The sequence below is a fragment of the Phocoena sinus genome, chromosome 10, assembly GCF_008692025.1.
Source record: "Phocoena sinus isolate mPhoSin1 chromosome 10, mPhoSin1.pri, whole genome shotgun sequence".
NCBI lineage: Eukaryota > Metazoa > Chordata > Mammalia > Artiodactyla > Phocoenidae > Phocoena > Phocoena sinus.
This window is the reverse complement of record NC_045772.1, coordinates 29,552,901-29,624,989: the sequence shown is the minus strand read 5'-3', so window position 1 is coordinate 29,624,989 and position 72,089 is coordinate 29,552,901. Positions and strand designations below refer to the sequence as shown.

The 72,089-nt window shown below is 37.2% G+C and overlaps 2 protein-coding genes across 2 annotated transcripts; both read right to left on the bottom strand.

Annotated features, from left to right (window-relative positions):
* Window positions 1-22,235: 22,235 nt before the first annotated feature.
* On the bottom strand, window positions 22,236-23,399 carry CCER1 (coiled-coil glutamate rich protein 1). The gene has a single exon (XM_032644350.1). The coding sequence runs from the start codon at window positions 23,397-23,399 to the stop codon at window positions 22,236-22,238; it is 1,164 nt and encodes a 387-aa protein (XP_032500241.1).
* A 6,453-nt stretch (window positions 23,400-29,852) lies between these two features.
* Window positions 29,853-65,670, bottom strand: EPYC (epiphycan). Its single transcript, XM_032646418.1, has 6 exons — window positions 65,493-65,670; window positions 43,731-43,902; window positions 38,310-38,468; window positions 37,256-37,458; window positions 35,862-35,957; window positions 29,853-30,490 (listed from the first exon to the last, which is right to left on the bottom strand). Exons 1-6 carry the CDS (start codon window positions 65,655-65,657, stop codon window positions 30,320-30,322), a joined length of 966 nt encoding a protein of 321 aa, XP_032502309.1. The 5' UTR covers window positions 65,658-65,670; the 3' UTR covers window positions 29,853-30,319.
* Window positions 65,671-72,089: the final 6,419 nt, after the last annotated feature.

Sequence of the window (72,089 nt, the reverse complement as noted above, 5' to 3'; positions counted from 1 at the left end):
TTCTGTAACAACTGTCCCACAGAATTACGCTGAGGATTCAATAAAGCAGCACATCTGAACACATAATTAACAACATACATATGCTATGTATTTTGCAAACATGTTTCTACATTTACAACATACATTGATTGCTTTCACTTTATAGCACAAGGATTTTTACTTTAAAGGACTTAAGATTGTTTCTTGAAGATGTCTTCCAAATAATCAACCCTATTCCAATTTCCTGCATGATCCATACCCAATTTACCAACTTCCCACTCTTACATTTCCACTTAAATGTCTGTTGGCACATATATCTGGTAGGAAAAGGAATTTAGTTGGTTGCTTCTCCTGAATTTCCTATGACCATGAATGGCTCACATGTTTTTTTAGTAACTCAGGCTGTAAGGCTTAGCTTTCTAGGTGTGAAACCTCTGCAAAGCTTCACGTGCCTGTCCTCCTTTCTGTTTCTCCTGCTCTCACCCTTTCATAGGCCTCAAAATTGCTCAGGAACTATATCCAAATCTGCTGACCTGCTCCATGGGCTTCCTCCAGCACACTGCTGTAGGATGACCCTTCCTAAAGTGGACGCTCCTCATAATATTCCTCTGATCAAAAACCTCCAATTACATTTACAAGCACAGCCTGGTTTTCAGTCACATTTCCTATCTCTTACCTTCACAAAGTCTTAGTATGCCTCATATTTTTCGGACTTGGAATGTGTTCTTTCCAGGAACATCATCTCCCTTATGAAGCTTTTTTCTGATATCTTTTTCCCCATTACCAACTATGGTCTCAATCACCATTAAAACTCCATAGCATGTTTTTAAGAGAAATTATTTAATTTGATAAAATGTATCTTTGGGTCTTCTTTTTTTTCTTAAACATCTTTATTAGAGTATAATTGCTTTAAAATGGTGTGTCAGTTTCTGCTTTATAACCAAGTGAATCAGTTATACATATACATATGTTCCCATATCTCTTCCCTCTTGCGTCTCCCTCCCTCCCACCCTCCCTATCCCAGCCCTCTAGGTGGTCACAAAGCACCGAGCTGATCTCCCTATGCTATGCGGCTACTTCCCACTAGCTGTCTATTTTACGTTTGGTAGTGTATGTATGTCCATGCCACTCTCTCACTTTGTCACAGCTTACCCTTCCCCCTCCCCGTATCCTCAAGTCCATTCTCTAGTAGGTCTGCATATTTATGACAGTCTCTAGGTCCATCCACCTCATTACAGATAACTCAGTTTCGTTCCTTTTTATGGCTGAGTAATATTCCATTGTATATATGTGCCCCATCTTCTTTTTCCATTCATCTGTTGATGGACACTTAGGTTGCTTCTACGTCCTGGCTATTGTAAATAGAGCTGCAATGAACATTTTGGTACATGACTCTTTTTGAATTATGGTTTTCTCAGGGTATATGCCCAGTAGTGGGATTGCTGGGTTGTGTGGTAGTTCTATTTTTAAAACTCCATAGCATTTTAATCCCCTCTTTCTATGCGTCTTTAATGTACATTATAGTAAATAATTGTCTTACCCTCAGAAATGCACTGATTTTAAACTTCTTGTGGGCAGAGGCTATGCTGTCCATATCTGATGCTACTGCAGAGTCATGCATGCAGAAGCAGTTCACTAAGCATCAGATTTATTTAATTTTATTGAACGTACCCTCAAAGCATGTATTTTCCTAATGTGGGTACAGCTGTTCCATTTTAGGTGAATGTGAAAGATTTTCTCAGGCACCTTTCTGCTTTTGGTTATCAACATCACCACCAGTATATTCATTATCAAGAAAGAGCCATTGAATGTCTGCAATTTCAAGGCATGCCCAGTTTGGTAGAACTGAGTGTTGTCAGCACAGACCCAATGCGGATTTTACTCCCTGATTTCACTGGTGGTGATGGTCAAAGTTAAGCAAGTCTTGGTGACAATGTCAATGCATTTAAATAATGAAATGAGACAGCTACGGCTACTCTTCACATTGATAAAATGCAGACGTTTAGGCACTGCCATGATGTTGTTGGGAGATGGAGCTCACTTCTTGTTAATTAAGTCTTATTAACTGTGAAGCTTATCAGACACACATATCTTCACCATAAAGCACATCACATCCTTCTTTCACTTTAGAAACTCCAGATAGCATTTCAGCACTATGCTTTGGGGCCATTTTAAGTAGCGAAACCACTAACACAAAGCACATGGCAAAAACACATGGCACTAAGTAGACCTCGAACAGGATACTTGTTTACGGTATGAGAGCTGAAAGTAGAAGATGGAGGAGTTGCCTTGTTTGACCTCAGCTGGGAATGTGCAGGTTGGGTGACTTAAACTTGTCATCACTCTGCACGTGTCTAGGTAAAAGCACCCAGGTGTTGATATGGGAGTTTCAGATAAATTTTAGCATGTAGAGGAATTCACAAATATGGAATCTGCAAATTATGAGGTTCATTTGTACTAAGGACAATTCAACCACCAGGCAGCCAAAGATTATATAATCTTTTTTTAGTTCTTACTGAAGTTGAAATGATGTTTATTAAGTTTCTCACAGTTCCTCAGCTCACATTTGATACTAAAGGTAAGGAACTGTTTATAGTTGCCACATATATTCACTGTTTTAAGCCTCTAAACTTTTAACTATATAGTTCCCTCTGCCTGCAATGCTCTACTATCTTCTTCATTACTTAATTCCCATTTAATCCTAACAGCTCAAGTTAGTATATCTCCACCAGGAAGCCTACTAAGTGATCTCCTGAAAGTATGCATTCCTCTATCTTGGCACATGGAATTTAATACACTTTCTGTCTCCTCTATATTGAGAACTTCTTAATAAGGCTTACATTTACCCATTTTGTAGCCTTAATATCTAGCACAGTGCCTGGAACATAATAGGTGCCAAATATTGCATTGAATTGAACTGAACTGGGAAGGGTGTAGGAAGAAGAGCTAATTTTAAAAACGATGAGAATGTAACTTGAATATGTAGAAAAACAACTTTAAAAAATAGGACTGAATTTAATCAGTTTGAGTGAAAGATAGTACAGTGAGGAACAAAAAAAACAAACTCAATTGGTTTAAGAAAGACTTTGTGTGCTCAAGTACTGTGGAGGTGGGGGGATGGCTTAATCCTCGTCATAGAACACAAGTTGATGGCTCAGCAGCATAAAGCAATTATTTAAAAAGCTAACATTAGGCTGGAATATATTTTAATAGGAGTATGTCAAGCTTATCACAAGTAGTAGTCTTTCTCCCATATTTGGCAATAATCAAGGCTTTCCTGAAGTATTTATGAGAGTTGTAGAGAAATTGGAGCTCATTCAAAGAAGATCAACAAAAATGAAAATGAGACCATTAGAAAAGATGAAAGGGCCTCTGGGGACTCCAGGGAGGTCAGAGAACAGCGAAGAGGATCATGAATTAGAACTTGTTGTTAAGCTCAGCCCCATACTTGGCACGAGGCTCAGTAAATAGCTCATTGATTAATTAAAGTACTCAAGTTGAGGCTCAAAGGACAGATACCAGTGGTCCTGCATTAGTATGCTAGCCAAAACTGGGTAAAAGAGATTAAAATTCTAGAAGTAGATGAAAAGTTATTTGAAGGAGAATCTGATGATCCAGTGATTAAACACTGGAACAAACTTCAGCAAAAGATCTTGAAATATTCTTTCATACCTATCTATCAGAATCATTTAGATGACAAACCGCTAAGTCCAGCCTAGGAACAGTGGGCTGGACTCATTGCCTTTTTAACCACTATAACAGAATTATAATACTTACTGGTATATTATATTATTTTTCGGATCTAGAAATCTATGACTATAGTTTTATTTAATCTATTTAACCTGTGTCCATCATGCCTAGTTTCATATTTCTCACTTTCACTCTCACACGTATTTTCCTAGGGAAGGTGAAGAAAAGTGTCTCCATTTCTTTCCTTCTTAATATTCTCACCTGGTAATAGATCTGAACCAAGCTATGGGAAGAAGGACTCTTGATTTAGAAAGTTGACTACATCTCTTGCATAAATAGTAACAGTAATAATTATTTTTATATTATCTACTAAGAACTTAAAATGTTCCAGGGACCAGGATGGGGTTTACATGCTTTATCTCATTTAATCCTAACAAAAATTCTCTGAGAAAGGTACTATTGTAATCCCTTTTATGGATGAGGCCTGGGATACAAACAGTGTAAAGATACGTAAGACTACCTACCCTCATGGTGCTTATTTAGTGGTTAAATGGGAGAAACTGTCAACGTAATAATTTTTTTCCCTGTGGCAGATGGTGATATGCTGTAAGAAAAAAAAGTAAAGCAAGGGAGAGGGAGTTCAAGGGGGAGGGTTGCGTATGAGGCAATTTGGGTAAAGCTTCATTAAGATTTCGAGACATTTGAGCAAAGGTTGGAAAGAGACGAGGAGGAGATACATGAGCACAGCTGGGGAAAGAGAATTTATGTTGGAGAAAATAGTCCTGTGCAAAAGCCCCAAGTAGGGGCATGACTGCAATGTTTGAGGAATTGCCAGGTGAGGGGAGGGCGTGGAGCTGGCCAGTGTGGCCGAGTCACAGCCTGCAAAGAACAGAATGGTAAGAGATCAAAGCCAAAGAAATAATAGGACATTGGAGCCCACATAATGCAGGAGCTCTGTGACTCATTAAGGACTTTGGCATTTATTCTGAATGAGTTTGGAAGTTAGCTGAGGGTTTTGAGCAGAGGTGTGAATGATCTGACAAAATGTAAAAGGCTCCCTCTTGGGCTTCCCTGGTGGCGCAGTGGTTGAGAGTCCGCCTGCCGATGCAGGGGACACGGGTTCGTGCCCCGGTCCGGGAAGATCCCACATGCTGCGGAGTGGCTGGGCCCGTGAGCCATGGCCGCTGGGCCTGCGCGTCCGGAGCCTGTGCTCCGCAACGGGAGAGGCCACGGCAGTGAGAGGCCCGCGTACCGCAAAAAAAAAAAACAAAAAAAAACAAAAAAAAAAACAAAAAAAAAGGCTCCCTCTTATGTGTTAAGAACAGACTGCAGGGAGACAGAGACAAAAATAGGAGAAGAGTTAAGCTATTGCAATCATCCAGAAGAGAACTGGTGATAGCTTGGACTACGGTGGTAAGAGTGAAGGTGGTGAGAGGTGGTTGGATTCTTGATACATTTGGAAGGTGGAACTAAAAGAATTCGCTAATCAAGGCTCCACAACTTACTATTTGGCCTTAAGCAAACTACTTAATTTCTTAGAGCCTTAATATTCTTTCCTTAAAATATGGGCCAATATGTCTACTCCAGTGAGCAGATTGTGAGAATTAAGTGAAAAAAATATACGTGATGTGCTTGGCATAATGATTAGAACACAATGGACACCTAATAAACACTACTTCTTCTCCCCTCTCTTGTCTCCTATCTTTATCCATGGGCTTTTACTTTCATCACTTCATTCGGTCTTAAAAAATGTACTCTAAGGTAACACGGCAAACATTATCTTTAATTTATAAGTGAAGACATATAATACCATTAATCTAAATGTTTTAGATGAAACTGCAGCAAAAGTTAAAATATCTCTGGACTTAACTTCTATTACAGTGTACCTTCAAGTGGAGAGTGAAGCTTCTTACATGTTGATGTTTGAATCCTTCCAGACATCTCATGTCTCATAAGAAGGAAAATTCACCCTACTTTTGGTGGCTTTTAAAAGTGTGCTCTCCAAATTTTAATTTTAAAGGTTTCTTTTAAAGAAACATATGCTATCCCAGCTGTCTACATCTAATAAAGCAGCCACTGACATAAGGGGAAAAAAAGGAATGGAATATAACATTTCAAGGGTTCTTCAGATACACTGCAGACTTTTGAACAAAGTGAATGCAGTTAAATCAGGTTGACATGCAAGTGTAGGGATTGTGGAAGAGTGAAACTCCCTATAGTGCACATAGAATCCCAGACTTTCAAAGCCAATACTGTTTATTACACATACATTATTAACAACAGCAAAAAATCACAGGTTATTAAACAAAAACAAAATGCTGGATGTTTCTACTATTGACATATTTAAAATCACGACATGTTTATCTGTAGGATGTTTATGTAAAACTTCATTATAATAGTATTTATAACATTTCTCTAACTCATAGCACTATGCAAATAATTATACAGAGAAGTCAGTGCATATCTCCACGTGTTTTACTTTCTCATGGTCAGAACAAGAAGTGCTGCAACAGTTTATGGATACTGTTGAAAAAAATTTTAAACTCACAATAGAGAAAAACAGTTTTAAACAAAGGAAAAAAGCATTATGCTTACTAATAAATAATACTGCAATTTCAAGTTGAGTCAATAATTTAAATAAAATTATTTTTCATATGATTGGTAGTGAGAGTTGATATTTTATGGTATTCATTGCATGATTTATTTTTAAAAGTCAGTTTGGTTTTGGACACAGATCATTCTAATCTCACTTTGCTCTCAAGAGGGCAATAGTAATAGGACAGCCGTGGTCCAAAAGTAAAAATGAGGGTTCCCCAAGCTGCCATCCCCCTCTGGATAAGTCTCCCCTTCACCAAAAGTGTCCAAACAAACACCTACAGGAAAGATAGTTATGGGAGTCCAAAGTGAGTGTCACAGTCAGAGTCACTGGGGGAGCTTATGAAACATGCAGAAATCCCATACCACGTGCAAACTTTCCCAAATGAGAATTTCCATGGCAGGACCCAGAAACCCTACTTAACAAGAACTCCAGATGATATTTTCATATACTGAAGTTTGAGAACCACAAATTCTAACTTTAGAAATAACATGAATAAGTTACTGAGCCTCACTGACCCTTAGTTTCTTTATCTGTAAATTGGGGATAATTATATTCACCTCATTCAATCATTGTGAAGATTAAATTAGATAAAATCAAGACAATACATGTAAAGCATGTGATGTTTTGTACTATTTTTGATCATTGTTGACCTAGGGTTCAACCAGTTTTCTGGGCTGGTTCAATGGAAAAGCAAAGGATTTGAGGATATTTTCAAGAAAGCAGTTCAAGTAATAGATCGTGAAATTTAGACATATTACTGATTAACGTGAAGCCAGAAAAGACTTGGCAGAGTGAAAGAAAAATGAGTGTTGGAGGGTCTGAGAGTCTCAAAGAAGTCAAAGAAAAATGTGTAGTGAGTCTACATGGAGAGTTGGCAGGATGGAGAGTGGAGAAGGAAGTGTGTTCCCTTTCCTCTAATTTCTGGAATGGAAGTGTGTGTGTGTGTGTGTGTGTGTGTGTGTGTGTGTGTGTGTGTCTGTAATAGTTTGAAATGTGATAACATTATCAAAAGCACATGATATCAACTACAAAAGTTGTGAAATATATGACACAGGATAATTTGATATGGGACAATTTAAAACCCTCAAGACAAAATCAAAAGCTCATTTTGACTGCATCCAAAGAATTGGTTCCTCTCACTCTTTATGAGCATAAGGGGTTAGAGAACAGAATAAGAGAAGAAAGTTGCCAAAGTACAGGAGGTTAAAATTTAAGATTTCATTGGCCTGGTGGCTCTCAATTACGGCAAGTCTGAGGATATGACAACAAATTAAGTGACTAGGTGGGGTTGAAGGACAATGGGGTTGAGGCCAAGAGCTCATGAAATAGGGACTGGTGCATGGTTTCTAACCTGGCTAGGAAGATGGCAGGGTTTGGGGTGGAAAGGAAGATTGTGATCTAGAGGCAGTAAATGATCAATGGAAGATGGACAGCGTACAGGAGGCTGATGGATGAAGAGAAAGTGTATGGTGGCTACCATCATGCTGTGCACCTCGTTTACATTAGGTTGGAAGAGTAATGGTTTCTGAGTGAGGCAGCATCATGGAGCTGGGAGCTGTGTCTCCCACCCCAACCCCAGTTCCCATGGGCATGTGAGAGTAAGCGGTGCGTGCTCAGGCAGCTTCAAAAGACGCCAAGTTCCTCGAGGGAGCACCAGATTTCAGGAGGACAGAAGGCTCTGTCTGAGAAAACGCTGGGAATGCTGGGAAAGCTGCTCACCATGGCGGGGTCCACTGGGCTTCCTATGTGTGCTCCTAGGGCCCACAAACAGGATCTCGCTCTCGAAAGGGACTCTGCACTCTGGATATCACCTTGAAATTCTTCTCAATTGTATTCCTGAATTTGTGTTTTGCAAGTGAAATCTGATCTGGTGGGATGATGGAGAATGCATAGGGGGCTTAGAACCTCAGCTCACCTGTTATCTTGCCTCCCTGGGCAAGACCTCAGCCACCTGCTCCCCCGGCTCCCACCCCATTGTCCAGTGATGCTGCCACCTCCAGGGGATCTGGCCAGGGGCTTGTGGAGGGATGGGGATTAGCAATACAAGCCCCACACTCAGACTTGTGCCGGGCTCCTGGGCAAGTCTATACTCACCCCTCGCCTGAGGGAGCTTGACACAGAATGATAATAATAAAACCCACCAGAATGGGTTTAGAGAGAGATCACAAAAGAAAGGAAAAAATAGGTTTTTTCCCCTTGTTTTTTTGCACAAGGAGACCTACATTTTCATTTGCGCTGGGTCCTGCAAATTATGTAGCAGGTCCTGACTGGAGGTTTCCAAACGTAACGGGAAAGAAGATAGGAGAGCAATAGTGAGTAGAGGGATTGGTGAGAAGGGGCATCAGTGAGACCTTAGGGGAGGAGGAGGATGGATTGATTAAACTGAGACAACAGGGGATGGTGGACGTTGTATTTTGAGCAGTGGCTGAGGAACAGAAAGACATGGAAGTTACCCTGTCACAGATCTAAATGGAACTCTAGGACAAGTCTAATGTAAGTGGACTGAACTCTAATGCTCAGCTTTATTGCTGATGGCTTCCGCTCAGGGTACCAAACAGAAAGTTGAGAGGTTCTTACAAGCTCGTTCAATAAATCCTTTCCCAGGGGTCATTTAGCTAGCGAAACTGCACTTCATACTGGAAACAGCTCCTCTCATGGAATATAACAGTAAACTCATGGTATGTGTGGGCAGGTAGAGGCCAGTGGGCAGGTAGAGGCAGTGGGGACAGAATTTGGGTCTCATTGTAAAGAGCTGGATACAACCCAAACCACTGAGCTTACAGAGGAAAAAAGAACAGGCTTTGAGTGCTTAAAAAAAATCCCCAATTTTTAACTCTGATTACAGACCTTAATTTCTTTGAAGTTTATCTGTAAAATGGGGATAGTGATAATTCCTGCTTTCTGACTGCTCAGGATTGTTTAAGCATTAAAGTATTTAATAAATGTGAAATTGCCTTGCAAACAGCTACATAAATATTAATATGTACTTTAATTCTATATTCTTTTCTTTTTCTTTTGAAGGATTATGGGATACTTCAAATTACTCTGTAACGGCATTTAGGAGAGAGATGCTGGAGTCATGCTTCATCATTGCCAGCCCTATGTCTCTTGAAGGTTAAACCTCTCGATGACGAAATGAAAAATTTAAACACAAACCAAGCAAAAACAAAAGGTAAGTTCCAAATCAGATGAAAGCTAAGTTTATATATATATGAATGTCAATTGTGAATGAGTGACTGTCCTAGAAGATATATATCAGGGTAAAAAGAATGTGGGAAGAGAAAAAAAGGTTGTATCTTTGTGAATTTTAGAATATTTTTCACTCCATATCATGTTCTTACATCTAAGTAGTCTCTCTTTTTCTGTGTTATTCTCTCTCTCTCTTTTTTAATATAGTATGGAAGAGTCTAAAATGCAAGGGGGCTTAGCCCTACTTACTCACCTTCTCTCACTCACCAGTGGTATACCCACAAAAGAGCAACTGTGGACAGTGTAAAAGAAAAAAATAAATTTACCAATCTAAAGAGATCGATGAAAGTTTCATTAAATAATAATGTCAGGATTTTAGAAAAGGAGTTTTAGACAGTTCAGAAACTAAAATTTGAGTAAAATGCTTCAGTCATCACCTTAGTTAATTAAAACCCCAGCTTAATTCAAGCTAATGATTTTGAAACATCTTTTCTCAAACATATATTTAAAATTTAAAGTAGATAACATTCATCTCTTCAATCTATTGAGATTTTGGAGACAAAATTCAAAATCATATTGTGTCCCCAAATTGTATCTTCTTTTTCTCCCGGTGGAGATGAAAATAGCAACTAGATTCGGGTATAAATACTAGGTGCTGATAACAGCTCAGTTCTTTTAGGTGCAGGTGCAGGCAACGCTTCTTTGAAAAGATCGCCACCTAGGGGAAATTATAAGTCAAAGCAACATCTGCAATGCACCACACATGCTGCATAATACCTGGTGACATACCTAAGAATAAAAACATGTAAAATGTTCTCATATTTCAGTAAATGAGGTGGACCACCTACAAAACCCATACTAACTGGTGGCCCTAGAATATTTGTTTGTGTCTAATTTTATGTTTATCTGTAAGTAACATTAGAACTGCATATAGGTTTGCTTATGCATTAGGGCTTGACTTCTAATTTTTTCCTCAATATCTAGAAATACTTTTAGAAAATAGGTATCCTAACATTTGATTACATTGGGGGCAAATTCTTCAACTTAAAATTTAAAATGAGGAGGAATTTTAATTAAGACCCTGAAAATGTTTGAGCCTAACATGTCAAAGATTTCTATGTCAATTTAGTCTTAGAAATTAACAAAAACATTTTCTCCTTAAACTCATTTGCTTCTGAGCATTTCTGCCTAAGTCCCAAATCAGAACAAGTAGAGTGAGAGATAATTTAGTTGGTTGATTCAGGTAAATATAGGCTATTTTTCTTTGCTTCAATTTCTGTTTTTGAATCACTGCATTTTCTGAAAGCAATTCAACATGAAATATGATCCATGTGGTAATCTTTATAATCTTTGTAATCTTTATATTCAAATAACGGAACTTGAAAGCAAAAAATCTTCAAGGTAGTTTTGAATGGATGATTTAGCAGCCGTGAGAAATTTATGTCCTGTTTAAAGAAAAAAAAAAAACTGCTACCTTCAAAAGTTAGCTCTCTCAAAAAAAAAAAAAAACTCTTAAAAGTAATTTCGAGTTAAATCACATGTTCTGAAGATAATTTTTTGTTAATTAGATGCCTCAGGATTGTGAATTTTTAATGCATCAAGTATTATCAAATAGGCAAAATTATAAGCAGGGAGAAAACAACTTTATGGATTATTTGAAGAAGTTTTACTGTCCTGTGTTTACCTTCATTAGATCAGCTGTCATACTGTTTAGTGACTGGCTATTAACTCCTCAATCTTCCCCATTAAATGGTAAGATCCTTGGAGGCAGAGACTCTGTTTTGTATGCAGTCATTTCCAGGGTGTTATTGAGCCAGTGTCTGTTCTGATTAATTGGTACCGATAGTAAATACCAGTGGTTAAATATTTTGAATATAACCCATACATGTATCTATACCACTTAGAATGTATATAGTGCCTGACATTTAGGAGGGATACAAAGCATAATGGGTGAGTGAATGGCCTCCAAAACTGGACCTACCCACTGCTATGTGTATGTTTACCGAATGTACCACTTTCCCACAAAAAAATAGAAGAACATAATTAAGAAGTTAGTCTACTGTAGAAAGCATAATTAACATTTGTAAAGGCAAAGGCAAATATAAATTATTCTCATCCCTTTTTTAGGCTATCACTAGACTAAGCATCTTTATAGGTAATCAAAAGATAATGGTCACCAAAGGGAACTATTTTATCATACAAAATTGTATTTATATGTAAACATGTATAATCATATAATGATATGTATATATATAAATAATCACATAATTATATATATACACAAATAAATATAATCTTAGGAAGGAGTAGTAACTTTGGTAATAGAATAGAAAAGATTCTTAAATATATTAAGATGGATTATAAATTTATCTACCTAGATAACTAAACTTGACATTTGATCACTGCCTAGTAAAATTATTTAAATTACTTGGCAGTTCACGTGTAACACCCCTAAGATATGTTAAATCCATCTAGTACTGATTAACTTCTGTCTGCAGAGTAGATGTGTTATGAGTCTAAACTTTATTGTGCTATATTTTTTTTTGTAAAAATGGCTAATTGTAATGAACACCCTAAATGCTGAAAAATTCTGCATTCTAAAACATACTTGACTTCCAAGATTTTATCCAAATCCTGTGGCTCTGTCTTGTATATGTAATCTAGACCAATCAGCTTTCTCCTCCTATCCTTCAACAATGCATCACCACATTTGAATCCCCATCAGATCTTATTCTCTTCTACTCCCTATGGTCTCTCTTTCCCTCAAAGCAACAACTTTACCAAACTGAATAAACAAATCCATACTAATATACTAATATATTCACCAGGAATTATTAATTGCCAACTCTCTCCTGATATATACAGAATCTAATAATTGACTTATAAGGATAAAATTTGTCTTAGGCTAAAGGAGTGGCGACGTTTAAGGTGAGATGTTTAAGCTAGAGAGAATATGAATATGCCAGTGACCAGTAGAAACTATTTTAAAGAAAATAGAGTTTTAAAGTACAATGAGATGTAAACACCCTGTCTTTTGCCTATACTTATGGCTGGGTCTGTTGGTAATCTTAGGAACGTAGGACTTGTAATACCTTACATGACATTATTCCTAGATAAATTCTTATTTCTTTTTATGTTTCATCCACATCTCCTATTTAGATTCTTACTCTAATTCCTGATACTTTCCTTATGGCGAAACTTTCTCAGCTTTTACACTTGGATTCTTCATTAGACCCAGATGCTTTCAACTGACTTCCTGATATTGGTGACTGCTTTTACTTTTCATACTGTATTTAATTTTTTCCCCTAACTGTAACTGCCATGTGTCAGCCCTTAGGCTCTTCTCCTGCCAGTAGCTAGCAACTTTTCATTTCCACCCACTTCCATTAGTGACAGCTGATTCCTAATTTAGAGAATTAAGAATTCTGCAATAAGAGTGAGTTTTATACTTTCACCTTAGAAGAAAGAGGAAAGGGGCCAGGAAACCTCTCTAATGATGTGAATATTCCAGCAGTTTTGCACTCTGCTTCTTTTCTCTCTTTGAAATCTCTCATCTCATAAGTAATTTATCACAGAACATTTGGACATCAATTACTGAGGCTCAGCATTTTTCCAGGACTGTATTACAATATGCAGTATGACTGCAAAAATTTGACTTGGAATATTGACTCAGAACTATATACTTGAATAATCTGAACTGAATTTAAAATTTCATCATACTCCCATCCATTTCACAGAGCAGAGTTAATGATATAAGGAAACAGACTGTGTGGCTTCCAGCCTCTGTCACCTATTAGCTGTGTGACTTTAGGTAAGTTGCTCAGTAGCTGTTAGCATCAGCTTTCTCATTGGTAAACTATGCACGTGTGCTTAGCCCAGGCCCTGGTAAAGGGTAAGTGCTCAGCAAATGCTAGTTTAAACATGGAATAAAATGTGTTGGCTGTTTTCAATTTCCAAGCCAGGTACTTTAAACTGTAGAATACATTTAAAGTTTATTATAATGTGCACCTAAGAGGAGAATCGTTGTTGTGGGCATTATCAAGGAGGTTCATACTCATGAATCTGTGGCCCAGCAAGTCAGAGCCAAGAGCTTCCCTATTACATCAAAGGATTTTGTGTTCTGTTCCTATAAGGATCTGTCTGTCCATGAGGACCAGTCTGTTGTATAACAGAGAATTCAGGCTGCAAGAGATGTGGTCGGGTACCTGCTACTCTAACAGCTCCTTCCTTGCTCACCCTTCTTTATGCTTTCCTACTGAAAGTGGTTTTAGTACACACATCATGAATAAGTCACTATGCTTCCCTGTTAGAGCTACCTGATAATCATAGTTCATTGCATATGATTTAGTTATACCTATTTTTTCATAATATTAAAAATGTTTATTGAGGGCTTCTTATATGCAAGACTCTGCACTGGAAGTAGAAAATCAGTTCCTTGCCCTCTAGGATTTTCTAGACAGAAAAGAGCCACAGTCAACTATAATTGTAAAATGATAATGGAATTATTAACGGAGTGAGTGTGAAGGAAGTACAAAGCAGGAGTACCTACTCTGGGACAGTTGATGAATGCATTCTTAAGAAAGTTGTAAATGTGGAAACTAACTGTCTAAGGCAGAGCCGGTCCTTAGCACTGATTTATGCTTCCAATAGAAGTGGTTAAGCAGCTGGAAAGAGCTGGAAATAGAGCAGTAATACAAATACAAATTATACCAGACCAACAAATAAACAGGTTTGTCTCTTTCCTTAACAACTTGTGCTCTAATAAGTGGCTGTGATCATTAATAAATTAAATGATGCTCAAGTCCTAGGAGGTAATTGACTTTCACAAGTCTTGCATTTAAAACTAGGCCAAGGGGGCTTCCCTGGTGGCGCAGTGGTTGAGAGTCCGCCTGCCAATGCAGGGGACACGGGTTCGTGCCCCGGTCCGGGAAGATCCCACATGCTGCGGAGCGGCTAGGCCCGTGAGCCATGGCCGCTGAGCCTGCGCGTCCGGAGCCTGTGTTCCGCAACGGGAGAGGCCACAACAGTGAGAGGCCTGCATACTGCAAAAAAAAAAAAAAAAAAAAAAAACTAGGCCAAGGGACATATACCCTCATTTTATCTATCAGGATTAAGATATTAAGTTTTATTTAGTTCAGGAATTTGGATTTAAAATGTAAACATATAAATTCCAGATTTGTTCATTTTCTTCTCTGTTGTCAGTATTAAAAGCAAGACAGATACAATTGCAGATTGCTAATGTTAATTAGTGGAGTTAATGTCAAAGGGAATCCAAAATAGATAGTTTTGGAATAATGCCTTTAAACTCTTATTAACAGTGAAATTTATTATAAGTATAAAAAGAATGATCCATGGAAATCCAAGGCCTCTTGTGGGTCTATGTTTTCCCTCTTTCCTTTACAAACTTTGATAGTTTATTTTTGTGGCTTAGTCTCATTGGGCAAAAAGATACTATTATTAAACAACACAACGTATGGCAACACATTCAAACAAACAATATAAATATTTTAATATGACCCTTTGTGCCAACACATTTGCAATACTCCTTTTATATGTGTCAATGTATTATGTGTCACCAAAAATGCATCTGTAAATACGACAGGAACACCATGACCATTAATACTTTTATTTAAAGGTTGGCCAAAACGTTCGTTCAGGTTTTTCTGTAAGATGTTACAAAACCCCGAATGAACTTTTCGGCCAATCCAATACCTTTGCCACTAGGTGGCACCTAAATATTAATAGTTGGTGAGCATATGTTCTGCCTAAGAAGGCAAAATAGAAAGTAAATGAGAGAAAGATAGTTTTATTAACTTTGTTTTGTATCTAAATATTTGTGCTAGTGTATATTTTGAGGTCATGGGTTTATTGCAGGAAATAGTGTGGGATTCATAAAACTTTTTTTTAAGAAAAAGAAAAACATAAACTACTTTAAGGAAAAATAAAAAATCAAGCTTGACTTTGGAAAATCCACTGGGAGCAAGGGAAAATGTACAGCCATTTAGTCTTGACCTCAGCTTGTTATTTTATATTATAATCTCTCAGTTCAAGGGAATGCTACAATCAATAGAAAATCACAAAAAAATACAGTTATATATAGCAGCATTCTATATTCCATTTGCATTTGGTAGTGCTATTTAATGATAAATGCCATATGAATTATCAAATCTACTAGTGATTTTTGTGAGAATTGATAAATTAACATCAGTTAAAAGTCTTAAATTACTAGAACTAAAAGTAACATGCTAAAATCTAAATATATTCATAGGAGGGAATGTTCAAATATTTCATGATAACAGAGTATCAATCATAAAAGTTCAAATGCCATATGAAAACATCAGAAGATGCTAATATCAATAGTTTATCTTTAGGTGTAGCACAAGGCAGAACCTTCAATAATGTGGTAATATTATGAACGTTAACCAGTTATCTTATACACTTATAAAATTACCTACAAATTTTATGAATATTTTCCTACAGTAAAATTTTGATTTTACTTTAATTGTAGATGAACAGCACCATAACAGTATCTTAGGCTAATTTATTCCACTCAGGTATTTTTTTTCCCACCAAATATGTGTATGTTGGTACACATATACATAAAAATATTAATCAACAATTAATACTTTAATTGTTAATCAACAATTTGTTAGATGGTCATTATATGAATTATATAAGCTATCAAACTACTACTAACAATTATAATTGAGACGGAGATATCAGCATATCTTCCTTACGTACCGTTGTTACCGACCTCACACTGAAGAGACTATATTTTTTTCTACCCTCTTTGGAACTCAGGTTAAGCTTATTAAAGGAAATTTTGTTCCTAGAAAGGTTGTTTTAAATAAGACAACAGGGAGACATGTTCCAATAATACTGTACAGTGGACCCACAACTTTAAACTCAGAATAGAGGACTTTAAGTCCCGAAACAATTTACTTCTTTAAATTGCAGGTCCTTGATCTGTAAAAGGAAAATAAAGCATTAGTTCATAGTGTGTTTATATGTGATAATGCATGTTAAAATCTTGCATTTGCTTAAATGTTTTTTGAATTCTTAGATCTCTGTTCTGAATAGCTTCTGTGTTCTGCATAAGTGGCTTATAGTAGGTATTTAATATTTATTGAAATTTTCACTATCTTCAGGTATAGCATAAGACAGAACCTTCCTCTTTAAGCATTATGATACATGCATTTTGATTTTGAAAAGATGCATTGCCTGTATGGGAAGGGATGATCTTGACTTGAGTGGATAATTCTTAGCTCTAGCTATCAGAGTATTAATGTCAGCCATAAAAAGAAGGGAAATATCATGACCTGGTAGTAAGGGGAGGAGATAAAGGACAGAAAGTGCACTTGGGGAATGAGTTCAGCTCTAGAGATTTAAGTGGTTTTCACAGTTCTGCACAATGAAATATGCAGCTCAAAGTAATGTATCTGACTACAGTTATCCAAGAGAAAACAAGACAGTTAGTGAATCGTTTTGTTAGTTATCTTGTTAGATATTACATTTATACTTGCTCTAATTACTAGCAGGTGACTTTTAGATACCAGATGTCAGTGGTATCATCTGTGCATGTATTAAATACTTATTATTATAACTGGTAGATATTGAATATATCACTGTTCTGAGTGTGTGGTAAGCACTGACCCATTTAATCATCATAATCTCACTTACCACCATGAGGTAGATACTATAGATGAGGAAAATGAGAAGCTGAAATTTCAAGAATATGCCTTAGGTCACACAAGTAGTAAATAACAGAAGTTTTGAACCCATAAGCCACAGTCTCAATCATTAAATTCCCAAGAGGGCTCTACGATGGATCAAAAACCCACAGAGCTTCTAGGTTTTTAATGTGTATGCACATCACTTAGACGTCTTTATACAAAGCAGATTCTAATTCAGTAGGTCTGAGTGATTGGCATTTCTAACAAGCTCTCAGGTGGTGCCCCTAATGCTGGTCCATGGACCACAGCTTCAATAGCAAGGTGCCAGGGTATGGCATTTGCACACTTTTTTTTTTTTTTTTTTTTTTTTACCAGAAATCAAAACCGAATTTCCAGGACAAGCTGGTTCATGCTTAGTTCAGTTAGTAACAACTATAATACCTAGATATCTCAGTCCAACAAAGCTACAATGAGATGAGGTTTCCTGAGCCTTGTTAATGGATCGAGACTGACCTAATGTTCAGAAATTGAGATGATGTAAATTTTGGAGACTAATCCCTTGTCGGTCACATCATCAGTTAATATTTTCTCCCATTCTGTGGGTTGTCTTTTCATTTTGTTTATGGTTTCCTTTGCTGTGCAAAAGCTTTTGAGTCCCATTTGTTTAGTTTTATTTCCATTACTCCAGGAGATGGATCAAAAAAAATATTGCTGCGAATAATGCCATTTGCAGCAACATGGATGGACCTAGAGATTGTCATACTGAGTGAAGTAAGTCAGAGAAAGAGAAATGTCTTATATCACTTATATGTGGAATGTGAAAAAAAAAGTTATACAAATGAACTTATTTACGAAACAGAAACAGACTCACAGACTTAGAGAACGAATTTATGGCTATAGGGAGGGATAGCCTATATCCCTCCCTGGCGGAGGGATAGTTAGGGAGTTTGGGACTGAAATGTACACACTGCTCTATTTAAAATGGACAACCAACAAGGGCCTACTGTATAGAACAGGGAATTCTACTCAATATTATGTAACAACCTAAATGGGAAAAGAATATGGAAAAGAATAGATACATGTATATGTATAACTGAATCACTTTGCTGTACAACTGAAACTAACACAACATTGTTAATCAACTATACTCCAATATAAAATAAAACGATTTAAAAAAGGAAAAAATAAAATAATACATAAATAAAAGAAATTGAGATGTGGCTTTGATTATAAAATGTAATTTTGTGGACAATAACAGTGATTTAACAGTATATAATGAAGTTGTTCCTAAATATTTGGTTATTTGGTCTTCACAATCGTTGTGAGTGGTAATAAGGTAGGACAATTATGCCTGAGGAAACAGAGACCCAAGACTACCACCACCGCTCTCAGGCAGCAGTGACAACATACAGGTGCCCAAACTCTTCTCTTCCATCGCTGACCCTGAGGTCGAGCTATGTTCCATTAACTGGCTGAAAGTTAAATAGATGTAGAAAAATGTTAATACTGAAACAGCTAAGATACAGTCACATTCTGATTTTGCTTTAAATACACAGATAATCAAGGCCAAAATGATTCAGAAGCATTAATATTAAGAGTAATTTTCAATTGTGATTACGTTAATTTGAACCTGTAAAAATACAAACAATTTAGCCACGTACATCATTTTATTACGCTGTTAAAATCGAAATTAAACTGAAGAAGCTATTTTCTCATCCTATTCACTCCCTTGCCCCAAGACGACCTAACGGGTGATATTCATATCATATTCTTCCCAGACTCTGTGGGTTTGGTATAGCTGGGTTATTTAACCTCTTGTGTTTATTTTCATGGAACTAAATATGTTGGAATAACGCTTGTCCTCGTTGCAGATGTTATAAAATTTTATGAAACCATACTCAGAATTCGAGTTGATCTCTAAATGTCAAGTGTATTTACCATCCTTAGAAGACTAATATTTTCACAGAAAAAAAAAATCCCTTTAGGTTACTGTGGAGACAAAGTAATGAAGATAAATCAAGAAACGCTGTCAGTCACTGGAAAGGAAAATACCAGAATCTCTCACATAAAAACACCTGACAAGAGACAGCAAACCTAGGCCTTCTAAATATATTTATGATTTATTAAGTTATTTTTCCAACAGTTGACAAAGGAAATAATACTTTCATTCTTGAAAGACATGGATAAGTGGCACCTCATTAGCATTGTGTCCACTCAAGGTTGAAATGATTTTGAGAATGAGAATTTTTTAAAAATTGTGAATTTTCTTCAAGCATACTTACCTCTAAAACTAAAGACGGGGTTTATTCTGAGCCATAGTAACACTGATACTCCCGAATCATCGCCAGGTGGTGTGGAGCATCTCCAGGGAGCTACAGTCATGCTGAGCAGCAATGCCTAGGACCCTGTCATTACATGGTAGTGGGTGGGTAGGTCTCTGAAAAGTGTAATAGGTGTACTGGGATGTCTAACCCTCCCATCCCCCGACTTGATTTAATCACTTCACATCAGCCTTCAGGGTTAGTAAAGGGATCATCACAGTATCTGGCTAATAAAAAGAAATGAGTTCAGGTAGGGAATCATCAGTGACTAATTGTTTTCTCCTTTCATTAATTTTTTGCTGGTGTCTATTCAGAAGATATGGATAGTGCAGAAACGAGCAGGTAATATGGTTTCTGCCTACCGCTCTCACTTCTCATTGGCCACTCCTCCAGGACACTGTTGTCCTTCTGTCCTCAGTTCCTCAAAGGCACGAAGCTCCTCCCAGCTCTCAGCGGTCTTTAGCCTCAAGGCTCCCTCTGTCCACAGGAAACATCCCCAGCTTCACTCTTGGGTTCCCTTGTCATATATACTTTCATGATAGTGTGTTTCCTTTAGAATTCTTGCAGTGACTAATTTGTCCAACTTCATTTAGTGTCTGTCCTTTCAACTAAACTACAAGCAGCATGAGAGTGGGGATTTGCTTACTCACCACTGTATCCTTATCACTATCCACTGTGCTTGGCCCCTAGTAGTTCCATAATTATTTGTTACATAATGGTTCCTGAACGAAACTCTCGAGGCACTCCTCATATCTGCATCCTTTCCAATGACTACTGGGTAATGTCTTGCGTATGTGGAGACAGTTAATGTGTGCTGAATTTTGTAATGTAAAAGTGAAATCTTTTATAAGAATAACTTGAGGATTGTTCTGATATGATTGTGAAGAAATTCAGTCCTAAATGAAAGTGTTTCTTTAATGAGAACTTAGAGATTGAGGATCATGGGTAAAGTATTTTGGGACTATGACTTGTAAGGATTTATTGATCAATATCAGCAGCAGGATTCTTCTGTGCATTAGAAATGCATAATGGGTGGTCAGTTTTATACTACTTTTATAGGTCACTCAAAAATTGCATCTTGTAGAAAATAGTGATTTCTTAAGAGTATAATAAATGTTTGGTTATTCACTGCTGTAGCTTGGAGGGTTTGGTTTGATTTTAAAAATCCCACAATGTTTGTGTTAGTTTTTCTTCTTATGTTCATCCTGTTGGCCACTGAAGTATTGCTGAATAAGAGGTCTGATATTTAAAAAATAAGAAGTGAGGTGCAGAGTAGTTTCATTCAACACTTTTCTTATTTATTTTTTAACAGTTTAAGCTTATCACCCCTGAAAGCTGCAATAAGATCAGCATCCAGACAAGATATCACCCTACAGTCTTCTCTTCACTAAATACTGAATTCTGGTTCAAACTATACTTATAAGTATAGTTTGTCAAAAGATGTAATTTTTGAGAAGTGGGGCTCAAATTCTTCATCTAAGAAAATATGCTATGGCTGGAACCTTTATTAAGTTATGAGTATTAAGGGTCCAAGAAGAACGGTATCACTTCCTAAAAATGTTTGAATAAAGCTGTTATTCTGAGTGATGAATTCTCCGTAGGTAATTGTTTACACATTAGAAACTAGCTCACGCAGGCTTGCACTTAAACATATTTGTTTTACTCTCCTTTATAAGGAAGACAACTAGGAAAGAAATTTAAAAAAAAGATACTCCACCCCCAAAAGGCCAATCATCTTTTTTTTTTTTTTTTTTTTTTTGCGGTATGTGGGCCTCTCACTGCTGTGGCCTCTCCTGTTGCGGAGCACAGACTCCGGACGCGCAGGCTCAGCGGCCATGGCTCACGGGCCCAGCCGCTCTGCGGCATGTGGGATCTTCCTAGACCGGGGCACGAACCCATGTCCCCTGCATTGGCAGGCGGACTCTCAACCAGTGCGCCACCAGGGAAGCCCAAGGCCAATCGTCTCTAAAAAAAAAAAATCCATTCTGCAAAAACTATTTTTATTATTCCTGTGAACGTATGACAAGGAATGTATCCAGGAACAAGGCTTCAAAATCTAAGCTATGTTCCACTGTTTGCAGTTTGCTTGGATTTTAACTAGATGTGCAAGTTGACTTCTGACCATGGGGAATCCTCTACATTCATGGATTTATGGATTGTTGAGGCCATGGCAGATAACCAGTTCCACAGAAGCAACTTCACGCTCTTCTGAGGAAGATCCATAGTACTGTGGAACAAGGAATATAAATGAGCGATGCCACAAGAGACTGCAAATGTGGTTACCAAGATACAACCCTCAAAAATGAACTCTGAAGGTGGAAAAACTACAAGAAAAAAATATTAAAATAGGCGTTTTAAAAAAGTTTCAGCTATCATGTTAAGAGCACTGATGGACATTCAATAGACACGGCACATGCTTCTTAGGCATGGAATGTATAAATCTGTTATAAAAAGAAACATTTTCAGCACTGCCAGAATTTAAAAACAAAAAATGAAAAACTCAAGCATCTAGAGGGGAAAACACCAAATGAAAAGATTCAAACTGTAGTAATGACTATTTGGCCTTTAACCATTTCCAGTTAAATTATATTTGAAAGCTCTCCCTCCCCCACTCATAGCCATACACAAGCACACCAACTTTTAAACGTCTTATAATGGCCAAAGAAGGGGTTTACATAGATATATTTGTTAATGGAACTCATTTTTAATTAGTTTTTAATAAGTTGCTAATTCACTTTAGCCTCACATCAGTTCCATCTCATTCCCCAGTCCCTTTCCTGATGTCTAACAGTGAATGTCCTGTACCATGAGGTCAGCTTCCTGTGGCACTTTGGGAATTATCTGTTTGAGGTTTAAATAAGTACAGTTTATAAAGTTCTCTGTCTCTTCTTCAGCCCCCACTAGGGTTGATAAAGGCATTCCCAGAGGCAAACGGTTCTCTTCCTCCCTCTGCTCTTCCTCCTCCAGCCCCTCCCCTTCCTCTTCATGCTCCTCCCCCTCCACCCCCTCCTCCACGGAGTCAGGTTCTTCGGAGTCCTCTTCATCCTCGGCCTCTGCGTCCTCCTCCTCGCTCTCCAACTCCTTGCAATCACACTCCTCCTCGCCACACTTCTCCTCCTCCTCCTCATTTCTCTCCTCTTCCTCTACCGGCTGTGGGCTTGGAGACCGGTTTTCCTCATCCGGCTCCGGACTGAAGGCTAGAGAGGGATTCTGCCCAAAGCTATACAAAGTTGCCCGCAGCTCCGCGTCTTCCTCGCCACCGCTGGGGGGCGCATCGTTTCCAAAGGAACCGGCCGCGGATGCGGTGCCGCCCGCCTGGGCCTGCTGCTCCCGCAGTGCCTCCTGCTGCCGCATATCCTCGTAGATCTGGTTCATGATGAACTGGGTGGTGTTCCGCGGTGCCCGCAGGCCGGGTTCCCGCCACCTGCACAGGTTGACCGGCCGCAGCAGCGTGCTCAGATCCTCTGAAGGGCTCCTCTGGAAGGAGCGGCGAGGGTCGCGGCGCAGGCCGCGGCCCCGGCGGCCCCAGTGCTTCTTCCTGGCCGGGGGCCTCGCCCAGCAGGGGTTCCAGGGCCTGCGCCAGCAGGAGCAGCAGCAAAGGCAGAATGGGTGCAGGCCGTACACCCGGATCGCTTGCACCCGGCCAGGGGGCTTCCGGAATCCCTCCGGAGGTGGGTGCCAGGGTCCTCCCCAGCGCCCCCAATTAGAATACACGGCCCAAGAGGGACGTCTGGGTGGCTGGAACCAAGGTCCTGAGCCGTGCTGTTGCTTCGGCTGTTTCCTCGGGGGCTCATACTCGGCCTTGGGACCATAGCGATGCCACTGCCTGTAAACCGGAGTGCCCCTGAGCCTTCGATGGCAGGAAGACCAGGTGCTTAATGGGGCAGAGGACGCCCCCCCGTGGCCCAGGTTAAGAGGATCCTCTTTTCTATCGAGGGGCTGGGTCATGATTCAGGGAGCTCTGAGAGGTCTAAACGGAAGCGTCCTAGAAGCTGCCGTCAAGTTTGGCCAGATCTGACGGTCTGAAGAGCCTCGTGTCTCTCTCTCTCTCTCTCTGCGCAGCACCACGTGCCTGCCGTTGGGATCACGCCTTTCTCTCCAAAAGGACCCCTCTTCTCTGCTCGCTCGATCGTTCTTCCACGTAACCTCTGCCCCTTGGCACCCGGGTTGTCTCGTCCAGGTGAGTTTGGGTGGGACTGGGGCTGGGTAAGGATGGTGGGGGAGGAAGGTGTTGGTGGGCGATGCGCAGTGAGACCCGCTCCCGGGTCCCACACACCCCAGCCTCACAGGAGGCTCGGGCTGGGGACGGGAGAGGCAGGGGTTGCGCGTTACCTTGTGGCTCCTTCTCAACCCAGGTGCTTCCCCATCGCCGTCCTGACCAGACTGAGGCTGGGTGGGCAGCGGCAGCCTTTAAAAAGTGGCCAGGGGCCCCACGCGCCCACCGCATCCTTGGTTGCCCCGGGAGACAGCCAATTGGGGTTGAGGTCGTTGCCCCTGGGCGTGGAGTTGGGGTTCCGCCCAGAACGAGGTTACCCGAGAACATTCGCAGGGGACTTGTGACGCAGTTTTTGAGGGAGGTGGCGAGGGGCCGGAGGCTGGGTTTGTGCCGCCCACGTTAGGAAACGCTTGAGGCAGTTTATTTGAACCCTTAAACCACCTTGAGGTGCGAGGTTGTAGAAGATGGACCTTCGGCTGAACGCAGAGGTGGGGGTTGGGGAAGAATTTGTGTATCGAAAAGCAATATACTACACCTTTGGGACAGCCCAGGGGGTAAAGAGAAAGCCCTCGGAGTCAGAAAACTGGGCCCCACTTCTTACCTTGTGGCCTGTGCCCACTCTTCTAAATCCTAGGAGCTCTGTGTCAACGTACCTGAAACAAGACGGCAAACGTTTATTGCGTGTGCTTACTGCGGGCAGGTGGGCTCATGGCACATAATCCTCACGCCTACTCAGGGAGGTAAGCATTGTTACCACATCTCATAGATTAGGAAACGAAATTAATCTACCTAAGGCTGTGGGACTGATGAATTTCAGGGCTAGTGTTTAAACCTGAGCCTGTTTGACCTCAGAGTCCAAATTCTCCATGAGATTACTATACTACACTGCCCAGGCACCTTAAATAGGACTCTGGTGATGAGTACAAGGAGTCTGTATGGACAAGCAGTTTACTAATTGTAGCATATGCAAAACATATGTCCGTTGATTAAACATTATTACCAGGATGTATACCATGGGTTTGTACCTAAAAATGCTAGTATGCCAATTACGTTTTTCCTTTTGTTAACCAGACAGTGTGGTACCTTGGGAGCTTTTATAGTATTAAGGTTAAGAATATGGGCTTTGATTTAAATAGACAAGAGCCTACCCTGAATGATACTATATGGTGGATACAAGTCATTATACATTTATCCAAATCTGTAGAATGTACAACATCAAGAGTGACCCCTAATGTAAACTATGGACTTTTGGTGATAATGATGTGTCAATGTAGGTTCATTATTAACAAATGTACCACTCTGGTGGAGGATGTTTATGATGGAGGAGGCTATGTATAAGTAGGGGGAGAGAGTGTATGAGGAATCGCTGTACCTTCTTCTCAGTTTTGCTGTGAATCTAAAACTGCTCTAAAAAACAAGGTCTATTTAAAAGTAGAGGTGTTTCCACTTCAACTCACCAATTAACCTCTGGAAGCCTCCAGTTCCTTACCCATACCATGAGTATAGTTATAGTGCCTGTCCCAGAGTTATGTTAAGGATTAAGTAAGGTATTGATTAAAGCACTTAGCACAGGTACCCTGTGAGCACTCAGTAACTGTGAACTATCATCAGTACCATATTTACATGCTTTAGGACTTGTAAAGAAATTGATACAGTATACGTAAAGATAACTAACCCTGTGCCTGATGCAAAAATAGACACCCCATCCTTGGGTCCTTTTCTCGTCCCACTTTTGAGAAACATCAAGAAAGTGCTACCAGCCTTGATCCTACAGAAAACCACTGAGTATATCTCCTTATCACCTTCCTGTGTTGAGTGGAATTGTGCAAAAATGGAACACTGCCCACTGGGAACCTGAGTCCATACAAGCTTCCATTGAATGATAGAGAAGCAAAATTAGGGGAAGCCCTGATGCTTGCAAAGGTCATTTATGCCTTCCTGCTTGAAAATTGAGAACAGTACGTGGATTCCTGGTTCAGCCCTCCACCCTTTGCTGTGGGACCTAGAGATTCCACAGCCATCATTCAAGTTCATTTGCTCTGTGGTTTGCTGAGGAGACAAGCCTGCTTGACTCACAGTGCAGAATGCTGACATTTTTAGCCTCCAATGTCTCTTTTTGGATGGAGACTCACACACTTGGCCTCAGCCTCTGATCTGCTTAACTTGAAAAGGAATGGTGATAATCCAGATTTATTTTTCTAAGAATATACTTGGTATATGATATTGAGTTTTAATTAAGAGCTTTAGAAATTGAACATGTTGCTTAGTGGAATTCCCATCAGTTTCTTCTTTTTTTAAAGAAAAATTAACTCACAGGTAATTAAGGACATCATTTATTTGAACAGTTGATGTGAACTTTATACCAATAATACTGGCTTTATATACTTTTTTCATGGTGAAATATATATCTTTCATATTCATCCTCCCTATTAAAAAACATTAATGCAGGATTGTTTTGTGCTACTCATTCTTAAGAGAAGCAGCAAATTACAATTTATGATTATTGTTTTTTTCAATAGATTGACATTATAATACACGTACTGGTAAATCACCCAAGAAAATTAGCACAAGAACACGTTAAAAACCACTGTCAGAAATGCAACTAAGAAATTTTAAAGACTTTTAAAATTGACCCATACTCTTTAAATGCTGCAAAATGAATTATTTTGGTTCAACATTAAAATATAACACACCGTGTTTTTATATATTGTATTCATTTATATTGCTACATAAAAAGTTCCCACAAACTTAGTTACTTAAAACAACATACATTTGTTATCTCAGAGTTTCCAAGGATCCTGGAACAGCTTAGTTGTGTCCTCTGCTCAGGGTCTTACCAGGGCTGTGATCAAAGCATTTGGTCATTTGGGTTCTCATCCTGCTGCTCAATTCGGGAAAATCTGCTCCCAAGATTATTCATGTTCTTGGCAGAATTTGTTTCCTTGTGGCTGTATAACTGAGGGCCATACCCTTTAGCTATATATTGGCTGAAGGAAGCCTTCAGGCTTCGAGGCAACCTACAGGTCCTCGAGGACAGCAGTGGTTCTAGCGGCTGCCCATGGTTCCTTTCCATGGGCTTCCTCAACATGGCTGGTCATCAAGCCAGCCAAGAGCATCTCCTTAGTGCTTCCTAGCACAATGAACACACACACACACACACACACACACACACACACACACACACGTATTATAATCATGGAGCTTGACTTTTGTGACATCACTCACCTTTGCCATATCCTATTGGTCAGAAACAAGGCCCAGGTCCTACCAGCACTCAAGGAGAGAGGATTACACAAAGGCATGAACACCAAGAGGCAGGAAATCATTGGGGATCAACTTAGAGTCTTTTTGCCACACATTTCAAGTCAATGCAGTAAAATATGTCCTTCGTATTAACTAGTTACAACTTTATTTGGGAGATTTTAATGATATTGTTGCATTTTGAAATTCTGATAAGTGCCATGTGACAGCATGGGTTTTGCTATGTATTATGTTATTCAGAGCATTATGTTGTTAAGTTGAAAACACTGCAGTCTTGGTGTTGATTTTTGTGCATTTGGGTGACTTGAAAAGAATGAATCCTAACACTTGATGGCAGTAGTAACTCGTTCAAAATTCAGTCAGTGAAAGTCCTTATATGAAAGAAACTACGTGAAGTTAGACCCTTTATAAATATATTTTATCATGAATACCTTATTTAAATTACTCCAGGTTGCCAATATTAATTATTATTTATTCTAGTGTGGTGGCATTGGGTATATTTATTAGAGTTTAGTATTTTTTGACAGGCTTTTGGAACTCAAACCTCAGCTAATTAAACTTGTAAATAAAATTCTTTAGAGAAAAGTTGGATATACCTGATACATTTGGTCAGAGAAATGAAATACAACAAGTATTTCAGATTTATCTTTGTAACCAATGCATTGCTATGTTATACGAAAAATAATGTCAATAGAACTCATTTTATGCACTCTCAAAAACGTGCCTTTTTCCACCGTGAATATAATCATGTAATTTGAAACCATCTAGCAGTTCCAGAGGCTAAATATAAGATATTAAGCCTTTCTGACTTTTTGAAAGTGAGAAAAAAGGGATTTAAAATAACTCATTGCTTTCTCTTCATAATTTGGGAAGTTGTGGGGTTAGTTTGCAAATTGGTGAGGCATGTTGTGTATCAGGGAATACCACTGCAGTATTTTCGAAACATTTATGAATTCTCATATTATTTAAGTAAATTAGGAAGGGAAAATTAACTTTGTAATGAGATAACTACAAAGACAGTGTTGCTACAGATTTAAAGAGAAGTAAGGATGTGAATTTCACACTCATAATAGTACTATGTGTAGGTATTATTTGCTATCATCCTTTGAAAATATTACTGACCCTATAATAACTCAGGGTTTTCAGACGATTAACACAACACATTTTAGGCCTGTCATCTGAAAAACCTGTGTATTCAGTAAGAATTAATTAGGAATTTTTTTTTTTTTTTTTTTTTTGCGGTACGTGGGCCTCTCGCTGCTGCGGCCTCTCCCGTTGCGGAGCACAGGCTCCGGACGCGCAGGCTCAGCGGCCATGGCTCACGGGCCCAGCCGCTCCGCGGCATGTGGGATCCTCCCGGACCGGGGCACGAACCCGCGTCCTCCGCATCGGCAGGCGGACTCTCAACCACTGCGCCACCAGGGAAGCCCCTAATTAGGAATTTTAAATGGAAATGTTTGCTTATAAATAGTTTTAAAGTACACAGTAATACGGGGTAATAAAAGCAGTGTCCTCCCTTTTGGAAAATAACCTGTAATATTTAGAGAAAAGTAAATGTGTGTAGCAAATTCATAAAGAAAAAACGTTGTCATTAAAAAAAGGATTGTATTTAATCAGGGATCAGTTTTAGAGTTTTGGAGGCTAGGATGTCCAAGATCAAAGTCTCAGCTAATTTGGTTTCTAATGGGAGCTCTCTCCCTGGCTTGCACATGGCTGACTTCTCATTATGTCCTCACATGGCTTTTCCTTAGTGCATGTGCACATACATAAACACGCACACACACACAAACACACACACAGAGTAATCTCTTTTTCTTTCTCTTCTTATAAGGGCACAAATCCCATCATGAGGACCCTATCTCATGACCTCATCTAACCCTAATTAAACTTCCAAAGGCCCCGTCTCCAAACACCATCACATTGAGGGTTAGAGCTTCAACATATGAATTCTGAGGGTAAACATTCAGTTCATAACAACTTCTCTGTCCAGCCTATACACCACTTTCTTGTATTATAAAACAGGGAAAAGTCACACTCATAGTATTTGAGGCGGGACAGTGGGGTGGAATAGGATAGGCCTTTGGAGTCAGCCCTTAATCCAGGGCAAATTATTTAAGCTCTGTCTCTGTTCTGTGACTTGGAATAGTCATTACTATGTCCAGCTCCTAAGATGTTGTGAATTAATACATGCAGAACACCTCAGTAGATGCCTGGTACGTATTTTGTGTCCGAGAATTGGCTCCTATTATAACAATGTATATCCATGTAATGGGCTGATATGTGTTGTTCAGAATCAGTAGAGCTGTATGTGCCGATATGACAAACATCACCAAGAAATAGTTTTAAGTGAAACAAGCAAGGTGCAGAATAGTGATTATCTTTTGTGCTTAAAAATCCACGATTACATGTACTGATACATACATATTGGTGGTATATATATACATGTAGCAAACGCATACACTTTTCTGTAAAAAAGGGGAAATTATTTATGTGCAAGTTTTTGTTTCTTATGGAAAACTTAATAAAAGTATGCAAGAAACCATTGACTGTTTCTAAGGAGTGGAGCTTAGGGTTTGCTGCTAGAAGGAAACTCACATTTCATTGTATACTCTTTTGTTATCTTTCAGTTTTTAAGCAAGTGCCTGTATTATTATCATACATTTCAGAAAGATCAACTTTTTCTAGAAGGTACTCCTCAATTTCTTCCCTACTGTGATTTTCGTATCATTGTTTATGTTTTCCATTTTGTATATTTTATTTTTTTCACAGGCACAGAAATATGCCAATGTCAGTTTAGGAAAGGTCTAAAATGAGTTGGCATGTCTTTAAGATGATAAAATATTTTTCAAATACTGAAGCTATGTGTATTATTATGGTTATTTGCATGTTGTGATTATAATGAATATTTTTCCACAAAGCCATTATAATTTTCAAATATTTTTATTCTTTTCTTCATTTTCTTTAATGAATTTGAAAAAAGAAACATGTTTTAGTGAAAAAAAAAGGAGAGAAAAGTTTAATTAAAAACATTTAAATCTTGGCAATATACCTAAAATGTTAATTTTTAATTTTTATTATATGATTAATTTAAAATTATAGAGGATATGAATCCCTAAAACTTGCAAATTACATGTGACATATAAGAATATCTGTGAAATATTTTCTATCTTTTAGTTTTGCTCTTTCTGTACATCTTTTAGTTTATTCCTGATTCATCTCGTGTTTTCTTAGATTCCTAAATTGCTATCATATGTTAAAACTTTTAGCTGTATTTTATGTAATTATCTTTCAGAACACATTCTGAAAGTATCATGCTGAGTTTTCTTTTGGAAGAGAGCGGTAAGAATTGTTTTGTTATAGCAGGCATCATAACGCTGACCATTATCTGCAATTAGACAAGATTCCCAATAGGCAAACGAGGTAGGCATATGTAGGCTTGAGGAGTTTTGCTGAGATTGATAGGGTTTCCATCCAATCGAATATCCTCTAGTGCCTTACGAATATAAGTCAAATTTTTAACATTGCAGAAGGTATCTTCACGCATCTCCAGAATGTTGTTATTCTAAAAAAGATTAAAATAAATGATTAGACATGATATAACATATTCTTGGTATTGATTAATAATATAGTCCATTTTGCTTCACCCCTGTTTTTTACTCTCTCATTCCTTCTCTCATCCAAAAATGCACGTTATGTGATTATTATACATCAAGCACTTTCTAAGCAGTGGGGATAAATCAATTAACATAATACACAAGTACGGAGCTTGTACTTCAGTAATGGGAATATACAATAAGGAGATGAAAAAACAAATTTAAAGAAAACAAGTTATTTCCAAAAACGATGTGAACTCAGAAGAAAGGATGGTGACTGTGACAAGTTATCTTAAGAGGCAACAGTGGAGCCGAGCATGGCGTGACAAGGAGACATGGGCATGGAAAGAGCTGAGGCAAGAATATCCCAGGCAGAGAGAACACCAAGTTCCAATTCTGAGTAGTTAGTATGGAAAGTTTAAGAATGGGAAAAAAAGTCAACATGGCTGAAGTGAAGTGAGGGAGAGAGTGAGCAAATGTCAGGAAGATATAGGGCTGGGCAGGGCCCAGAACTAGTTTTTTTTTTTTTTTCTGTACGCGGGCCTCTCACTGTTGTGGCCTCTCCCGTTGCGGAGCACAGGCTCCGGACGCGCAGGCTCAGTGGCCATGGCTCACGGGCCCAGCCGCTCCGCGGCATGTGGGATCTTCCCGGACCGGGGCATGAACCCGTGTCCCCTGCATCGGCAGGCGGACTCTTAACCACTGCGCCACCAGGGAAGCCCTAGATTTTTAAAAATAGCTTTATTGAGTACATTTCACATACCATAAAATTCGCCCATTTTAAGTGTACAGTTCAGTGGTTTTCAGTATAGTCACAGACTTGTATAAGGATCACAACAGTTTAATTTCAGAGCATTTTAAACATCCCCCAAAGAAACCCCATAGATATTAGAAATAACTCCCCATTTTCCCCAACCTCTAGGCCCTGACAACTTCTAAACTACTTTCTGTTTCTATGGATTTTCCTATTCTAGACACTTCACAAAGGGAATCAAACAATATATCATCTTTTGTGACTGGGTTCTTCCTCTCAGAATTGTATTTTCAAGATTCGTACATGCTGCAGCATGTATCAGTACTTTTTCTTTTATTGCTCAATAATATTCTTCTCTATGGATATGCCACATTTTTGTTTATCCATTTATCAGATAATGGGAATTTGGATTGTTTCCACTTTTTGGCTCTCATGCATAATGCTTCTATGAACATTTGTGTACAAATTTTGTGTGGACATACGTTTTCAGTTCTTTTGCATATGTACGTAGGAGTTAAATTGCTGGGTGATATGATAACTCTGTGTTTAATATTCTGAGGAAGTATTAAATTGCTTTTTAAAATAGCTGCACTCTTTTACACCTCTACCAGCAATGTATGAGGGTTCCATTTTTCTCTGCATCCTAAGCAACACTTGTAATTGTCTGTCTCTTTTATTTTAGCCAACCAAGTGGGTGTAAAGTGGTATCCCATTGTGGTTTAGTTCATTGCTAGCATAGAAATACAATTGATATTTTATGTTGATTTTATAACCTTCCACATTGCTGAACTCATTGATTAGTTCAAATAATTTAATAAATTACTTGTGAGTTTCTACTTAAAATATTTGTAGATCAATTTGGGGGGTATTTCCATCTTAAGACTTCCAAACCATGAATATGGGGATATCTTTCCTTTATTTAGCTCTCTTTCCCCCCAGGTTTATTGAGGTATCTTTGACAAATAAAACTGTAGATATTTAAGGTATACAGCATTATGTTTTGGTTTATGTATACATTGTGAAATGGTTACCACAATCAAGCTAATTAACATTTCCATCACCTTACATAGTTACCTTTTGTGTATGTGTCTGGTGAGAACACTAGAGATCTACTCTCAACAAATTTCAAGTATACGGTATAGTGTTATTAACTACAGTCACCATGCTGTATGTTACACCTCCAGAACTTATTTATCGTGAATAACTAAAACTTTATACCCTTTGACCAACGTCTCCCTCTATCCCCCACCCCCCAGTCCCTGGTAACCACCATTCTATGAGCTTGACTTTTTTAGATTTTACACATGGGAGAGATCATATAATATTTTTCTTTCTATAGCTGACTTATTTCTCAAGGTTCATCCATGTTATTGCAAATGGCAGGATTTCCTTCTTTTCTAAGGCTTAATAATATTCCATTGTATACATAGACCACAATTTCTTTATCCATTCATCCATTGATAGACATTTAGGTTGTTTCCATATCTTGGCTATTGTGACAAGTGACACCATGAACATGGAAGTGCAGATAACTTCAAGATACTTATTTCATTTCCTTTGGACATATACCCAGAAGTGGGATTGTTGAATCATATGGTAGTTCTGTTTTTAATTTTTTTTGAAGAAACATCATACTGTTCCCCATATCTGTATCACCTTACATTCCCACCAACAGTGTACAGAGGTTACCTTTTCTCCACATCCTTGCCAACACTTAACTTTGGTCTTTTTGATAATAGCCCTTCCAACAGGTGTGAGGTGACATCTCTTTCTGGTTTTGATTTGCATTTCCCTGATAATTAGTCTTGTTGAGCTCCTTTTCACATACTTATTGGCGATTTGTATGTCTTCTTTAGACAAATGTCTAATCAACTCCTTTGCCAATATTTTAATTAGCTTATTTGTTTTTTCCTATTGAGTTGTTTGAGTTCTCTATATATTTTGGGTATTAACCCCTTCTCAAATGTATGATTTGCAAATATTTTCTCCCATTCCATAGGTTGTCTCTTCTCCCTGTTAATTGTTTCCTTTGCTGTGCAGAAGTCTTTCAACAATATGTCGTAGTTTTCAGTATACAAATTTTGCATTCTTTTATTAATATTATTCTTAGGTAATTTATTATTTTGTGACTATTATAAATAAGCTTGTTTTCTTATTTTAAATATTTTCTTATTATAAATAAGCTTGTTTTCTTAATTTTATTTTCAGATTTTTCATTTCTAGTATATACATATACATTAGTATTTATATATTGATTTTGTGAACTGTCATATTGCTGAACTAATTTATTAGATTTCTATTCTGATCCATGGCTTATTAATGAAGGTGTTGTTTAATATCTACATATTTGTGAATTTCCTGTTTTCTTTGTTGTTGATTTTTATTTTAATTTCATTGTAATCAGAAAAATGCTTTGTATGATTTCAATTATTTTCAGTTTGTTGAGGCCTGTTTTGGGGCTTCGTATATTATATATCCTGGAGATGTTCCTTGTCACTTGAGAAGAATGTATACCTGCTGTTGTTGGGTTGAATGTTATATAGATGACTGTTAGGGCTAGTTGGTATATAATGTTGCTCAAGTCTTGTGTTTCTTAGTTGATCTTATGGCTAGTTGTTCTATCCACTATTAAAAGTGGAGTATTGAGGAATCCAATTATTATTGTTGAATTGTCTATTTCCCCGTTTAATTCCGATAGTGTAGTCTTTATAAATTCTGAGGCTCTGTTGTTAGGTGCACATGTGTTTATAAGCATTACATCTTTCTGATGGATTGACTCTCTATGATTACAAAGTGCCCATGAGGAATAATACAGATTTAGTGCCTATGCACTGCACTATTTTCTTTGCTAGGTAATAGATACACATTGTTAATAATTATCATGCCTCACCTTTAAGTGATACTTATCATGGATCAGTCAATGCAGGACCCACTTTATAAACTAAAACTGAGATGCAGGGAGGTTTAGATATTTGTCCAATCATTAAATAGTGTCAAGTAGAATTTCAGCCCAGGGAGTCTGATTTTGCCAGAGTTGTCATTCTTAATTACTATACCATATGTTGAAAAGCATTTTTCAAATGAATCAAAAAAGGAGATTTTTATATGAGCATTAAAATGAATATAAAATGAAGATAATTTAAATTAAAAACAGCTTTATACTGGATATTGGTGAGGTGATTGTGAAAGAGAAATATTTTAAAAGGTTCACATAATGACTTTTTAAACCTTAGAATAGGGACTGTAAAGCCAATTACTTCAAAAAAATCTTATATTGTATATACAAGCGCATTCAGTTTAAATATAACATCAGAGACCTGGTTACTCTGTAGAAGTCAATATCATCAAAGACAGTAATAATAAAATTTAATTCAGAATTGGAAAAAAATTCCAAAATTTCCCTGAGGATGCCCTTGAAAATCCTCTTCCAATCCTAAACAAGACAAGAAATCCTCATATTTATAGAAATTCACCCCCAGAAAAAGAGAGACCAACAGAGAGCCATAGAGAAACAGGACGAGCACCAGAAAGGGAATACACATTAAGGAAGTTAACACAGCCAGAAAAACTCTCAAAAGTGACAGACTCAGACAAGACTCATAGACAGATATTCACAAAAAGACACCAAAAAGAAGTATGGAAAGATATAAATAGGAATAAAAGAAAATTCACAGAGGTAAATAATTACAGGGTCCACAGAGAAAAAAGAATCAGACTTGCTCTCACATAGCAAAATCACTTCTTGTGATGGTCTATACTTTATTTTTTGCTAAATGATTGTAATATTACACCATGATATCGTATCTTTGAGCACATAATGGTTGTGTTCCCTACAGATTTATTCCACAGATGAAATTATTACATTGATTACAGCTGTAGAACAAAAGTTACTCATATCTGAAATAAATAATTTATCTTTCTTTGTTTCAACAACCAAAAACATTTGTTTTAATTGATCGTATTTTTAATATATTTAGAAAATATTAGATCATAACATTTTGAAAATGTGTTTTCACTCATTATTTCAGAGATAAAATGTAGCTTAAAGGGATTTAAAATAATGCAAGCTTTCAAATATGTTTGTTTAGAAAAAACTGCATTTTCTTAATCCAGAGAGATGGAAGTCTGTCATCTCTCAGCAGATAGGAATGAATTTTCCTCAGTACATGGAACCTAAAATCAAGAGCTAAAACTGACATTTTTTCCCCCCCTGAAAGCTAGAAATCAAATCAGATTTTTCTTTCCCTCTTTTTCTCTTCCATTTCTAATCTTTACACATTTCTTCAGCAGATGAAGCTCTCATTTTTTTAAAAGAAGCTTTGTATGTCAAAAAGATGCATTATGACTTGGCAAAGAATGAAAATAAAGACTAAACTTATCAGAAATAAATCAGTAGAGATAAGAGTCATGAATGTACAATTACCTTGTACTCAGATTGAGAGAATGAATTAAAGACAGGAGAAAAAAAAGAAAAATTGTCACAGTGTATCAACATGCCATTATAAATAGCTTTTGCATCCCACCTTCACCTGTTTGCTTCTGTTTTCCATGGAGGTGTTGGGGATAACTTACTAGTAGAAGCCTACCTGGAGGTGAAGGGCCCGTAGATTTTCTGGGAGTGGCAGAGGGATGTGTTCCAAGTTGTTATCGGAGAGGTAGAGATGATGGAGATCATACATATCCTGTAAACATTCCAAATGTAGGGTCTTAATAAAAATTAGTGGTGCTACAGTTGTATTTTTAATTCCCTGTCTGTGAAACTATTTGTGAAATAATACATGCCTGTTCAGGTCTTGTTTTGTAAAATTGAGGCAAATTAGTTTTCTATGTTACTGGACAGTTCAAATGAGTTTTGGAAGAATTGATAGCAAGCAAATATCTCTCTATGCAAATGAAACATGTTTCTCAATCTCTAGGCAGAAGCTTTCTTTGCCCACTCTAACTTTCTCTAAGCAAGGCAGCGACTTCCCACATAAGACACTCTGCAATAGGATTTTGAGGATTTTGGTGAGACATAGCAAGAATTTCCTTCATGTTACAGGAATGGAGAAATGAAAAGTTCTCCCCCACAAAATCTTGCTCGCTCCAGCCCAAGTACCAGGTAAAGGGCAGCCTAGCAAGACAGAATAAGTTTAGACAATAACAGGTCTACTCTAGCCAAACATCACAGGACAAACTGTGACTCACTACCACCCATGCCAACAAAATCTGAGTGGAGAGACTAGATTTTGACCTTTGCCAGGCTCTAATGAGGTGCCCTAACTTCCTTGCCCACCAGGGTGGTGTCACAGGAGAGCTAGTGGAGAGACAGGGTTTCCATCATTGCTCAGTGCTAACGGGTCCATGTAACCCCCTGTAGCCTCCATGGAAGTAATGTGATGTCCCTTCAAACAGTAGTTTAAATTTGTTTGTTCAACATATATTTAGAGGAGCAGATTGAATGGAGTAAGAATGGGTAAGAAAGCCAATCTGGTTACTATTCTCAGATTCTATGCTGTTATTCCAAGCAAGTCACTCTAACCCCAAACTTGTTTCCTTCACTTAAAAAACAAACTGCATAAGATTAACTGAATCCATTCTCCTTACAAAATAATTTAGGTTTCTACCCTCAAAGGCACCACCCACACTCTGTACAAGTAGTTGTCCTTCCAACCACATAAGATACTCTTGTTAAGTGGCATTTTTAGTAAATACAATTCATCCAGCTTACAGCATTTCCAGGTGCAATTTATAGAGTGGTGCTCCAGATAGCCACGCACTTCTTACTCCAGCTCTGCTTTCTGTTCTTTGGTGTTTGAGCTGCCTCAGAATGTACCAGAACACAGTATTTCCCCAAAGCATGATACATAGTGCTGTAAAGTTTATTTTAGGAGTTAAAATCTCATCAAATTGAATCCCTTTGTGGAAATAAAAAGGCTAGTCATTGATAGCAAAGGGAATGGGAAGATGCAAGTCTTTCATATTCAAACTCAAAACTCACTTTAAATGCTTCTTGCTTTATTCCTTTCCTTCCAAGTCTATTGTTGCTAATATCAATAAATGTTAAAGTGGTTGGCAATTCTGGGAGCTGCCTTATCTTGTTGTCACGCAGGACAAGCTCTCGGAGTCGAGGTAGCTTTCTGAATGCATCTTCATCAATCTCAGATATTAAATTTGAGGTCAGATCAATCTTCCTTAGATCATCTGGAAAAAAAAAAGAGGGAAGTAGTTAAATATTCTTGAATATGTTTTGCTCACATAAAAATAGGAATATAAACTTCCCCATATACAAGCAAATATAAATATGAATTTAATTAACAATGGACAACTAATGAAACAATTATTTCTAGCAACTTCATAAAAATTCAGTTGTTTCCCCCAAATACTATTCATATTTATGCTCTTATAAGAAAGTGTAACTTTAGCAAAGAAATTGACTCATTATATTTAACTGGTCTTTTCCCTATATTCTTCATAAACTTTGTCTGGATTTTCTATTTAAAACATTTTTCTCATTGAAGGCAGATTATTGTATTTTCTAATAGTAATAGATGCATTAGCATTAAAATACAGAAGCATTAAAAAGAAACTTTCGAATGATTAAAACACTTAATGAAGACAAGTACCAAAATTCTTCAAAGTTGACAACAATTATAAAGTCAGAATTTAGGTTTGCATTCATCAGTCATAAAGCAATTGTGCTTTACTGGAAGTCTATTCAGACAAGCCAGATCCTAGTAAATATATGACCATGACTTTCTACTCTTATTGTTACAACATGATAATGAACTTTAACCTATAAAATAGAATTATTTGTGATTTTTCTTTAGTTGAAAATAGTTTGAGAATATCAACAACTATATAGTTTCATAAACACCTTTATAGTTTTCATAACAACCATTTTTTCTTATCATAAAACAAACCTTCAAAAGTAAAAATAATTGATTTGAGTCATATTTTGATATTCAAGTTTCACTTTCAGTACCAGCATTTCACAGTGCAAACATTTTAGGAAAAGTCTGTAAAGAGCAGGGTATTAGTGCCATCATCCTTACTTAGGCTTGCAAAATCATTTCTGTTGATCTTTTTAATTCTGTTAAAGCGGGAATAGAAATAAGCAGTGTTCTTGGGCAGCGGAGGAATAGCATCAAGTTCATGGTCATCACAGTATACAGTGGTACTTATACAAGTACACAGAAGGCAGGTTGGAAAGTCTAAAAGAAAGAGGCAAACAATATATGTAAGCAACAAAAGCAACTTCTAACAAATTATGTGATTACGAATATTTATTAAACAAGATTCGCGTCTCAGACTATTCTGGCATATTTAATATTTTCTCATATAGTTTTCTTTAAATGGAATATTAAAGTCAAATATACCAACTAAGGCTACCCCAATAATTAGTATATTCTTTGTAATGCTTTAAAATTTTATTTTAAATTACTGAGTGAATATTGCATGGTTGTTGCTCTTATATTTACTGGAAATTCTATTTTCAAATGTAAATATTAAGATTGTGGTTTTTATAAATTTAAAACATCACATATAATATTTTTATTAGGTCTTTCATTCAATATTTAAATAACCCACTGAAACAAAATCAAGAAAAAGATAGGGCAATAATCATTAATATTAATTCACTCACTGTGCATTTATTAAATCTTTTCTTTGTAAATGGCACTGGGCACTGTGCTAGCTGATGAAACAGTGGTGAGCCAAAGAGACAGTTCTGTTTTATAATCTGCTATGTAAGATGAATGTTAATCACAAATAAATAAAATGACGACTGTGGTAAATGTCAAGAAATATCATAGGAGCATAAACTACAGGAATTTGATTCAGTCTGAGAGTCATCGTTTTCTGAGGAGGTGATAATTGAGTTGAAATCTGCAGGAAGAACAAGACTTGATTATGCAGGTGACAGGGAAGCGCATGCAGGCAGAGGAAGCAGCAGGTGCTAAGTCCCTTCACTTTGGAGGAACCAAAAGATGGTCCCTGTAGCTCCAGTACAGCGAGCATTGCAGTGTTTAAGACATAACACACATGGGCCTTACAGGCTGTGTTATAGGTTTTGTTCTGTATCTTAAGGATGGGCAGGGGTATTACATGATCAGATTTGCATGTTAAGATGTCACGCTGATTGAAGGTAAGCTGGAAGACTGAGGGAGGGCCAGTAGGCAGAGAGGAGATGAGTTATCTAGATAAAAGATGATGGTTGCTTGGCTAGGGTAATGGTGATAGAAAAGACAACAGATCCAAAAGAGTTGTCAGGCTGGATTATATCTCCATTTATTAATCTATTTTTTTCTATCACCCCCGTACATACACACTCCTACCCGTCCTTCGCACTCTGTTTATTGGTCATGTAGAGGACAGTGAGCTTCAAGGGAGATAGAGAAGAAATGGCCGGAAGAAAAGAAGGACAATAGGATGGATGATGTTACGGAGGCCAAGTGGAGAGTTAGTTTGAAGGAATAGGGAATAGAAAATAATCTAAGCCTCCTGAGATGTCAGTTAAGGACTGAAAAATGTCTCTTGGATTAGTTACTGTGGGGATTATAGGAAACTTCAGTAAACACTGTGGAGTGATGAGGTTGGAAGCTGGATTACAGCCACTGAAGGAGGAAGTTAGAGGTGAGGAAATAGTTACAGCACGTACAAACCATGCTACTGAGATGTTTGACTGTAAAGAAAAAGGAAAGAAAGATGGTGATAACTATAAGAAGATGTATTTGTGGTGTGTATGATGAGGAAATGGACTAACGTGGGAGAGATTTGAAGAAAAGAATCCAGAGGAAGAGAGACTGAATATAAAACGGATACTGAGAGGGCAGCAGGAAATGGGACTCAAAACACAATGGGAAGAATGAAGATTTCAGTTTAATTTAAAATCTGTGTTGTGAAGGACGCATCTGTGAAACCAAGGTTCCTAGCTCAATCCCTGTATGTATCATTTAGTTCATTGAGAGAAAGTTTGTTCTATAATTTGTCAGTTTTCCTAGTTGCTTCTGGTCACTAGTCATACCCTGGAAAAATTATGAATTAATGTAATTCTACCACTGTTACTGGAAAAAGAATGCAAAATTCTGATAATAAATCATAGGTGTAGTAGGGGAAAAAAAACACAATCAGAAGAATTTACATCCCACATGTGGGAGGACAGACAGTTCCTCTGTTGTAATAGGAGTAGATGCATGGATGTAGATGTAGGTAAATTATATGTCTGCAAACAGAAAGACCAAAGAACTGCTGACCAGAAGACTGCATTTTCTTTGTGAAGGAGGAGGCTAAGCTCTCTGATGAGTTTGAGGGGTTTAGGGAGGAGGAGAAAAAAGCTGTGAGACATGAGATGGATGGGGAAAGTGAACTAGCCATGAGAGATAGAAGAAGAAAGTGATGGAAGACCTTCTTGGGATTGCTCAGTGTCAATTCATCCCCATTTAGCTGAGACTTTGCTAGTTTTAGCACTGGAAGCCTCTGGTCTTGGGATCCCTTCACTCCCAGGCAAATCGGGACAATTGGTTGCCTTCGTTGAAGGAGCTATTCGTGGTTTGAGATCAAGAACTGGTAATGCACCTACTAAGGTCTTATTACTGTTGTTAAATAGAAAAATCACTTATAATAACAACTTCAGGAGTGAAAACTATTTTAGGAATGTAAATCTAGGAAAAAATTTTAAGGGAGAGCTATGCATTATTTAATACTTGCTAATTTTTCTAATCACTGTAAATGAATATTTGCTACTTATCACAGTTTTTAGAAAGTAAAGCATTTTGTTCTATATATTCATGGTCATGCTAGTTCAATAATCACTTAGGGTAATTATATATAGTCACACCAGTTATTATTTAATTCTAGTTTTTTCCACTCATAACTCAAGCCTACTTTATGTGGCTTCAGAATACTATTTCTAGAAATTGATATTCATAGTAACAAATAATATTTTGATTTTTAATGTTTTAAATATTTCCAAACTATTTGCCTTTGATAAATTTATAAGATTTAAATTTAATTTTAAAGTTTAGAATTTCGAGAGATGCTTCCTCTTTGGAAAGTAAAATGTGAATTAAAATTTTAACTTCATTATTTATTCTCAGACTCCTTTAGAGACAAAAAGTTTTTTTAAGTCATACTTTTTCTTTTATTCTTTCAAAACTGACATTATTGAGCCATAAGTTTTACTAAAGCTTTTAAAAAGATTGGACATTCTGCTCTTCTATTGTTCCTGGCTTATTAGGTAATGATGCCAGATCAGTCAACTTTTGAAAGATTTGAAATTACTTAAAAGTAAGTAATGTTCTAGAGATATTTAATTTCCCTATTTTGAGGACTTTCTGCTGGATATGTACATTTCCTTCTCACTGTGTGTGTATCTCCCTGGTTCTGTCTGTAGCATGTTCTGCTACTTCATAGAAAGTTGACTATGTGGAAAGAATATGGTGTCTTCATTAAAGAAAGGACTTAGTGGCTTCTGTTTTCATGCCAGCGCCGCTACGTACCACTTCCATGACCTTGGACAACTTTTATAGTATTTTGGAATTTTAATTTTCCTGTTTATAAAGCAAAGATAACAGTAACTAGTACTTAGTATTGTTGTATCTCTTCAAAGAGCTAATATACATAAAACACTTTAGTGGCTGGCGTATAGGTAGCATTTCACAAAAGACAACATTTTTACACTACTTACTGGTGAAGAGTTAAAAACTCACAGAAGCAGAGGGTAGATTGGTGGTTACCAGGGACTGGAAGGAGGGGGAAAGAGCTGTTCAACAGGTATAAAGTTTCAGTTATGTAAGATGAATTAAGTTCTAGACATTTGCTTATAACACAGTTCCTATAGTTAACAATGCTGTATTGCACACTGAAAAGTTTGTTGAGAGTAAACAAAAAAGATATACTCTTTGGGCTTCCCTGGTGGCGCAGTGGTTGAGAGTCCACCTGCCGATGCAGGGGACATGAGTTCGTGCCCCGGTCCGGGAAGATCCCACATGCTGCGGAGCGGCTGGGCCCGTGAGCCATGGCCGCTGAGCCTGTGCGTCTGGAGCCTGTGCTCCGCAATGGGAGAGGCCACAACAGTGAGAGGCCCACGTACCGCAAAACAAAAACAAAAACAAAAACAAAAGATATACTCTTCTATCAAGAATAGACCATTGAGAATAACTAACATTTATGATGTTTACTGTGGGCCAGGCACTAACTTCATTCAGTTAATCCTTATAACAACTCTATGAGGTAAGATCTATTATTTATTATCCCATTTTTTAGATGAGGAAACAAAGGCATAAAAATATTGACTGCTTTGCTCAAGACTGTATATCTAGCAAAGTCTCAAAGCTGGGATTTGAATGCTCTCTCCTCTCCTGTTCTCTCAGTGTGTTCTGTACAAACTTTTCTTATATTACCTATAACATATCACTGTCTCTAAGTTGGTTTACATGTCTGTCTCTCTGTACTAGACAGAAATATCTGTGAAAACAGTAGTCATTTTAAGACAAGTCTTGTATCTCCAGAATTTCTAGTACAGAGACTCTTGATACTAACCAAACCTTTGCAATGGGAACTCTGTACCCCCTCACAACACCATTCTCCATGTGTGTAATAGTGTTCTGGTGTGAGTCCACTTGAACAGCCCCCAAGGTTGACACTGACAAATTCTAACATGAAATACCAACAAATCATAGAATCAGGCTCAGCACCAGGAATTCCTTCTCATGACCTAAATAAAAGGCCATGGTTTACATCAACTTCAGGCCCTACTAGATGGAGTCCGATGTTATGAAATACTTTCTTCTCTTTTCCTTTTCCTGCTGCTTCCCAGGACTGAGTGAAAAGAAGCCTGTTTTCCAATAAGTACGCAGACAAGAATCAGAACAGGCTTGCTTCAAACCCAGTGTGTGAACCTAATATGTGATCTCTGGAAAGTTCCTACGCTTTCTGAGCTAGTTTCCTTGGTAATAATGAACAAAATTAATGCTAATACCTTCACAAGGAGGTTGCAATAGTCAAACGAGATAATGTGAAGTGCTGAGCATTGTGGCCCACAGAAAGCATGTGCTCAATCAATGTAAAATAATATTACCATCATCACCATCATCATCATCATCATCATCATCCATCATCACTTGATCTCCTTGAACTGCTGGGGTCTGATCTCTCAGACACAGACTCTGATCTTGCTGATAGTGTATCGTTTGTTCTAGAAATGCATTCCACCACAAAGCTTTCTGAGTAATGATGCCAGACAAATATTTTGACCCCAAATCTTTTGTTATTTGATCATTTCCATCATGCCAAAGCGGAATTATTAAAACAGCTTTATATTTTAATACCAAATACATGTATATCTCCTGCTTCAAACCTAGCCTATAACAAAGTTTACTCCTTGGGTCATGGGGGCTCCCTGCAGAGTTGGAGCTTGGCAGTTTTGAGGAATGAACAAGTGGACTTCATTACAATCCAGCTTTGATGGACCTGACCTTCATTGGTGTGTGGGCCCAGAACCCCAGGGAATTCAGGCTCCTGTGGAGAAGAGCCGTCAATCAGTCTGGGGGTGGACTCCTCTTCCTCTTCCTCTTCAGCATCCTTTGGCTGTGGTGGCGGGGTGAGGAGCTCTCTGTTCCCCGAAGGTATCGCTGTCGCTATTTCAATCTGAAAAAGAAGCAGAATTTCATCAGGCAACCTTCTCAATCACCCTCTGTGGCAGTTACACAAATTTAAAATGTATCCATCTTTGCCGCAAGAGGTCGCTGGTGTTCTGAAGTTGAACAAGGTGGGACGCCTGCTTGCCTGGGAAGGTACATGCGGTTCCAGTTACTGTTATTGTTTTTAATTAATTTTGTTTCTCAAATCTTAGTAATAGTTTCCAATGCCTTTTTAATTTTGGTCTTACTGCTTTTTACAACATTAAAAATAACCTCGTTTATTGTTTTCTAAATACCTACCATTACAAGAATATATTATTGTTGTGAAAGATTCAAATGAATCCACAAGTGTGCAGAGTAAAATCCAAAGTCCCCTTCATCCTGCAGCCCCAGTTCTACTCCTCTTGTAGACAATAACCAATAAGAAATTGATGTGTATTTTCAAGTCCTTTTAATCCTTGGTTTTCTAGATTGAAATATTCTGTTCCTTTACAATGACTTACACTTCCTTCAATTGCATTTTTAGTGAAAAGTATCCTTTGTACTAAAATAAAATATATGGAGACAAGAAAACTACATGATTTGATTATGGAATGCTATTTCTCATATATTTTCATTATTATTTGAATAACAAATATTACCAATAATATTTGGGTATTAAAATTGACCTTTTTGAGAGCTTTGACAATAGGAGGCACTTTTGTAAAATTTGAAAAGCTTCTCAAAGGTTTTTTTCATGGCTTCTATTTTAGATTACACTTGCTTTTCTCTTCTTACTTGCATATTTTATGTAGTGAGTTGTTGCTTCTAAGAACACTGTTTGCATTTAAAACAACCCGTTACTCTCAACTTTCTTCCCTTATCTCAGTCTGTTCCTTTGTATCCCTTAGTAAATCCCTACCTCCCTACCCTACATTCCTGCCGACCTTGTAACTTTGGGCAGGAAATCTGTTCAAGACAATTAGTTATCAACATGTAGGAACCACCCTTTGAGGCCTAGTTCTTTCATGGCATCCCAAAAATTCCAAATTCTCGCTTTATCACCTTGATATGGCCTCCTGATTCTTTCCATCCTTTATTTGGTTTCATTAAAAAAGCAAAACAGGGCTTCCCTAGTGGCGCAGTGGTTGAGAGTCTGCCTGCCGATGCAGGAGACACGGGTTTGTGCCCCGGTCTGGGAAGATCCCACATGCCGCAGAGCGGCTGGGCCCGTGAGCCATGGCCGCTGAGCCTGCACGTCCGGAGCCTGTGCTCCGCAACAGGAGAGGCCCGCGTACCGCAAAAAAGAAAAAAAAAAAAAAAAAGCAAAGCAAAACACACACACAAATTGCTTTCTAAAGTATTTAATGTCAAAATGATATGCAAGCTATTACTTTCATGTGTAAAATAAGTACATAATTAGGCTAGATATTTTCTGAATATTTTAGATAGATGTTTCCGTTAACCATAAAATTTTAAGATAGACTTATGATTTAATGTCACTTTTATACACTTGAATACATTCCATCACAAATGAAAATTATCCTTTTAAGGAACGCTAAACTTTTTTTGTCAGTTTACTTTTCTGGATGTGTCTCTCCTTCTATGCTTCTGTAGTTTCTCCATTTCAGCCCTTCCTACATTGTATGGGATTGATTCCATTAGGTTTCTGCCAACCCAAGCCTACTTGATGGTACGCTTTGAGTTATGTCTTTTATCTTTGTACCTCAAGGCTGTAGCATAGTAGGTGATCGACACGTACTTACTGAAAATAATAAAAAAATTTTGCTTGTCCAAAATAAATCTAATTCACAGCTCTATGCTTAATTTTAGAGATTTTGCTGAGAAAAAATCAACGAATGTATTAATGCGTTGAAAGCAAACCAAAAGCAAATTACAGTGTATTTGGTGTATTAGGAAGCCATACATGAAGATATTATAAAACGTGTCCAGAAATCTCTGCTTGAGAAGATTAGGCACACTTCCCTAAACAGAGAAACATACGGTTTCCATCTGCAGGGTCGGAAGGAGGCAGATTCAGAAGGAATGGATTTGCAGAGACCAAAAGGAGGCTCTGGGAAGAGCGGAAATTGAGACAGATCTTTCACGGAATGGAGGCAGCCTAAAGGGAGAAACACATTCCAGACACGTTGCCTTGAATCTTTAGCTTTGTAGAAAAATGTTTGCACATACTTTTTACAGATAATTATTTTTCACTGATTTGACGTGAAGCTGTAAGGTCTCACTTGTCATTCAGTATAATGAGGCAAAATAACTTTTGTGTTTATCAAAAGCTGTTTTGTTCATGCTTACTTGCTAATAAAATGTGAATGTTGAATAAATTTTAAGACCAAAGGAAAGGGATTTTTTTTCAGTTCAGCAAAATTACAGAACTGTAACCTCAAAGTACTGTGTCTGGAGAGCCTTTTGTATTGCAGACACCATTTATTCTCACATTGAATAGAAGTGATTTAGGCTTCTGTCGTCTTTTCCTCTTTAACAATTTCCATACCATGATGTGAAGCTGTGAGGCAATGCACGCAGAGAAATGCGGCCAGGGAAACGTGACCACCTGGCTCTCTGTGTGGCAGACTTTTATGCTTATGCTGCAGAAACCTAAATTTGGGAATAAACACAAATGGCCAGAAAATATCCCTGCCCCCCTTTCTCAGGCTACAATTGGTAACACTCAAATGCAAACATATCTGAGCCTCTGATATAAGTATTCATTCTTTTGGAGTTTTTCTCCACTCTTTTTCGTTTTGCCGCCTTATTTTACTGACTTGCTCCCTACTGAATTGACTTTTTGATCTAATCATTATATTTCCCTAAAGTTTAAAAACACAATACAGAGTCACTCCCACATGTGACCTTGAGCTTAGCTATCACTGTACTTGCTTATCTTCTTGACCCAGTACCAGCAGGGTAATCTTTGAGTTGTCATCTCTTTCTATTCTCTTGTTTACTGTCCTTTAGATGACTGATGTCATGCGGACTGTGTTTAGAAGCACTTTCCGTGTCCACGAGAGAGGTATATCTCTACCAGGGATGACAAATGCATAGCGCATAGACAGTGACCTGGGTAGAGTGACGTCTCAGCAGACGTCAGGCTGGAGAGATCATAGTGCCAAGAGGAGTCCTCCACCCTGCCTCAGCCTCCACACCCAGCACAGACTTGACTCCACAGAAGCAACCCAGCACCTCAGTGCAATCTCAGGAAAATCAGGGCTGAAATGATCCCGAGGTGTCTTACATGAAGTTTCTGCTCCTGGAGAAATAAGGAATCTCAATAGAAAGTCAGTTACAGTTTTTTGTACCAGATGATGTGTACTCAGACTTTTACCAGCAATATTTATATTGTTATTAATAATACTGCAAAAGATTTGAGACTTTTATTCTCCAATAGTCAGCAAAGTTGCCCATAGAAGAATCTTCCTATAAAAGTACTCAGCAACATTTTAAGTGACAATAACATAAAGGGGGGGGGGTGGGTGGATAAATTGGGAGATTGGGATTGACATATACACACTATATATAATAGATAACTAATAAGGACCTACTATATAGCACAGGGAACTCTACTCAATACTCTGTAATGACCTATATGGGAAAAGAATCTAAAAAAGAGTAGATATATGTATATGTATAACTGATTCACTTTGCTGGACACCTGAAACTAACACAACATTGTAAATCAACTATGCTCCAATAAAAATTAACTTAAAAAAAAAAACAAATTTCAATCATATCTCCATTTGTCCCTTAGCAAAAAGCACATATAAATGATCCATACAGCCATATTAACCATATTACTACCGTTAAGCCTCTTATTTATCTTAATTTCAGAGTAAAAATATGAAAAATTAGTATGTTCAGAAACAGCAGTCACACTTCTTCCTAACTGGCTCATTCACCACTGATTCCTTCCGTAGAGACCTCTTGTTGAGATGCGGCTCACACGTGTTCAGAGCAGTCACAAACCATTTGCTGCTGTTAAGCATTGTGTTTGAATTAATAAAAACGAATGTATTTTGTTTTTTGATATTTTAATATTTTTTCATCTCTGCATTTAATCTGCACTGTTTCCAATGAGGAACTCAATGAAAATGTAATACATGTGTGATGGAAAGAATGCTATGAAAGAATTTGTTACTCAGATTTGATTCCTATCTTTATGAATGAGTGAAAGGATCACTAAATGAATAAGTGAATTTGTAAATGATGGAAGGTTCACCAGTCTTTATAATTGTCTAATCAACCAGACTGAATGTCTGTGCCAAACATTACACTTAAGTAACTGTCCATTTTACCCATCATTAATATTTTCTAAACATCTATAAATACCATTGTTTTTTTCTCCCTATTATCTTCACCATAATCTAAGTTACTTTGTTCTCTTGCCTGAAATACAGTCATAGTCTACTTACAGGAAGTTGGGATCTCCTCTCCTATATATTCAACTTTCAGTGAGAATCAACTCTTAAAAATACAAAATTGATCATGTCCACCCCTGTTTGAAAGCCTTCAGTGGCTTTTTATTGCTCTTGATAACCAACAGAACAATGGCCTTGAAGAAGCACTGCAACATATTGATTATGAGGAAGGATCCAGACTAGATGAGTTTGAATCTAGCCTCACTGTTTAGGCAGTTACTTTACCTCCCTGAACTTCAGATTCTTTATTTGTAAAATCCTGATATAAATATTACAGCGGTGTTAGGATGAAAACGTTAATACACATAAAACACTTAGAATAATGTCAGACACATAGTAAGTGCCATGGAAAGGTTTGCTATTATTATTAAAATAAATTTAAAACTCTGATTCACAGAGTCCTGCATGGTTTGCCCTTCAAGTGTCCTCTGCCTTCAACTCCTGCCAATTGTTTTCTTTTGCTACACTGGCCATCTTTTGTTTCTTATACTCTCCATGTTCCTTCTTCTATAGGACATTTGAATGCACTGGTCATCTGCTTGGAACTCCCTCCACTCCCCAGCTTTTTTCCCCTTACTTTATTTTTAACAGCTTTATTGAAAGTATAACTGCTATACAAAGAACTTCACATATTTAATGTGTACAGTGTGATGAGTTTGGATATATGCAAACATCTGTGATGCCATCATCACAATCAAGATATTAGATAATATCCACCACCTCCCACAGTTGCCTTGTAATCGCTTATTTGCCCCTCATATCTAGTTCAGGTCTTACTTCCTCAAGGAAACATCTCATGATCTTTGTGACTTAGACAAACATGTTTGATGAGTGGCTCTCAGAGCTTTGTGTACTTCTTTTGGCACATCCACCACTGATTTCATGGTAGATTTGTGTGGTTTTTTTGGATTCTTGCAATTATTCCTTTTCTAAGATCCTTTGCAACATGACTTTTCAACTCCTGCAATCAAGAAGTAGAGGGTAATTTCTCATCCCTTGAATTTTGAATTTAGACTGGCCTTCTGATTTGCTTCAGTCAACAGGATGTATTGTTGTGTCCATTTTGAGGGTAGTTCTCCAGAAATATTGCATGTTTTCATTTGATCTCTAGGAACCCTGCCCAGTCATCATATGAATGAGCTGGCTCCAGCCTGTTGGAAAATGACAGAGCATATGGAGTACAGGAAAGCCATGTAAGCTGAGGCCAACCTAGTCCATCCATCCCTGAACCAACCCAACAGCTGGTTGGGGATATATGAGTGAGCCCAGTGCAAACTAGAAGCATAGCACAGCCCAAACTGATGAACTGCAGAATTGTGAGCTAAATAAATGGTTGTTTTAAGCCACCAAATATAATGATGAAAAAACGACAATAAGGTATATAACATTAACCCTCATGGGGAAATAGATATTAATTAAATAGCCACATATACAGCACAAAAATCTGTACCAATAATTGTGCACATTTAATAGATTTGTAAACTGAGGATGGAAGGAGGGAGGGTTAAATAAACTGCCTGAGGTCACATAGCTTCTGTGTAGTAAGGCCAGGATGTGAACTTGATTATCATTGCCACAGAACTGCACAACGCCCTTAACATTTACTGATTCTGTACTCAGCCAAAAAAAAATCATGCTGAATAATCTAACTTCTTAAATATCTTCATTCTGAGGAAGAGGAGCTCTGGATAGGAAAAGTGAGCATTGTCATCGCTGGGAATGACTTCACATTATAAATTCATAAATGGACTTTCTTGTACATATTTTAAGCCTCACGTGATTTTTTTTTCTTGGTGTCATTTATCAACCTACCATCAGCTCTGATGGTGACTGATTATGTTAGTCAGTTGCTGAACCTGAAGGCTGAACACCCTACCAAGGCCATGTTGCCGGGTGGTAGCACTTGGCAGCCAGTCATTCCCTGAAATTGATAAGTATAAAAAGAAATCACATAACAGGGATGTAGGTAGAGTGTAAAATTCAAGCCGCATTTATTATAATTTTCTCTCACTTTTGTGAGAAATAAGTATTATGTAGAATGAAACTCTAGTCTGGTTAAGCATGATGGCTAAGACAATTTCATATATTCACCAAATCATCTCGTTTTGCTCCTGGGCATTCAGTTAAAATAAAGTTTCCAATTTATTTGACTCTAGCTTGGGTCATTTGGCTAGTTCTAGCCAACTGACAGGCAAAGAAGGTCATGTGCAGCATCTGGTCAAATTCAGTGAAGAATAAGCATACTTTCTTCATATTCTTTCTCTTCCCTTAATCTGTCAACAGAAGATCCACTGTGACAAAGGTGAGGATGGTGACATTCTAGCATGAAAGATGTTCGAATCCCTGAATAACTACTTGGAAGACAGTAAACTCATTGACCTGCATTGGGTAGTCATGTCAGCAAGATATAAATTTTTATTGTGTTAAGCCATTGGGATTTTGAATTATTTGTTACAGCTGATAATGTAACTTGCCCTAATGTAGACCTTTTCAATTTTTGTTTTCTTATGTGTTTCCTAATTAAACTGATGGAACAGTTTCTAATATTTTGGGGGTTGAGCTATCTAGCACATATCATTGACATTAGAAAAAAATAAATGCACATTTTTTTGTCTCTCTATCCTCTCTGATTTCTCTTTTACAAACAACTGTTCTTTGATCTTGGTTATTTGATATAGTACTTACTGAAATATTATATCACTTAATTTTAGTGAATTCACCATTGTTTCAATTTATTTTTAAATCTCAGTATTTTATTAAGTCAAAATTAATAAATCTATATAATGAATAAATATCTGCAAGTCAAAATCAAAATTAGTCAATGGCTTTTTGTTTAATCAAAATAGCATATAATAATCATAACATTTGATATTGACTTGCTAAGATATGTATGTATTGACAAAAACATGTAAATGCTTCCTTTTCTTTTAATCTATCCTAACGTATGGTTACTCTTCATAAATAACTCTAAATGGTAATGCTTCTTTGTATTCAGTGCAATGTTTAAGTGAAAAATTTAATGCAAAAGAAACAAAAGCTGATGATTTAAAGTTTCCGTTTAATCATACCCTCCCTAATCTGTGTCTCTTCTGGGACCTCAGCATGTTTTTCTTTGTTCACATGTTTATTTTCTCATTTCCTTTCCTTGTTGTCAGAAGATGGCAATATTTCATTTTTACTTGCCAGAAAGATTTTTTACTTCAGTTTTATCCCAGTTTATTCAGGACTGTTCACCATCATCCCCTTAGACTCCAGAAACTTAATAGGTTTCCAATATCTTAGTTCTCACAAAATGTATCATCTAGTTCTAATTGAATATCTCCAAATAATATTGGTAGGGAACTTTGGCAAAGGCTGTAGAAACATTATTTAATAGCAAAGTCAGTTCATGTTCCCTTTCCCCTTACTGCCCTTGTTCCCCAAGTAAGGATGCCAGGACAATTTAGTGTAGGCTGAAATCAGTAATCTCATGAGGATGGGGGTAGGGAGAGACAGTCAATCACAGTAATTGAAAACAAAGAAGTTGGACTGAAAACCAAGATATTTAGAACCTTTCAAATGCTAGCTCTTTATTTTATGATGAAGTAATTTAGTATTTTTTTTAAGTTTCAATCTTTCCCATCCTAACACAAAGCAAATTGTTCCTTCTAACACAGACTTTATTGAGGCACAAACTATAACAAGCTGTGCCTTTTAATATGTAGAACTTCTCTGCATACAACTGCTATTCATTGATGATGATGTATTTATCAGACGTAATTATAGACATTTTGAATAAGAAAATGTGCATTTTGGAGGATGTCCCAGGGAGGAGCAGCTAGTAGCCAATTGCCTTCAAAATAGATAGTTATTACATTATTTTTTTTACTCATGTACAGTCTCAGTGGTAAAGGCTTGAAAAATTTTACAAATTTAGAAACCTGACTTTATCTCTCAGGGGAAGAATTACTTTAAGCAAATTCCAAAGACTGTACTAAACCAGGATGCTAACCTGAACCCTGTTAGTGCCACCAATATGTTCTCTGTAGCTTCACTTGGGGGCCTGATTATAATCAGAAGTTTGTAGGAGCAGAACATGGGTATATCAGCTCTATAATAGCATAATGTAAAGGAAGGGCTGTCTTTCAAGGGTTCGAAATCCTTAGATTTGCTGACTATCGTTAAGTTTCTGCAGTCTAACATGATAGATATCCTCCTGCCAATAGGAGAAGGCTGCTGAATAACAGTTAATTGGCTTTGGCAATATTTCACTCTGTGACCTTCCTTTTTTTTTTTTTTTTTGCGGTACGCGGGCCTGACACTGTTGTGGCCTCTCTCGTTGTGGAGCACAGGCTCCAGATGCGCAGGCTCAGCGGCCATGGCTCACGGGCCCAGCTGCTCCGCGGCATGTGGGATCCTCCCAGACTGGGGCACGAACCTGTGTCCCCTGCATTGGCAGGTGGACTCTCAACCACTGCGCCACCAGGGAAGCCCTGATCTTCCTTTTTAATCTCAGTACAAAAATGTACGGATCCCCTTCAATTTCCATTCTATATATGTTATAGATTCAATATAGTTATTGTGAAGGATTTTTATCTTAAATGTTCTGTATTTGATTTCTTTCATGTTTATGTCTTTGATCAGAGTTTTGATATCATAACTCCAGAGAAAACACACTTAAAAAAGAGTTGATCAATCCTCAGTATCTTTTAGATATATTTTATTTGCTTTTCTCCTTATATGAATTAAGAAATGGAGTGTTTAATATATTTGCATATATACCATTTACCTCTTTAAAGCCCGTATTGAATGTTAACAAAGATATTGATATGCTGTCACTGTGATTATCCTTTGGGGCCCGCCAATCTGCATCTTATGTGGAGTACACTGACATCACAAGCCAATAATTGTACAACCTGATGGATGACAACATTGCCAAGTGGTAATTCTTGAATTATTTCAGTGCGTGTGTGTACGTGTACCTTAACAGTGGAAGCCTCTCTGTTCCTAGCAAACTCAAGACAAGGTTTACCATAACTTGGCCTAGGAGTGTTAGAATGAGAAATCTGTGGAATTAGGGAGGGTCTAATGAAAATTAGGCATTTAAGAAAAAGGCTATGTAGGGCAATAAGAGGTCAGGTCCCATCTGGGGTTAGAAATTAGTATGGTAGGAGAACATGTCCAGGATAGGATTATCCAACTCAGAAATGTGAAGATTTCCAAAGATTTTTTGAACAATGTTGTTTACTTTTGGCAGATTGTAATTTACTGATTTTTTAATGTCTTTGTGGAAGATGCCACAAGACAAAATCTGGAGGACTATGTCAGTAAAACAAAAATCTGGACCAGAAAGAAAAGAGAAAAAGGCTCTCATTTAGCACACAGTACTAGAGAAGTAAAGGGACCAAATTGAAAAGCATATTAAACTGGTTAAAAAAATAGTACCTGACACACTAAAAGAATAGCTGAAGGACGTCAAATACCCCACCTGGGTCCTACCCCCAGAGATTCTGATTTTAATAGTCTAGGGTGTGGTCTAGGCATTGAAATGTTTTAAAACTCTAGAGATGATTGAAACATATGGCCGAGGTCAAGAACCACTACACTAGAGGGGAAATTAATTCCGCAGAATAGGATGTGGGAGACAGAAATGCTAATTAAGTCCTGGAACTTTGAAATGTTGAGTAAGATCTTGATGAGAATATGGTAGAAGGATTGTTTTTTACTAGCCTCCCAAGGACCACAGGCATCAGAAACATCAACAGCAGTTTCAGTTCAGGAATCTGCTGAGGTTGATTCTCCAGCTGAAAAACAAAACAAAACAAAACAAAAACATGGGGAAGAAGTGGAAACTCTCTGGGAGGCGGATTTCTTGAATTCCACAGCCTGAAGCAAGAGTAAAAGCCCCTGCCCTGGGGCACACAGTTTCCAGACTAGAGAAACCCCTGGCTGAAAATCCTTGCTTACAACAGAATCTGTCACTTGACAGAACACATACTCAGTGCAACACCAGGTACCAGAATACCAGGGCTTAGCAGGAAAATGGGAATTCAAAGGCAGTATGCAGAAAAAAAGAGAAGCCTAAGATGGACCTGGTAATTGGGCCTGCCGGCAGTCACCTGTGCTAGATAACAGGCTGTATAAAGACTGTGCTAAGAAACAGGAATATCTCCAATAATACTCTGAGAAAAGAGCTTGTGTTTGGGGATGTTGTGCTGCTCCTACCGTAGGTGCATCAGAATGACATGGAGAGTTTGTTAAATCATTGATCACTGGGCCCCCCTCTCGAGTTTCTGATTCGTTAGGTTTGGAATGGGACCTGAGAATTCGCCTTCCTGACCAGCTCCCAGGAGATGCTGACGCTTTGAGAACAGCTGCTCTAATAATGGTAAAACAGTGCCATAATTTAACTCCTGGTGGGAGATTTCTCCCAATTGTACTTGAGCTCTAACTATGCAGACTAGAGACAATGAACGTATGCTGACCAACATCTGGATGAGGTCAAACCAAGATTTCTTCCATGTTCCAACTTCTCAGGGTACCATCAACTCTCCTCTTGGTCTCTGGACAGTATGTACTGGTTTGGGGAATATACTCTTGCCTAGAATAACTATTTTAGGGACTCAGGATTATCTGGTTTTTAAAAATTTGATGGGGGTTAAGGTCAATAATGTGATAATATTGTATGTGCAATTAATGCTTCATTCTCTTTAAATATCAAAGTCATGGGAGACTTGGTAATGAACAAATAGCAATTTATGTGCCTCTGAAGAACTACATCTGTATCTAGTAGAGGCTACTCAGGTTGTAGTTACTGAAAGAAGCCAGCTTGACCCAAGCAAAAAGAATTCATCTAGCTGGGATGAAGCAAAAGAAATTGAGAAAGGGGAGTTTGGGACTGCATATTCTTTGGACTTTTAGATCACAAGACAAGTAATTCTGACTTTGTACAGCAATATCTTTGGATTTAAACAAGTTTAGACTTTAATATGTAAGAGACATTAACGTGCAGTTTTTAATTTTTCCTCAAAAACTTTATAGAGGTAGGAGAGCTATATGCTAATCTGTGTCCTCTCTGTTTCTGGAATTGTCTTATTGGAGTGTATTTACTTAGCATTTCATTTCATTGCAGAAACTCTCATAAACTCTGATATTAGATAATGTGGCTTGATATAATTTGAGGTAGAGCGTAGAACTGAGAGTGAAATTTCAATCTTAGGTGCAGAGAGGCCTTTGAGATAAATTCACTGATGTTCTTGGATCCACTTCAGAGTTTTCTGGGGTCAAAATCTACAGACTTCCAGAGGACATCTAAGAGTGCCAGCTGGCATGAGGGCAGGCCTCATGAAGGTAGGAGTGACTGTCCTAAGAAATGGGCTGCTTTTCTCTCTCGACATGGAAAGCTATACTGAACCTAACGGGCAAGGCTGATGGCTTGAGAGGCCACCGTGTTGGGGAGTGGGTGTATCCTCTGTGGGCCCCTTTACTCCTCCTATGAGAGGAAGAAGGATGAAGGTAGTTGGTGAGTGAGAGAAGGAGCTTGGCCTGAGTGGTTCATCTTCTTCTTTAGGGGAGTCGCCTGCCTGTCAGGAGCATAAGTTCTGGTTTGCCCCTCTGTGCATGCACGAAGGTTTACTGTATTCTGAGGCCTGTGGTTGGCCAGCATTGCCTGTGACTGATGACCTAGTCTATTTCTGAAGTTTTGTATTAAGAAGCCCATAGTTGCTTCACGCCTAAGTCATATATTACAACCTAGCCTTTATCAGTAATAAAGGGGATACTTTGAATGTTATTTGTCTGAGTCCCATTTCTGTCCCTCAGTTGATTCTAAAGTTAGGTAGGGCATAGCAGAAGCACATATGAGGTTCCTTAAAACCTAACACTATTGCCCAGAAAACTTCAATATTATAAGTCTCTATATGTATCATAATACAAAATGGTATGCATTTTCAAATATGTACTTGGCCCCTGGCTTCATATTATTTTCTCAACTATTATTTTTTCTTTGCCTCACTCTCCTAATTTATATTTTTATACTATAATGTAATATAACACATAATTAATAATATACAATATGAGATGTGATATGGAGAATATAATATACTCTATTATATATAATAAACCATTTTATGAGATAATATTGTATGTAGCTTATATTTAATCTTTTATCTATATTTATATTTATTATATATATTTATATATCTATTTCTGTATTATAGCTTTTATTCATGTAAGTAGACTTACATACTGTTCAAAAAAGGTGGTAGATAAACATATAAGTAAAATAATGGCAGGTTTGGAGACATAATTTCTCAGCATATGTATATATTTTGTGACTGAACTCATAGAAACCTTGTGTCCCAATAACTACTGATCTTGTTTATTCTTATTTTTTCACTTCCTTTATTGTGTTGAAATTGTGTGTTTATAAGATAACTAGCCTGAGGGATACTGAGGGACAGGGAAGGACTTGGTCTGATTTACCTGCTTCTGTTCCTGGCTCTCAGCAAGAGATTGGGAAGTGGATGCAAGGTGAACGCATGCCCAGTAGAGTTAGTCTTCATTATAGCGCAAATCCCACCCCTTCCCTGACGGCTTCTCTGATCACCAGTGCATAAGCTTCTGTGGCTGTTGATTCAATGACTGATTCCATGGTAAAAGTAACATTTATTGAATATTTGCTATGTGCCAGGCTCTAAGTTAAACCGTTAAGTTTTTAATTTAATTCTCACGAGTTATCTTATAAAGAGGAAGTTGTATGACTGTCCAAGGCCACACAGTTGGTGTGATGGACTTGGGACTCACACATGAGGAGACTCCATAGCCCACGTCACTCAACACTGTGAAAAACTGGCTCTCAAGGATGAATGGGGTGTGCACATGAACAGCACCCAAAGCTAGTGGTTTCTCCCACCATTCTTTGCAGTGTGTGTGGTAATGATTTAAGTGCCCAGGCAAAGCCAGAGTGAGAAGCAAAAGTCCTCATCTGTCTATTTGCTTAGTTTAGGGTCGCCACCCTGCCAGTCTATACCTAACCAATAAGCTCAGTTCCTCAGCACATAATATTTAAATCATAGGCCCATCTCCCTTTTTGTTAAAGTCTTCGAAATCCAGAATGCTATTTGGATTTTTACTCTAACACTAAGTAAGATATTTGTAAAACAAAACAATTTAAAATTTATCTTTCTCCCAAATTATCCCACCACTTGCTACTCAGTCTTGAAAGTGTTCTATGTTGTTATCATTATATCAGAAATTGGTTTCTGAACATGTTAAAAGGCCCTGGGGCATTCGGCCTGAGTAACTAAAGAATATTCTTGTGGGTTCCACATGCTGGCATGTAGGTATGCTAAGTGCAGTGAAATTCTGCTCTAAGCATAAGTCTGGTACTCAAACTGATTTAAATGATTCATGTTAATTATCTAAAAGAATGTGACCATGAACATTGGCAGTGAAAGCTGTATCTTATTTTCTACTTTATCTTGAAAATGAATGAGGAAGAAATGTGTTTGGCAAAGATTGCTCAGTCCCCATATTTTTGACAAAGCTGCTTTCAGTTCAGAAGGATCATCTGTCCTGTCTCTCCCTTAAATACTTTGACAGCTAACAGAGATGCTTAGATAGTGTGTTAATTGCAATCACTTGAAAAATTTTTTCTGATCCCTAATAATCAAATTACTTAATTTCAGAGAAAATAAACCTCAATATTGGACACAGCTAAAAGAAGTAAAGATGAAAGAGAAGGAACAGGAAAATAATGGAGGTTTTAGTGCCAGGGTCTCTCTAGTTTGACGTTAAAAGAACCTGGTTTAAATTTTACTCTGAAACTTACTAGTTGAATAACCTTGGGCAACATTCTGATCCTTAGTTGTTTTTAATAATAATGATAATAGTAGTAACAAGTCTCATTTCAAGGGACAGTTATGATAATTAACTTATATTTGTGGTCTCATAAATAATGTATAATACAGATACAAACACAAACAAATCACTGGCAAATACTATGAATAATTTTCTTTTCCTGTGAGCCTGCATGATTGTACATTTTTGTTGCTTCATTTTTTTTAAGGTTTTCAAATAGCTTACCATAAGAATCAAATGGTTTAATGCTGCTTTTGAAAGAAGCTTATGGAAAGTCAGTCAGACAACCATATTAAAAGATCATCAGCAAAATTCTTTCCTCTCATCCTCCAGAGCATCTTCAGTGAAAAGGGAGGGTAAAGAGAAAGATTAGCTTTTATTTTTTGCCATATCCTGAAAAGAATATTTACTTCAGGCTGACTGACACTTTAACAAGTTACTTCTTCCAGTAAGAGGTATTTTATATGCCAACCATATATTTGAAACTTTAAAACATATTGTATAAATTGGCCAAAGTGAGACATAATTCCAAATATAAAGATAAAAGTATTGCAAGCCTTTTTCACCAGAGGACATAAATTGTAGAAATATCTGTAATTTAATTACTTTTTGTTCAGAAGATATAAAGATGAGTTTTGAGACAAACTATCCTCTAGCATTAGCAAAGTTCTATACCAATTTATTATACTTAGATAACCTAATTTTAAGATCCTTCTTATATATCATTATCTAAAGTGGATGTTGATTTCTATAAGTAGCCCTAAATTAGTTTGATTCTACTTAAGTAATTTCAGGTGTTACAGACCATCAATATGTATTCTAAAAGAATAATAACATGTGTTGCATAACACCCTGTTATGACAAGAGAAAAGAAATCATTGCTCCATTGTTACTTGATACAACTGCCTTCACTGAGTTCTCTCCCAGTCCTGTAACTTCACTAAGTTTAATTTTCATCCCTTTGATGAGCTTATACCTTCTTCATCCATAAATGCTATTTTTGAAGCTGAATGTGTTTATTTCAATGGGAGTTTTCTTTATAGGGTTAATTTTAAACAATCTAGCCACTTGTTCTTTCTGTGAAAGAGAAAAAATGGCCTTCATTTTAAGATCAATGGAGAGTAATAGCAAGAAAAGCATTCCTCATTCAAGAAATTTTCTATTGGCCAATTGCTACTGATGTGGTTTTTAAAAATTAGTTGTTAATGTTATTTACTTATGAATGCGTACCTTATCTCATTCCAGAAAGTATATAAGGCATTTTTTTTAACATCTTTATTGGAGTATAATTGCTTTACAATGGTGTGTTAGTTTCTGCTTTACAACAAAATTAATCAGTTATATATATACATATGTTCCCATATCTCTTCCCTCTTGCATCTCCCTCCCTCCCACCCTCCCTATCCCACCCCTCCAGGCGGTCACAAAGCACCCAGCTGATCTCCCTGTGCTATGCGGCTGCTTCCCACTAGCTATCTACCTTACTTTTGGTAGTGTATATATGTCCATGCCTCTCTCTCGCTTTGTCACAGCTTACCCTTCCCCCTCCCCATATCCTCAAGTCCATTCTCTAGTAGGTCTGGGTCTTTATTCCTGTCTTACCCCTAGGCTCTTCTTTTTTTTTTTTTTTTTCTTAAATTCCATATATATGTGTTAGCATATGGTATTTGTCTCTCTCTTTCTGACTTGCTTCACTCTGTATGACAGACTCTAGGTCTATCCACCTCATTACAAATAGTTCAATTTCGTTTCTTTTTATGGCTGAGTAATATTCCATTGTATATATGTGCCACATCTTCTTTATCCATTCATCCGATGATGGGTTGTTTCCATCTCCGGGCTATTGTAAATAGAGCTGCAATGAACATTTTGGTACATGACTCTTTTTGAATTTTGGTTTTCTCAGGGTGTATGCCCAGTAGTGGGATTGCTGGGTCATATGGTAGTTCTATTTGTAGTTTTTTAAGGAACCTCCGTACTGTTCTCCACAGTGGCTGTATCAATTTACATTCCCACCAACAGTTTTTAAAGCGTGTATGGTAATACTTCAAAAAAAATCTCCATGAGGAGATTAGGAAGATAGGAAAATAAAGGTGTGGGAAATAATATGACACCAGGGAAGAATGAGGCAACAATCAAGAGCCATTTTTCTGAGCAAAATGATAAGCACACTTAGTTACAAGGTATATGGCCCAGAGAATCAACAAATTCCTTAAAAATTGCAACCTGTTCCTTCACATTCTCACGGAAGAGCATTGTGTGGCGTTGAAAATGCCCTCACGCCACCCTACAGCGAACACAATCAAGTGCTTCATGGGACCACAGGGTATAACATTCCTGGTATTTATTGAAGATGCAGGAACAGTGCAGTCTCACTTAAGTAGAGGTAATTATGTAAGACTGAATAATGTGATATAGGTGAGGAGAAGTCTAATTATCTGATTGGAGCCAAGGAGAACTTCCTGGAGGAATGGAAGTTCATATCTTTCAGCAGAACTTCCATAAATATTAATATAGTCACTGAGTACTTTTCTGGGCAAAATAAATTACCCATGGTCAGGACCAATGTTTTTTTAGACCTAAGAGGAATGGAAAATCAATAACCCAAAAACTATAGCATGAAAATGGAAACAAATAACTGCCTTGGTCAAAAACGCAGTCTCAACTTAAGCCACTCAAAGAATACAGAATTTTGAACTATTTAGTTTTTTGGTGAACCCTTTAAGGAAAATAGGGAAATGTTTCCCTGGATCCTAGACTCCCAAATATATCTGTATATGTATATATATGTGTATATATGCATATATTCAGGTCATTACTCATAACTTAGATATATGTTGGCAAATACATATTCACAATTATTCTTTCAAGTATAGACTAAGTAGTTAGTCTAAGCCATTTTTTTCTTACAGTAATTAGATAACAGTCAGTTGTCTATACATGTTACTTCTAGTTCACATTATTCACCCATAGAAGAATGCTTTTCTTTCTAAGAGTGCAGTATAGAATGCACCTGGCATTCAGCTCAACCAAAACCAGTTCAAGTTAAAAGGACAATTAGAAAGTGGTAAAAAATGGAGGGAGGATAATATAATCTTTCATTAGTCTGTTGGAAATTATTTTCTGATATGAGAACATCACTATGATTATACATTACGAATAACTGTAATCTTAGTCAAGTTACTTAACTGCTCTTTGTCTCAATATCCTTCCTCATCTATATTCAATGGGAATAATAATGACACTTCATTATTTTTTGGGGAGGAATAAATGAGATAATACATGTGATATTCCTAGAACACTACTGACACATAAGAAGTGCTCAGGGTTAGCTAGTATTCATCAGTAAGCAAAACGTCTGCATTTTGGTCTTATGGCTTATAACCAGTTCCTATCCATATCATTAAAAGTAAAATGAAAGCTCAGTAAAAATTGCAACAACTTTACGTTACGCCAGCAAAGTTATCCACTGGCTAATATAGAACATTATGATGGAATTGTTGGGCCTAAAATCTTTTTCTAACATAGTATCCAGTGGATCCTGGATATTCTAGATCATCAGAAATCACATAAGTCATGAGTCTGAAATACTATTGCTGCATATAATTTTCAAAACAGAAATACTTTCAATTACCCTTTTCCAGCCACTGAGGAGATAATGAATATACTACCACCAATAGAAATCAATAAAGCTCTATTGAGATTCTAACCCTGGGAATCAGGGGTGGTTTGGTTCACTGACTAGATAAATTGTTGGACTCATAAATGGAAGCCTTGCAGCCTTATAGTAATTCAAATTTGGCTTTCAGAAAAAAAAGTTTAAATCATTACATTGTAGTAGTTTTCTGTTGCTGCATTGCAAATTGCTATAAACTTCGCAGTTTGAAACTATACCCATTTTTAAACGGATAGTTTCTGTGGATCAGAAGTCCAAGGATGGCTTGACTGGGTTCTCTGCTTAGGGTCTCATAAGGCCAAAATAAAGTGATGGCCAGGGCTGTAACCTCATGAAGTACTTGAAGTACTTGAAGTTTCTTGTATCTTTAGGACTGAGTTTCTTGTATCCTTATATGCTTGCTGACTGTCAGCTTCTCCTCAGCATCTAGAGAATTCCTGCATTCTTGTTATGAACATAGACCCATCTATTGATATCTTTAAAGCCAGAAACATTTTCCCTTGCATTGAATTTCTCTCATGCTTCAAATTTTGTCCCTAACCTCAAGACACTGATTTAAGGGGCTCATGACTTTAGGTCAGGCAGACCAAGATAATCTCCCTTTTTAAATTTCAACTGTGCCATATAACATAACCTATTACAGGAGTGATATCCCAATATATTCATGATGGTAACAATTACAAAGATCATGGACACATCAGGGGATGGGCCACTTAGGGCACATCTTAGAATTCTACCTACCACATATATCAAAGGCCTTAAGTATTAATCATTCCAAGTTTAGACCAAAGGGTCTACTCTATTGGCATAAGATGCCAAGTCTTCGACTTTAAAAGAAAGAAATTGGCATTTAGAAGCAGTTATCCTATAAATTTACAACTTTAGAATATAAAGTTGTCTTCTGTACAGTTGAAATAAATTCTAGACTAAATTATGCAGAACCATACTCTTGGCATCAAGGACAAAAAACTGAAGAATCTCATCCCATCATTCCCTATGTCTATCATTTACTATGAACTTTTTCATCAACTGGACCTTATATGGGTGTGTTATCAGTGTTCGCTCAAAAAGTGTCACATAAGATCAAGAACATGTGCAACCACTGCCTTTAATTTATAAAGACGAGATAAATAAGTTTATTTGACCTTCCAGAATCTGAACTTACAAGACTGCATTCAAGAAATTCATGCCATGTTAACCAAATTCTAGAATCCATTCACATGACTGGAAGTATTGGCTTTATTTCATATTTTCCCATAGGGAATTATATGCTAGTTGTTTGTTTGTAAGGAATTTATAGTAATAAGTTGTTGAGATCTGAGTTAAATTTCTGAATTTTTTTCCTTAGGTCATCTTATTTTCTTTATCATATTGATTTTGTTTGTTTTGGGATTTTTTTCCAAAAATGGTGGGTGGTGGGTGAGTACGTTGGTTGATTGATTTTTGCTGTTGGAACAACTTTGTAAATATCTTTTAAAAATTATGTATATTTGATGTTTTCACAAATGTGTTATAGTTTTATTATAGCACATGTATATATCTATATCTATATCTGTATCCATATCTATCATCTACCTAAAACCAGTTTGCTGATGATGACTTCACCACAAAGGATTGTTAAATCAGGGCTGACTTGTATATTTCAGTCAACTACAAGGGATTATCAGTGGCTTTCTGGAACCCTCAGTTGTTAGGGTTTCTGAGTCTGGCTTAGCCAGTAAGAAAATTAGAAATGTTTGCATGAAGTAAGGGCTAGGGTGTGTAAGGATACAATGCCACATATTCAGTACCTTACAGGAAGGTTATTATTCCAGAATAAGCAAATACTGAGGAAAGGTTGTATAATAAATCATCTTTATATATATATATGTGTATATATATATATATATATATATATATACACACACACACACACATATGTATATATATGTATATATATATAAATAAAATTAAGCTAATATATAATATATATAATTATATATATTATATATATAATTAAACTAATATGTATATATTAGCTTAATTTTCCTTGATGGCAGGAAGAACTTCAGACTCTCATGAGAATGTCTAGGGCCTCCTGGGCAACAGAAAGGATCCTGACAGCAAGGAATAGCTTAAAAGCAGTCTGCAGATAAAATTCACTTCCTTCACAGTTTTGCCTAGGGTAGGCTTGATCTCAAATGGTAGTCCCTCTATTATGCATTTGGTCTTCTGAAGTGAATAAATAAACCCTTGAATCCAAATTCCCTAGCCCTACTTAAAATAAAGAATTCACTATGGTACTCACCAATCCAATGAAATATTTTTTGGAAGAATGACAAATAAGTTTAAATTAAAATATTTAATTTGGTAGATAACTGCAGATATGCACTGAGTTTTTTTTTTAATATTTCTGCAAGATGGAAAAAGGAACAGGGCAGATGAGTTAAGCACTGAAAAACTTTCTTCTTATACTCTACATTGATGCATTAGATTAGAGATACAGAGATCACATATAGCAAGATTGGTATTAATGACTATAAATTCTCAACAGAAAATCCCCTTCACATAATAGAAGCCACACAGTGAAATGAATCAAGCACTGAATGTTGATAAAGACTTAAAAACAGAGTCATAACTAAATGTTCAGAAGAAAAGTGGCCTGCTGTCAAGCCTGAAACTTTACTAAAAAGTGGGGAAGAGAAAGATAGAGAGAGAGAGACAGATGGCAAAAGAGAGAAAGACAGGAAAAGAATAGTGCAGGGGGAGAATACATAAAAACTACTGTACTGTGAAAATCTAATTCTTGTATTTTAGAAGGCAACATAAACAATAATGAGAATGTTTACTATTTTAATAAAGATGTATCTAAGTCCTATACAATTTAAATACATGCTTTTGTCTAAATATTTCATTTCCCTAGTTGTCAAAAGTAGCTATTCTAAGAAAATTTACACTTGAATGACTGCCCCAAATATGTTCTGATCTTGTAAAGGTGATGTAATTTCCCTTTCGGTTTATTTGTACTTAATTAGTTTTTGTCAATGTTGTACATTCATTAGACTCCAGCATTTCAAGATCTGCTTGTTTTCTGATTCAGAAAAATTAGTCTGTATCCTTTAGTTATGTAAAAAGCCTACCATTTAATTAGGAACTTGTCATATCAGATTTAGGTAATGGTCTGTAACCTTGCCAATGCCTACATTACTGCTGAGGGTAATCAGTCATTTAGGGAAGCGTATTTGCGCTTGGAATACAGTAAAGTTTCAAATCATTGTCCTTTTTCTGCATTCTTTTAGTTTTCTTCTATTACATTTTAATCTCATGTCTTTTTTCTTTACTTCAAACTTCCCAAACTTCCTTATCATTTTATGTGTACTATTTGAATTCACCTTTTCCTCATTGATTGCCTCTTCCCCTAATTTTCTCTGTTCTAACTTGATAGAAACTTTTATTTTTCAATTTTATGAGGAAATATAAAGAAAACAAAGTGAAGTATAAAGAAAGCAAAAGAGTTTCCCAATGTTAACCTCCATCACATTGAACATGTTCTGGAGAAAAAGTTAATATGAAATTATTGATGGAACATCTCCACTTATAAGTAAACAAAAATCTATTTAAAGAGAAGAAACCCTAATAATTCCTCATACAATGCTTTAAAAAGTCTCAGGAGTGGGAGGAATCAGTTACCTCAGCTTGACCCATTGGTATGTTTTCATAGTTGTATAGATTATCCAGGTCTTCTAAGGTGGCATCATAGGTTTCTGAGTCATAGTTGATGGATTCTAGAGTTGGGGCGGTCACAGCAGCATCCAAGATGACAAGTCCCAGAACGAGTCTTGCTAATGTTTTCATTTTTCAAACTTTCCTAATCATAAAATATTAAAACACATACATATTTAATTGATAATAACTTATGAATAGTTTTCACTAAATAGGAATGATAAATCACTGTCAATACTGAGAAACTCAAGCTGGTAGCTTTCTTTCCATGGATAATTTATAAACATAGCACATGAAATTGTGTGGCTACCGAGGACTATTGATGCCAGATGCTCAAATGAATTCACAAACCTATCCACATTTTTACAGTAGATATTGGAATTATGGTGAAATTGATTTTAGTTTATAGAGAAACATGGAGAAAATGGTATGCAGAAAGACTGTGGTATACTTATTCACAAAAGCCTTCACATTATCTAAGAGTTTTACCACTTACTAGGCATTAAGATTCTTTCATCAACTCTGGGATGTAGGGATGATGAGGATGAGGATGCTAATCACTATAACTGTCACACCACTTTACAAATGAGGAAACCAAGACAGAGTTGGCTAGTAATACAGCTAGGACTGTTTCTTGTACATTTAAGTCTAGGACTTTTTCCAGACAAAATAATGAAGGTTTGTTTTTTCTTTCTTTTACTTCTTTGTTGCCTCTGGGTGTCTTTAATGCATACATAATTTAATATTTACACACATAAAATTAATGTTTCATGCAATATTTTCAAAGCTTGTCTTAACTAAATGGAGCAGACAAGAAAATTATTTTTTTCCTTAGTCCTTTTCCTTTTTAGTCCTTAGTGTTTTATTTCAATCCTTAGTGGCTATCTAAAGTTTAAACTCAGAATCAATAGGAATACATGTCTGAAAGTCACCATTTAGCAAGATTTCCTTAGAGGAGGATTTGCACACACATGGGATTAGAGCAATCTTTTGTTTTGTAATTCTTTAATAAACGCTATTCTTAGTTTCCATGGTAACATCATGCTTTGGGGAGATTCAGTCAAGATCTTATAATTTTAATTATTTTAATTCTGTAGGTACTCCTTTGCATACATTTTAGTTTAGAAGAAAATCTCTTATGTTTAATTTTAAACATTTAAATTAGGCCTATGAAAAGTGTTACCTAGTGATCATTCATTGAGGAAGCAAAGTATTTGTAAAATTTTGATCAAGCATATCTAATTTTAAAGGTTTTGTATTTTGGGTACACTTCTTGGGTTTACTTTGAGAACAGTACATGTGGTGTTTGTACCTATGCACACATACAAAAAGGAATTCATGATAAATACTACTTTCAAACTTGAATGCACTGGCAGACAAACTGACCTTCAGTTACTTGAAAGAAAGTCTTTATGAAGCAGGTTTAGGCAGAAGGATATGAAATTCCTCTGAGAATAGGAAGTAGTACAAGGAGCTCCTTTTTATCCTTTCCTATGCTTTCTTCAAATAAGTTTTTTATTCATACTGGATAAACTAAGCCTCTATTTTACTTGCCTTTGCAGAGGTCTTTGCAGGATCTCAGATTTGGAACAGTTTTATGCAATTATCAACAAAGTCCTACTTAATAAAACAGTGTGATTTGCAAATCTTTCAGAAACCATTCTCCCATATTCAGATGGGAAGCATTAACAGTGGCCACCACTAACCTAAAAAATATATAGATTTCCTTGTACAGTTCTGGCAACATTCATTGTTCAAAAAAATTATGCACTTGCTTATTCTTTTTCTCACTTCATACTCTATGTTTGATTATATATATCTGCATATTAGAGTTTACTTGCATTTGACATATCCCCTAAAGCTATCATCAATAAGGCAGTCTGTGAACCTTAGAAATATGAAGAACACATATCCATGTATAGTTTAAAAAAGCATGTTCCTTCCTTCGAATACTTACATTGGTATTTAATGTAATGTCTTTGTTGAAACTTTAAACATATTGTCCGCTCTATACCATTTAATGACATTTTAATAGCTTATACTTATATAAAAATTTAAAATATATAGCTTAAAAAGACATTGTAAATGGAAAATTGTAATATAATCAGTATATTTTAAACACCTGAAATCTTATCATTTTCTTCTTTTGCATAATATTTCAATCAATAACAATCAATAGTGCCTGTCAATACTGGCAAAAAACGTGTTCCATGTCAGGGCACCTGACTTAAGGAATATATTGGAAACTACTATAATTTTATTGGCATCTAATTTTATTCTCCTGGCTATTAAGATCAACTATTTTTCTGTATGTTATGAATTCCTAAGCTAATTCAGAATTTTGGATTTTCCAAGAATAATATAAATATAAAAAGAGCAAAAGTAAACCCAGCTGATTGAATCAAAGTTCACCACAAAATATTAAAGCAAGTTGAATTATTTTTTTAAAGGTTATTATAGTAGGGAAAAAAGTGTATAACCTGAGAAGAAAGCAAGTGTAAAAACTTACCTTTGGCTCCTACTTGGTGAAATGGCACACAGTGACTGAGGACGCAGAGCCAGTGGTGTTTGCCCCTGACCAATAGTTGTGAATTCTGGTCTGTGGGAGGTGGAATTTATAATACTCAATTTTCTGTTTGGAAAAGCTAACCTTGGGAAATGCTTCTCAGTCTCTAAAAACTCCAAATTATTTTATAATCACTCAAATTAAGCAGTAGAATTCAAACTACAGAGTATATGAAGCTTTTGAAATTATGTTAAAGGAGGTATAATTGCAAATGTGTCACCTTAAAAATTTTAAATGGAAAAAGTTGGTTTTAACATATCTCATCTATAACCAATTCACCAATTAAGACATTAATGTAAACAGTGATACTGTAGATGGATATTTCAGAAATGTTCTAATAAGAAATAATTTTCCCAAACCTTGCATATCTTGAATTGTTTTCTTCAATTTTCACTAATGTTAACTGAAGTTTAGTAAATGTTGCGAAAACCTTACCTGTATAATGTTGGGTAAGTAAAAGCAAAAAACAAAACAGAACCAAAAAAATATTTTGATTGCTTGGAAAGCTTCAAGAGCAATCAAACCATGAACCTCTTGCATGAATATTTATGAAAAATTATGCCCAGAAATAATGCATAAATATGATCTGAGTGTTTTGAAAAGAAGGCTCCTTTTCTTCTCTTTTATCTATCAGAGCCAAACAAATCAAATTACATTAAAAAAAATTTTCTCCCAGAGTACAAGATTTGTTTTAGGCTTTTGGTACCTGACATGGTTTGTGAAACTGAGATTTATTATAGGTATGGAGAGAAAATGTATTTGTATTAAATCTCCGTTCTTCATTTCCACTCACACTGCAGAAGTTCTAGAGAAAGATAAAACTTGCATTTTGTATTCTGGTATGTGTTATGTAAATCTAGCTCTCACCTGTGCATCAGGAATCTTTCCTCATGACCAGAGGTGAACAGCTTTATGTACTAGACTTCAGAAACAGGTTTGGTCCTGGACAAACTGACGGAGGAGATGGCGTGTCTTCAGAACGCTCTTCCCCTTTCTGCTTCCCTCCCATCTTTCCTCCCTCAGACTGCTTTGTCCGTCTATTCAGGGCACTCTCAGTCATTACTCCCATCATCTATACCTGCTTCCAAATAATTTGTTCACAGTGTGAATTATTTTTCTTGGGACGAGCTTTACTTGTAATGGGAGCAGTGATACAAGGTAAAGTATGAAATCTACCAAGACCTCTCAAGCAGTAGAGAGGCCATCTTGGAGGCAGCGATCTCCTCCTGGCAGTCCTGCATGCTGGCAGTCTTGCCACATCATGTAGAGGCTGCTTTCAGAAGCATTTCTGGAAAGAGGCCTGAATCTGAATTCCTGTACTGGCTCTGTTAAGCAGCAATGTCCCACACTGTGTGTTAGATGATTTTATATGTTGTTAATTCTTTTAACACATTCTCAATCAGAGTGATCATCACTCTTTAGAGAGGTTAAATTATCCAGTGTCACATGTGACACAAACAAAGAGAAAATCGATTGGGACAAGTTCCCAGATGTTACTGGGCCCATCTAAGGGATATCAGTGAACGTCAAAAGGCAGATATCTCTCAGTTACTTAGATTCGAAAGCTGCTTACCTGTCACTAGTGTTTCAGATCTTTCAAATGCTTTAGAATAAAAATAGGTGAATAAAATATCCATGAAAATATCTAATATTTCTTCCTCTTCCTGCATTATTTAGTCTAGTACTCTGCACACATTGTCAGGTGACGGTGAGGTGGGATCTACCTAGTTCCTTGCTTTCTGGAAGGCTCTGGCTGACTTTGTAAGACTATTTCCGGAAATATATAGTCTTATATATACATATATATGTCTTATATATAGAAGTAATACTATATACAGAATTAACATTATATTAAGACAAGTACAAGTCTTAATATAGAATTGAAAGCAGAAATGATCATTTGTCAGTATTCTCTTCTTCCAAATTCTCTTTCCTTATAAAAATGGAGATTGTCATACTGAGTGAAGTAAGTCAGACACAGAAAGACAAATATCATATGATATCGCTTATATGTGGAATCTAAAAAGACAAAAAGGGTACAAATAAACTTATTTACAAAACAGAAGTAGAGTCACAGATGTAGAAAGCAAACTTACGGTTAGCAGGGGTTAAGGGGGATGGGGAGGGATAAATTGAGAGATTGGAACCGACATATACACACTACTACATATAAAATAGATAACCGATAGGAACTTGCTGTATAGCACAGGGAATGCTACTCATTACTCTGCAATGGCCTATATGGGAAAAGAATCTAAAAAAAAAAAAAAGTTTGGATATATGTGTAGGTATAACTAATTCATTTTGTTGTACACCTGAAACTAACACAACTTTGTAAATCAACCATACTCCAATAAAAATTTTTTTTAAATGGACAATTTAAAAAATAATTTATCTTATTCTTATTTGGACTCTCTCCAATATTTCAAAATCTGTTTTGAACTGTGGGAGCTCAAATTTGTAACCACCTCATGAGGCTCTAATCTCCATTGAACAGTGAGGGAGGATTAATTACCAGTTCTAGCCTTTCATATCCCTGGTAAATATCTTCTAGTTTCATGATAATTTTCTTAATAGAGCCTGAACTTTGTTATCAGACACCCTTGGGAGATCAGTTATTATGACAAGTTGTATTACCTAGTAACAGAGGCCTTATGCCTTTATCCCTTTAAGTCCCCAAACATTTTACAAATCCTTTTGGCTATAGCTCTCTACAAAATTAATTAAATACCATCCTACTTGCTGAGACAGAATTCATTTTAAACAGAACGGTCTTCTGTTAATGATTGCATTCTCTCTGTTCTGTAACAGCGGTGAGCGGAGAGGAGCAGTCGCTCTGAGGACAGTCCACTGCTCTCTGCCCTTGTCCCCAGCCCCCAAAGGCCACATCAGTAAGACCTGCAGGACGGTATAGATATCCCGCTCCACTGATTATAAGGAATAAAACCATTGCCTGAAATGATTAGCTACCCCACTATGAAGAATTCCCTTGTTGCCTCAGATACCTAATTATCAGCAGAAGTCCAAAGCTCCAGGTCTTCCAGCATCACCATAAACTCATATACAATGTGCTGCTTGTATTCCCTAATCTTACCCAGTCTCCTCTTCCAGAAACTTTCAAGCCTGATCCGCAACCCAAAAACTCTCCTTTGTCCTCGCGGGCCTCTCACTGCTGTGGCCTCTCCCGTTGCGGAGCACAGACTCTGGACGCGCAGGCTCAGTGGCCATGGCTCACGGGCCCAGCCGCTCCGTGGCATGTGGGATCTTCCCGGACCGGGGCACGAACCCGTGTCCCCTGCGTCGGCAGGTGGACTCTCAACCGCTGCGCCACCAGGGAAGCCCTCCCTTTGCTTTTCTTAATCTTAAAAGTATCTGGCTATCTCCTGACACAGGTTTTGCACTGCAGTCCTTTAAAGTAGTGGCTGTGTTTTCTTCTTCACTCACATAACTCAAAGAACACACTACTGTTCCTTGCTCTACATTTTCTCTTCCAAACAATTTCTTCTTTTTACTCTTTCAAAAAACTCCATCCATTCTGAAACTCATGACATCTGGTTTAATTATCCACAACCTCTTCCCCGTCCCCAGCTGCTGGACCTCCTAGTCGAGCCTCTCCTTGTCAATGACTTTTGCTCCTGCCTCACTCATACTCTCTACCGATGCCTGGTCATCATGTCTGGTGACGTGCTTCCATGTGCCTAATCCACGTACCGTGGTGGCCTAGGAGTTGCCTTATCTCCTCATGTGTAGTAAAGTTACCCACTATTATTGTCATACCCTCCAGCTTATTATCACCGGGCATTATATAACCCTACTACTGGGGTGTTGTTAATCATTTTTCCTTTCACCTCGTGAGAACTTCATTCCACAGACTCCATCTCTTTTTCACTATTTATTAAATCTCCTATCTTCAAATCCTTCCTTAACTTTAGTTTTGATGGACCATTATCATAACTCCCTTTCAAGCACTTTCTGCTTTCCTTCTTTTTTTCCTTTTA

Coding starts and splice junctions, on each gene's coding strand:
- EPYC (XM_032646418.1), bottom strand. CDS start 65,657: ATGAAAACATTAGCAAGACTCGTTCTGGGACTTGTCATCTTGGATGCT. Junction 38,469..43,730: donor GGGCCCACACACCAATGAAG/GTCAGGTCCATC, acceptor TCTTTCTTTTAG/ACTTTCCAACCTGCCTTCTG. Junction 30,491..35,861: donor TACGGGCCCTTCACCTCCAG/GTAGGCTTCTAC, acceptor AATCTTTTTTAG/AATAACAACATTCTGGAGAT.
- CCER1 (XM_032644350.1), bottom strand. CDS start 23,399: ATGACCCAGCCCCTCGATAGAAAAGAGGATCCTCTTAACCTGGGCCAC.